The sequence below is a fragment of the Lygodium microphyllum genome, chromosome 13 (assembly GCF_053477565.2).
Source record: "Lygodium microphyllum isolate KBCC chromosome 13, Lygodium_microphyllum_v1.1.10, whole genome shotgun sequence".
Lineage (NCBI taxonomy): Eukaryota > Viridiplantae > Streptophyta > Polypodiopsida > Schizaeales > Lygodiaceae > Lygodium > Lygodium microphyllum.
Window position 1 is genome coordinate 73,273,195 of NC_141147.1, and position 72,089 is coordinate 73,345,283.

The window sequence follows — 72,089 nt, forward strand, 5'->3', positions numbered from 1 at the left end:
TTCTCCTCTTGGAGTACTTGGAGAAGGATTTTTGAGTGTCTCTATAATCATCACATCAATTGATTGAATTGATATAGAGAGTCCTCTCTTCTGACTCTAGTCTTGTTGGGATTGTTGGTTTCCAATTAGTAGGATTTCACTATTGTTGTTGATTTCTCAATGGGGGAATTGTTTGAGGCCATGTTGTGGTTGAACTATCCTTTGAGGCATTGTTGTATGCTACCACTGTGGATTCGGTGCACTATACCATGGTATTTTTTGCATGTGAGAATAGGGGTAGGAAACAATCCCTTGGATTTCATTTGGTGGGTACACCATTCTTGGCATTGGAGGAGGTAGGACTCCTCTTCTTGATGTTATAGATAATCTTGCTTCAACTTCATCATACAGTCTTACACCTTCCATTGTAGCTTGTGGGTTGGCTGGTCTTCTTAGCTCCACAAACTTATGAACATTTGGTTGTAGGCCTCCAAGAAAAACTCCCTTTTAGATTCCTTTATCCAAGTTATGGTTAGTCCATCTCTTTAGTATGGACTCCATTCTAGAGACATATGCTTCCACCTATTCTCTAGAGAACTGACTTAGGTTCATGGACTCCTTAGGTTGTAGATATAAAAGACATTTGCATACATATTGTAGATTGCAGTTATTATTATAGGACTAGTGAAAAGGATGCATGTTTAGTTGTGATGCATCTAGTATCAACAAGACTGCATATTATAGTTTATTGCAAGGTTTTTTGCTTTGTCAAAATGTCTAACAACTTCAACCAAATTGTGTGTGATAAGCTTCATAATAACAATAATCCTACATGGAAGTTCAGAATGAAAATTTTCTTGAAGGGAAAAGGTGTTTGGAATTACATTGAAGGAGACATGGTAGTAGCACTTGAAGTTCTTATACAAAATGCTATTGTAGAATAGGTACATGCTAAGAAAGATTGGTAGTAGACATAGAATAAAGTCATATATTGGTTATTTGTTAGTGTCATAGATAGCATGATGGGATATCTGCAAGAACGTGAAACCCCCACCATTGCATGGATGAATTTAGTAAGTTTATTTAAATTAATATGAAGGCCAAAAAGTTATAGCTTAAGTTAGAGCTAAACGAAGTGAAAAGAGGGAACATATCCATTAATGACTATGCCTTGAAGATCGAGTATTGTGGAAGAACTTGGATCCATTAATGTGATAGTTGATGATGATGATATTGTATGTGTATTCTTAGATGGACTTGTAGATCAATAGGCCACTCACAGTGGATGAAACCAAATCATCATCATTTGGCATTGCATCAATCGCTGCTAAAGCATATGCAATGCTCCTCACCTTCAACACATACTCATTGACAAACATTTTCCCTTTCTTCAAGGCATTCAACTCTTGCTTGAGTTGAATCTTTCATGCCTTTGTATTTACTGAAAGCATGCTCTCAAAAATTTTCCAAGCTACATGTGAAGTTTTTGCATTCCTGATATGTCCCAGCATAGTATTATCAATGACTGCAGATAGCCAGTACATCACCTTTTTGTCTTTTGCATTCCACTCTTTCCATGCTTATAACTCATCTACAGTCGGAGGGATACCCAGCTCTGGCTCCTTTTCTTCACCTGAAACAAATTCATAAAGGCCCTTTCCAATGAGGAAGTTTGTCACACGGAACTTCCATGAAGGGTAGTTGTTCTTGTCAAGCTTCTCAATAATGAGATTTCCACTATTCTCCGTCATTATCACAAACAAGGATATAACACAGCAAGCTAGTCTTCTGCAATCTTTCACAACACGTGCACAACAATACACCAAGCAACCTTTTTCACTGATCGCTCAATAGTACATGTAATCTGCAACCTATTTGCAGATAAACCTTATGTTTACTTCTTGCAAACACCTCAAAAATTACAGATTCACAATATGCAACCTGTGCATCCACTTTCAATCTTATTTGCCAAAATCACAGTGTACCCTATTGAAATTGCTGTCCGCAACCTTGCAGCTCTAAAATGGGGCCTGAAATGGCCTCAAACGCCTAAAATAACTGCGAGAAAGCCATAAAGGGTTTATTTGTAGAATATATAGTGATCTCCTTGCACACCAAATCTCACAACAATTTGAGATTTTTGCTCGACCCTGCTTCTGGTGCCTCCATAGGCAGTACTCAAGAGAGAGAGAGTGGAAGAATGGGAGAGCTTCTTACCCGTTTCTTGCTTGCTCAAACCTTGCTTCTTCTCCTTCACTTCAGCCTTCGAAATCAGCCTCTCTAAGTGGTGTTGCTCTGATACCATGTCAAGAATCGCGTAGTGGGGGGACTTGCTTGAGGTGTTGCGCCAAACACACATTGTATACACAAGAGGAAGCTCACTCAAGAACACAAGAAGAGAGATGGAGGCCAAAACATTTTCTTGCTGGTTTCTTCTTCTTCTTCCGCACACAATACAATGTACACAAAGTATAGATAAGATACAACATAAAGGAAAGTGGCTTACTAAGTCAAATAGTGCATAACCGACTACACTAATCGACTGGTGCTATGTCTTTGCCAGCTGTAGGTAGGTGTAACAAACTAAATATAATAAGTGATAAGTTAGTGGCCATGTGAGTATCATAATGACCACCAACGTGCTAAGTATAGATGTGCAAATCCATCTAGCCAGGCGGTCCATCATCAATGTCCGCATGTGTTGAGCTTGTCATCTCAACAACTATACTTAACAATTGCATCGATCCCAATCTTAGCCAAAAGATGAAATGTTGAACAACCTCTATGTTTAAGGTTTTAATAAACCTATCCAAAAAGCATTTTCTTTTAATGATTTATAGGGTAAAAACATCGATCCATTTTATAAGAAAGCTCTTTAGTTAGAGTAGCATATGTAAGTTAGGAAAGGTAATTCCACTCCAAGGCATCAAAATGATGATAGGACTGATTCCACTTTTGATTCTGACCTAAAGGTAGAATCGAGTAGTGAAGAATCTAACTCCAAAGAGAAGGGAGAGAAAAATCCTACCAAGAGTATAAAAAAGAACAAAGCCAAGGAAACATCCGATAACACAAAGAAGAATAAGGTCAAAAATTGCTAGTGCATGTAGTGTAATAATTCGAGGTACGTTCAAGCTAAATGCGACCTAAACCAAAGATGGTGTAGCATTTGCAACATGGATATTCATAACATTGAGTACTGCTGATATAATAGTAGGTAGCAAGTGGCCCATCCTAGAGGATAGTAATGTACCTAAGCAAACACATTTGGCCAATGGACAGCCCTCCAAACCAATATAGTTCTTATCCCCATTGTTGCTTATACCAGTTAGGAGTACCAACAACTTGTGATGAAAGTGATGATGGGTGTGGTAGAGGTGAAAGAGGCTGGGAAAATTTTTGGCCCTCCACTAAACATTGCTTTTTCTTTATGTAGAAAGGGAATTGGAGATTTGAGAGTCTACTAGAGGCCCAAGCCTATGATGTCTAGAAGAGACAAGGACAAGGCTCGATGCTAACATAGTACAACTTATTTAACCAATTATTCTATAAAATTTTATCCATGCCATTTTAAATCATTTCAAAGTATTTTTTAGTGTTTTTTTATTTTTAGAATATAAAATCAGACATAGATAAATACTAACAACTATTCAGAGTTGAAAATGAGGTTTAGAGATATTTTAAAAAAATTAAACCAAAGAAATATTTAAGTTGCATCACTTATTTTTGTTAAACGATGTGAGGTACTTACGTAAAGTACGAGAGTCGCAATTACGCTTTTGGAAGCCATGTCCTTTGCAGTTTGGCCAAGAAGAAGTCTACCAAGTTATTGTGAACTGCAAGCTCATCTACCAAGAGATCCATTTGCCAATTGTATGGTTGTCTTACGAATGGCCCCTAGAACTCTTTTAAATTAATATTGATTAATTTTAAACTTAAGAGCTTAGCTTCCATGGAGTTCATGTCAATGACTAAGAGAGGGAAAGAGAGTAATTCAAGATCTCCCTCATACTTCCATGGAATCACTAGCCGAATAGAGTGATTGAAAGGCAAAAACTTGTTCTCCTACCCCATCACTTCGAATAGGATGGGTACATTGAAGCTCCATTTTGGTGTTTAGGGGGGAAGGCATGGCAATGATCAACTGATGATGATGATGATGATCCATAATAGATGGTGATGTAGTTTTGTTGTTTACAATAGTTTGATGACTTTCTCTCCTCGTTAATTTTTTTCCAAGGTTGTGATGATCATGCAGAGTGTGAATTGGGTATACTATATCCTTCTTTTATCCTTGTTTCTCATGCTTCCTTCCCGACCTCATGAAATGGTCTTTAACCATTCCAATTCTTTAGCAAACAATGAATGACAGGCCAACTTGGTATTGCGCAAAGGCAAGACATGGTGAATTCCAACTTATTAGTGATCTCTACAGCATTCATGTCATTTGGAAGGTCTTGCTTGTTTGCAAACACAAGAAGGTTGGCATCCTGAAATTCATCCTTGCATAGAATTTTGGTTGCAATCCAATCCAAAACCTTGTATAGTCCTTCACCCGAGGTTGCGCAAGTGCTTTGGATGTACCAATGGCGATGGTGTTGCAGAGGGTAGAGCACTCCTCTACTACTTGCTAGAAACCAAAGCATCTGCATTGTCATATTCTCTTTCTCTCTCTTTGTCTCTCTCTCTCTCCCCCCGATTCATTGTGCTCCCCTTCTTTCTCTTCTTGGCATCCCCTACAAGGAGGCACTCCCAACTTCCAACAGTTTTATTCTTCTCTTCCAGGAATGTTTTAAACTGCCTCTTTCTCCCCCTTCTCATTTTTGAACTAGATGTGCGCATGGCTTTTGTAAATTTGGTCCTCATTTGTTCAGATTTGATTTTAAATCCTTCCCTCCATGTCAATTTCTTGTCCTTCTCAAGTACTGCATCTTTTAGAATGCTCACTAGGACACTTGCATTATTGAAACTGAACTTCTTTGTGTTTCTATTCTTCTTCAAAAGAGCCTAATGCTCATGATGAACTCGAAGGGAAACTTGGCTAATTGCAACAACCACAATATTTACCAGGAAATATCCAACAATTACAACAAGGGTGATAAAATAAGCCACTGCATAGTTGAACTCAACAGTCTCCATAACATACATGATAAAGCTCCAACCTTCTACTAACATAACCTGAAAGAGTGTTAGGATGGATAATGGACATATGTCAAAAGACTAAGATCCATAGCGTGGGTTTCCACTAGTTTTCTTGCATACTAAATTTCTTGGGCACTTAAGTCCTCTATCTGAGAAATATGAATGGTATGTTACAAGGTAGGACATTCGGCCATCTATCTACCTTATACACCTATATGCAAGATCTCATCCAAATAATTGAAGTCCAATTAGTGAATAGAAAAATAGCATAACAAGTGCAAGTAACATCACATCTTCAAGTGGCTCCATACTTCTTTGGAGAGCTTCAAAGATTGATAGCACATTGCTGAAGAACTCGATGTTACACAACCAATCTACTGACATTGAAACTGTCCCCCCCCAAATGAACTAGCACTTGACATCACCCCTTCTCTTTTTTTAAAAGAAAATTTTCCTTCAATTTATTTTCTTTCCCCCCTCTAAAACTTAGAATGAACTTCTTTAAGGACTTTGACATCTAATGGTACAATCCTAGCTAGAGCTCTAATGCACCATTTGCATTTAAATTTGCAATAAACTGTGCCTTTGACTTACTTGGAAATGTAGTATACTCATGAGATTTTTATGAATACTTAGCTTTGAAGATGTTGCTACCATTAGATTCTCACATTGTTGACCATCAAATCACATAGAGTTGTTAGATTTGTATATAGTTGTGGGTGGACTATGTGCAAGGTATTTGTAGAGGGTTCATGCATCAAACCCTTAAAAGAATAAGGGTATGTCCAGTGGTCCTCACATTTAGCTCATAGAGTGTAACACTTTGGCTTGCTGGCCAGGGCAAAGATACTTTTGTTATGGAGACATCATGTGCTTTGCATTGCAGGTTATGAGGGGCATGCAAATGTTACTTAGGTGATGTGTCGAGCCACCACAAAGCTCCTAGACCTACCTCTTTTCACTTTTAAAAAATCAAAGTTGGTGTTGGAAAGAGGGGAGTCATGGGAGAGAAGGAAGACCCTCCCCTCTTTCCCTTTAGATTAATACTAAGATATCCTAGCTTCAAAACTCAAATTTGCACTTCTAACATCCTCATCTCAACCTACCAAGACCCTGCCAAATCTAAAAATCCCAATGAGAAAATTTAAAATGGCCATGCTATGATTCACTAAGAAAGCCTATCAGATTTTATCTATAACACCACCTTTCTCCCATACAAAATCTTCCTTGTATCGACATCTCCTGGCTAGACTGTAGAGACACGTCCTCCAAAAATAGCAACAATGAACACCATATCTACATTACATTAATGTAAAAAGTTGGTAACAATGTGCTAATTGTGTATAATTTTTCTTAAATATTTTGCAATATTAGGCATTGTTTCTAGGTGTTGTCATGAGCCTACTCCAAATTAGCATTAATGCATCATCATATTCTCTCTGAAGTTGTTTCTTTATGTCTTTGTCAACTTGCATCAATGCTTGCAAAACTTCACCATCATACTATCATTTTTGTTTCATCATATCAATGATTGCATCATGAAATGTATGCTTTGCGATTTCGAGAACTTCGCCAAGTGTGAATTCCACTCTACTGCTAAGTATGAGATCTACTAGACCTTTTTAAGATTTGTGGTAGTCTCAAGATTTGATTGTAACCTATAATCGGACTGCTTACCCCTTTTCTTTCCTTTTTGTTTCCTCTCTTGAGATGCATCCTCCATAACATGCTCAATCAACCTCTTTCTGCTGCTCCATTTTACTTTGTGTTATGTATTTAGATGGGCATGAGGAGGAAGGACTAGTAGTGTCCTCATCTCTTCTTCTCTTTTATTCCAAAAGAGCTTCTTGATTATGAATCTCGACCAAATAAGCATAGACTAAAAATGAATCCACTGGTGTACTCCATCCTGTTCTCCCTCGTATACTCTGACTTGCATTAGCCAATTCAGAATTTGCTATTTTGCCTTTTTCCATTCAATCTAATGTCTACATCCAAATGCAAGATTTTGCTTCAACCATATCTTCTTTTTGAGCTTCTTTAGTCCTTTCAATTCTCAACCCATATGTGGTTGCATCTATGGCAACAAATGTTCTCCTTGCTATAGTATCTTCCAACCTCTTTTGCATGCCACCATTTCCAAAATTTGGCTCTATTGGAAGGCTAGTTTTTGTTGCATGTATTTTGCCATGTTTCTTAAAAGACTAACCTTTTCACTTCTACTTCACAGTAGGTTGTACAATCTCGCTTTTCATGTTGTAAACTATCACACCAAATGCATCTCCGCTTGTATCCTTATTTGTATGGTCTTTGGGTTGTTGCCTGACCCTTCTCTTCTACCTTAACATCTAACTTTTGGACCTTTACATAGATTTCTATCAAATTCAGCCTCAAATCACACATGCTTTGATTAATTCACCCACAACATCACCTTTAAGAGTTGGACCAACATGTATAGTTTGTTGTTCTACCATAGCCACAGATGCCTTGGCTACAATTCCAGCCCCCTTCTAAGCACTTGCAAGTATGGTTCTTGTACCCTATCTTAATTTCATCCGCTCTCTCTTTACCAACATATGCACTACCTCAATTACATTAATCCAATTTGATTTCAGCCCTATTTTAGAAGAATCATCTTCTAAATAATTAGTAAGCTTCTCCTGCAAGACAGGATTTGCAACCTTCAAAAACAAATCAATTTTTTGACTCTCCAATGATTGCTACTCATCGGCATCCACTTATGCATATACTGACTTTCAAATTCATGTAGCAAAAGTATAGCAGTCAACCCTTTATTGGGCTTTTCAATACAATCTATAAATGTCTTTTTAGTTACCAATCCTTCATCTTCCAAGAAAAACTCAACTCTCAAAGCTTTCTTAAAAGCTGCCCAATCAGCATCTCTTCTATGTAACTCATCAATCCAATCATGCAATGCATGCATAGCCAAATGAGAGAAACACCGACTCCATGCATATTATGATACCCCATGAAACAACATCTTTTCTCTTCATACAATTGGATGAAGGCCGAAACATTTTGACCCTTAAACTACTTCAATTCCTATCCCACTACTTGCAATGCATTCATAACTAAGGAATCAATTCTTTTTGCTTCCTATTGATTTTGCATTTGATGTTGTAACAACAACTACTATTGTTGTTGTTGGTGGAACAAAGCAATCATCTACTGTAAAGCATCACCACCACTTGAACCTATAGAATCCCCCATATTTATGCATCTGCTCTACTGACTTTCATGTCGGATTTACCACCGTTGAAGTGTTTGTGGTTGAAAGTCTAGCATGGGGATAAGAGATAGTAGGGTGAAGGGAGATTCAAGGAGAGGATTAGGCGGAAGATAAGGGATTCAAAGAAATAGAAGATGTAGAAGAATACTCATAGAGGTGAAGCCTGACAATTTATTTTTACATATTGAGATGATAAATCTCTTGTAGACTAAAATGTGCGTTAAATAATAGCTTCCTCTCTGCTACTCAGACTACCAATTTGATGCTTCCATTGGCTCCAAAAGGGAGGTAAAATACAAGGACGCCTAATCATAATTGTCCCAGATCACTCCTTCTTCTTCTCCCAATTCAAAGTGTTGTTTATTGCCGGTAAACTGCGATCGCACGTCGTGTGACTTTGATAATCCTTCTTTTTGCATAAAATCTCCCAAAAATAGATGAAAGCCACTTGCTTTTTTTTACATGTCATCTTGTTCTAGAAGTTGTCTACAGCTTTTGGATACCTACAAGAAATAATATATACCATATAAAAAATAGGCTAAACTTGTCCAAAAATCTAGTATTTTTGAACCATCCACACTACGAACACTGACACTAAGGACTAATACGGCATGGAATCTCTAGATCAATAAGAAAGTGAAATGACAATGCACTCTAGAGTTTTTCACACTCTATTTGTGTAGCGACATGATAATGTACATCTAACAAAACTTTTGGTGATATTTCCCAAAGGAGTTGAAAATCTTTATTGATGATCTAGGAACAACCACCACAAGGGAGAGACAACTCGTTATTTTGAGAAAATGTTTTAAGTGTTGCAAGCAGTTCTACATTGCTCTTAATCCAAGAAAGTGCATCTTTGGAGTGCCCTATGGATTGTTATTGGGCCATCTGGTTAGCTAAACTCATATTGCGACTGATTCTAAAAAGATAAAGGTTATTATTGCTATGAGTTTGCTATGTACTCCTAAAGAAGTACACATCTTTCTATTACCATCAATGGGGTATTATCGAAGATTTATCAATGCATTTATAGAGAGGAAATTGCCATTGACAAATTTACTATCTTTTAAATGTTGATTTGTTTAGAGCAACCCATGTCGAGTTTCATTTGAGGATGTAAAGAAGGAATGGGATATTATGAAAAATTTATCAATGCATTGGCAGAGAGGGCATTGCCACTGACAAATTTACTATCATTTAACTGTCAGTTTGTTTAGAGTGACCCATGTCGAGTTTCCTTTGAGGATGTAAAGCAAGAACTAGTAAAAGCTCTAGTCTTGAAAGCATCCAAAAGAGGTGAGGTCTTCTATATATTTCAGTAGTCACAATGCATAGCATCAGCTATTGTTTAGCCCAGATTTGGAAGAAGTGGTATCATCTAATTGTATTTGCTAGCTATAAATTGGGGATATTCAAGATTAATTACACCTACATGGACAACTTGTGCCTTGCAATGGTATTCGTGACAAAGAAATTTAGGCATTACATTCTCTATGCGAAGGTGGTATTTTATATGAAGGCAAAGGGTTCGAGGCTATTGATGAATAAGCTGCAACCGCCCAACCACCTGGTGAAGTGGTTAATTACTTTGTAGAAGTTTGATTATGAGATCAAGAGTAAGCCACCAAAGTTGCAGGGCATTGTGGAATGTCTTGTAGATTTTGGGGAGCCGAAGAAAATTTTGGCTAAAGGTATTGACCTTAAGGGTCTATTCAAAATTGATATGGCTTCCATTCCACCTTGGTATGCTACCATAACACACTACCTATCTACAAGAGAGATTGAAGCCACTTTGTCAAAGAATGTAGCATTCCCCCCCTCTTTGCCCCATGCCTCCCCCCATAGAAACTCCCCCCGCCCTTTTATTTTTTTTCAAAATTTTTTCCCTCTCCCTCCCCCCCGACAGTACGTCGAGGAGAGAGAGAGGGAGTGAAGTGGGGAAAGGGGGGGCATGCAGCCCAGGTGGTGGCGGATAGCTGCGCCCCCCCTTTATAAAGGCCACCCCTCCTCCTCGTCAGACACAAGTTCCCCCCCTTCTCATTTGCTGTAGGTGCCACCCCCCTACCGTCATCCTATCCAACAAGCCCCTCCTCGTTCGAATGACAGCTGCGCCCCCCCGTGGACAGTCTGAAGAGGGAAGAGAGAGAGGAGAGAGAGAAGAGAGAAGGAGAAGAAAAAGGAAAGAAGAAGGGAAGGAGAGAGAGGAGGGAAGGAGAGAAGAGAGAAGGAGAAGGAGAGAGGAAGAAGAAGAGGGAAAGAAGAGAAGAAGAAGGAGTGGGAGAGGAAATAGAAGAAGAGAAGGAGAAGGGGAAGGAGAGAGGAAGAAGGAGTGGGAGAGAGAAGGGAAGAAGAGGGAGAAGGAGAGAAGAGGAAGGAGAGAAGGAGGAAAGGGAAAGAAGAAGAAAAGAAAGAAGAAGAGAGAGAAGAGGAAGAGAAGAAGAAGAAGAAGAAGAATAGGAAGAGATAGAGTAGGAGAAGAGGAAGAGAAGAAGAAGAAGAATAGGAAGAGAGAGAGTAGGAGAAGGAAAGAAGAAAGGAAGAAGAAGAGAGAGAGAGATTAATATGGTAGGGGAAGGGAGATATAGTTAGTGGGAGATAGAATCAGGCAGTCATGCTAATAGAGAGAGAGAGAGAGAGAGAGAGAGAGAGAGAGAGATTATCTCCAGCTGGGGCAATTTTCAAAGTCACGAACACTATCAGACTTTCATCTCCCTCATTGGTTTGGTGACCACTTGCGAGCCGCCCTTGAGCAAAGCCATCACATCAAGGACCCAGGGTGAAGGATCGTGTATGCAAGATGGCTCCAAGGAGAAAGCTTACTAAGAGTACTAGCGTGAAAGCTGCGGTCGAAGATAGAAATGCTAGTGGAGTCACAACCAACCGTAACATCTCGTCACCCTCTCTCCATATCGAGGTGACCCGTAAAACTTGAAAGGAACTTCTGTCTTCCATTGTATGCATAATTCAATCTATATGCATGATTTATCACATGAAATGAAAGGAATTTCTAATCTATTCCCGCATAGGATGCAAACTTATTAAGTTTATAATCAATATCAAAATTGCTTTCTTAAACATCTAAGTTGTCCTACACTATGATGTATCCATTTAGGAATCTAATACATACTTAAGAAATTTCCTACGACACAATAGTTGTTGTGATATATGTTTACCTTTGCAAACACCTGCACAAAGGTGGATACACTAGGGTCTAGAGGTTATCAATGCATGAACTTCTCATTGCATATCACTTTAATGGGGCTAATAGAGTGGAAAGGTGATAAGAGTGGCTATTGCATTGGTATGCTCCAAGCACATGAGGAGTGAATTTGACTAGAAAGATTCTGCATAGTATCACACTTAAAGATAGAAGGTTAGAAGATGTTGCATTTACTTAAAGTTGATGTCCAACTGATGACCAACAAGGAGGGTTTTGTAAAATATTACATGGCGCAGCGAACAGAATCTGAGAAAGAGATAGAGAATACACAACAGATAAGAGGAGAATCAGTAAATTCTTTAACTCCAAACAACTGATACAAAGATGGCTCTGTCCACCCGTGCGCTTCCACTGTGTGAAGCTTAGATGGCGATCTAGACAGAAGATAGGTGAAGAGCTTAAGGCTAGCTGGAATAACAACTCTGACTGGGTGAAAGATGAGTGTTAGATGGCTGCGAAGGGGTTTAGCTTTTATAGCCCGCGAAGGTCGTTAGGTCGGCCTGCTGACCGACCTACCATATGAGCCTCCACTAGTCGGCCAGGGAATATTCCCTTTACCATCGGGCCGGGGGTGCTGCCCCCGAACCCCCGCCAGGGGGGCCGCTGGCCCCCCTGGGACCCCCCAGCCAGGGGCCACTTCCGCGACCCCCGGACCCCACAATAGGGGCCCCTTTTAACTCGCTTACCACGCAACTCAATGCAATGTGCCTCGAGTTGCTACCAGCTTAACCACTCCGTCTAACCCAAAGATTAGACCCACAACAGTCACCTTTTTGCCATCCGGTCACATAGACCTCATCTGATATACAAGTCAGGACTCAACCAATGTCCGGGCTCACATTTGGCTTCTCCTCATAATGGGGGCCTTACAACTTTGAGCACCATGGATCATTGGTAGCACCTAATGAGGGTGGGGCATTGATCATATCTAACAGGTTTATTGCCATACCTTGAAAAATAAAGAACCTAACTCCAAGGACTTAGTCGTTTCTTTTCCAATAAAGGGTTGTCCATCAAAGGCTTTATGGTTGTGAAACTCAATGAACTAGACAGACTGTCAAGTAAGTCGCAACTGTTGAGGACCGCCCAAGACAAAAGGACCTAGAAGAAACTTGTTAAATCGACCCTACAAAGCCCTAACCCAAGGGGGAGAGCAAACTTTAGGGTAGTTGATTCATGCTAAGCATGTTGCTCGGAACTGTTGAAATGGTTTTAACGAAGGTTGGTCTTGTTAAAGATGGATTGTTGACCCAAGTTATGCTTGGTTGTTTGGAAAGGTTGTAAAAGTGTTTTGATACATCCAAGTTAAATTCTGGTTGTGCATGCAATGGGATTGCGATGCCTTGAAGTAAGAGGTTGTGCATTCAACTATTTGTTGATGTGGTTTTGGATGCTAATCCAAGTTGTTTGTGATTGATGATTGCATGGCCGGGTCTGAGATGACTGATTGCCATGGAAATAAAAGGGATGTTTTCCCTAGTAATTGTATTAAGCTAGTGGCTTCAACTGTGGTTGATTTCCTAAAGGGATAATTAAGGAAGGATGGCGCTAGCTACCCCTCGCAAACCACCAAACCCTAACCAAGGGGGTTGTGAATCAGCGCCGGGAATGTGGACCAAACCCACCGCGAGAGGTCTCTCCGTGGAAATTACTTGGCGTAGGAGGATGCTTGGGTGCCAGTGGGGGCTCTGGCCATAAATCCCAATGCCTCCAGGCCCTAAAAAAGTGTTCTATGTGACTCGAGATGGGATGTCGAGGCCTTGATACTAGTTACAAGGCAGAATCTTGGTAGGATAAACCTTCGGGTCTTGTTGCCGGAGACAGAAGGATTTTTTTGCGAAGGCAGAAATGAACACTTAATTCTCCTATATGGGCAGGAGACAAACATTAATCTGAAGATAAGTTAAGGAAGTGTTTGATCCTGTTTTATCTTTTCTTCATGTCTGTGCCCTAAACTACGTAAAGGAACCTATGACTAATGGGTTAAGTAAGGAAGTTGCTTTTATGTGTCAAACATAACATGGTAGGTAATTAGATAACTAAATCAACCCCCGAGGGAAGCGTGGTGGATGTGACCAATGGGTCTATCCTACGGAAGGGTGGTCTCGGTTAGGCGAGAGCTTTCCTCAAAGGAAATGTTAACGAGAAGTGTTAGGAAAAAGTCGGTCTATAACCTTAGACAATGTTGGCTAGGAAGCCGACTTCAGGTCGATCCTAGTGGGAATGTCCGGATAAGTTCCATTGCGGGGCAGACTCGAGAGACCCTAGTTGGCAAACCCCATGTCATTCCTTGTGAGTGTCGGGTGGTATCTTCTAGATATATCTCTATATGGACTGCTAAGACATGTCCTGCGATTTGAGGAGCAGGCACATTACAAAGAATGAGAGGAGGAAAATTAAATAGTAGGCTTTGAAATTTGCCTTGATTGCAAGAACATTGGGAGTTGATAACGTTTATCACCGATGTATTATGCCTGATGAGATTCTGTTTATATTTGGAAAAATGTCATGACTCCACTTGTGGAGGACATTTTGTTGGACGGTTGATTGCATAAAAAGCTTTAAGAGTCAGATATTGATGGGCATCCATTTTCTAGGATGCATTTGCATATTTCAAGAGATGTGATGAATGTGAAAGACATAATAGTAAGGACAATAGGAAGCACCCATTAACTCCTATTTATAGCTATACTATCATTCGAGAAGTGGGGCATCGATTTTTTGGATCCTATTACCCCATCCTCTACATAGAAGAGGTATATCATAGTGGCAATTGATTATTTTACAAAGTGGTTAGAAGCACGAGTGATGAGGAATAATGATGCAAATGAGACTACTTGTTCCTTGCTTGAGCAGATTCTCTGTCGATTTCATTCACCAAAGGAGTTAGTGTTGACTGCAGAATCTATTTTTTGAATAAGGTGATTAAGAGCTTGAATTAATCATGGTGGATTAAACACAATAAAACAAAACCTTATAATCCACATGCGAATGGGAAGGTTGAAAGTGCAAATAAACAGCTTGTGGATATTCTATCAAAGATAGTATTAGAAAAGAAACAAGATTGGGGTAAAAAGTTATATGTGGCTATGTGGGCATAAAATACGACCTTTAGGCGAGCTACTAGCCACACCCCATTGAAGTTAGTCTATGGCAAAGAGTGTGTACTACCCCAAGAGATCTAGTTATGGACTATAAGATTTACAGTTAATCATGTTGGAAATGAAGATGCACTCTTTGAGTGCTTTACGACTTAGCAACCTCAATGAGCTCAAACTATAGAGTCTATTACATTAGGAGGTAGCTAAGCACCCAATGAAGCAGTTTCATGATTTAAAAGAGAAGAAGTATACCTTCAAGAAAGGGCAATTAGTTTTATATTATAATGCACATATGGAGCTATTGCCTAGGAAACTAAAGCCTAAGTGGGACGGTCCCTAAAAAATAGTTAGAATCGGAAAAAATAAGTCCACAACATTACTAACATATTTACATAAAGTGGAGATTAAAAACAAGGGTAATCTAAATAAGATTAAAACTTATTATCTTTACACATATTGATGACATAACTATCTTGCAGGTCAAGGCTAAACTAATTTAAAACCTACAAGCGAGGCTAAATATTGCTTGATGGGGTAGCTAATTCCCTACTTAGAACACCCATATCTGAAACAAAGATACCATCAAGACTTGTTTGGTGGAGTAAGGATTATAAAGTGATTCAAGAAGAGGATGGGACATTTTTTTGGGAGATCAAAGTCTTTTGCCATCATTGCTAAAGCATTTTGACAAGCATCCCTATTGGATTCAATGAAGAAGGTGGGATAGAGCCTTTGGTTCATCCTCTAAATATGCTGAATTTGGACTATCATGGTTATGAATGAAGGAGCTAATGATGGTTGTATGCATGAACCCTTTATGGACATATACATTATATTTTGATGGTGCATCGAGGGGTCCCAATAAGAAAGGGAGTATCGGGGTAGTCATTAGAGATCCTCGATGTCGAATCGTGATGAAATTAGCTACCTATCTTGGGGAAGGATTTACTAATAATATGGAAGAATACAAAGCCCTGATTATGGGATTGAATATTGCTAAGAAATGTTGTATTCGCCAATTGCTACTAAAAGGAGATTCCCATTTGGTTTTGAATCAATTGAATGGGATGTACAGAGTATGGAATCCCATTCTTCGTATGTATTATCGTGCTGCTATGAACTTGATTGATGAGTTCGATAGAGTGTCTCTTTAGTTAATTCCACAGTATTGGAATCAATTTGTTGATTCATTGGCAAATTATGCTTATGAAGAAGACCTCTTTTTCAATTGTGGTCCTAGTTTAGATATATCCATTGATGATGAGATAGGACATGGTCGATTATGGGGACTTTTACTAGAGTATGCTTTATATGACAGGTGATGGGTTAGTAAGGGTAATGCAAAGAGTAGCCAAGAATTATTTACCATTGTTATCTTGGATCCATAGGGTGGTCAGTCAACATTTTATGTGCACGCCTCTTGATGTATATGCAAGAGATATGGGTCAATATCTGATGCATCTAGTTTAGGATTAGGAGCCCTTTTTCTCCTTGGAATGGATCATCTTGTTGTATGTCAGTACTACTCCAAGGATGCATGTGTATAAGCTATATTGGTTTTCTACTTTAGGACAAGAGAGTCAATTATTTTGGATCTACAATGTTATATTTCTTTAGGCCAAGAGGACCATGTATTTGTTTGGTGGTGCAAGTGCGGTTAATATTTTCTTGTTTTAATGTTGTACCAAACAAGCAGGTTTGATGGAGTACCTAGAGCGAGCCTCTTCTTGCATCAAGACTTCTTGTGGCAAAGTCTAGGTGATATCCTTCCTTTCTATGTTCTTTCCCTATAGGCTAAATGGTTATCTGTATGTGGGGATTTTCATTTTCTTAGGGACCCGCAATCAAGGCATGAAGTCCTAAGGTTAGGTTATGTATGTCTGGGAGGTGCAAGCAATTGTCTCTCTCCTATGAAGACATTGTCAAGCACTAGAATATCTTTTTTAAAAGATAGTCCTAGTGACCCTGTTGTGCTAGCTTATTGGGTGGCTGTCTCTAGGAGTTTCTATTAGTTGTGAGGCAGCTAGAGAAGCTTGCCAAGTAAAGAAAGAGAAGAAACAATGTTTATATTTCAAGACTATAGTATACGAAGGTGTGTAAAAAGGGGTTCTAACCCCTAAACAAAAGAAAAATAAATGAAATGAAGGAAATAATCAAAGAGCAAATAATCATTGCCTTGCGAAGGCCTGCTAGGTTCCTAGGGAGATGAGTTAGACCCCCAGAGCTGAGGCCTTGTCTTCCCAGGGGTGATATCTAGTGGGATAGAATAAATACATATGGTTGGAGTGAAAATAAAGATTGAGTGTAAGAAAAGGATTAAGTGTCTCTTTGCAAGGGCTTGGTAGGTTCGTGGATACCGAGTTATGAAGTTAGGCCGATGTCCTATTATCCTTGTGTCACTATGCTCAGCTCCCTCCTTTTTACACACCCAACTACCAAGACTAAAAGAATATTAATAATGATGAATCCAAAGTATGTGAAAATGAAAGACCAAGCTATAGGAGTCCTCACACAGTAGTTCTTGGTTTGGTTGTCCTAAGCTAGGTAGGTAGTTCAAACCACCACTTAGGATGACTTCTTTGATAGTTCTTTTTAGCTTATCTATGTTGGAGCAATTGGTTAGCAACTAGCTTTGGATCTTTATCACATTATACTTAGCATGTTCCTTGTGATTTTCATGCCTTGAATTTGTCAAGGAGCAGGGTGAGAGATGTTCTTGTGCTTTGTTGCATATTTTATTTTGTAGCAGCTTGATGCTTTTTATGGTCATTCGTTGTACAGATTAGTTCTTGGATTCAACAAGCTGAGTCACCCTATCTTCTGGTCACCAATGAGAGTCGGTTTTAACCACTAGGAAATGCCCGATAAGTGTTGACTAATGCGAATTTAAAGTAGAATGTAAAGACCGATGGAAGCGAAAGGCGCGGTGAGAGCGGATTTTTGAGCCTAGAATGTGCCTAAAATTTGCCAAAAAATCCAAAATTTAGGGAAAAATATTTAACATCGAAGGCGATGGCTCCAGCTAGGACGATTTTAAGCACCAAGTGAAAGACGGCTTTTAAAAGGCACTCGAGCGACACTTGTGGATTTTTTATACTTTTTTTTACTGCTGTGCAGAATGTCACAAGCTTTCGGTCAGTGCAGGATGTCAAGCCGAACGCCCAGGTTTTTTGAGAGCTTGAATCGGAGCCCGGACGAAGAAGGAGCCAACAAATGGTCAAGATTTGAAAGGGTGGCCAAACCTTGGACCAAAAGGGGATGTGCCCTTTGGAATCTTGAACCACCCCCCCCCCCCCCCCCCCCCCCCCCCCTCAATTTTTCATGCATCAAATCGTGGAGAGAGAAACATGGGCATGGCATGAACTGCACGGGCACAAATTTCGCTTCATCCTCTCTCCTCATGATTGTCAGGCTGCAAACAACCTATAGAACCAACATTACCCCTCATATTCTCTCTATGGGCTAATCTTATCACCAGTCTTCGCTCGTGGAATGGCTGTGTGGATGAAGAGAACAGATTCTAGTCTTTCTCTCTCCTCCATCTCTCTCTTCTCTATGGGTTGTTCATATGTGCCATCTTGATGGAGGAACCGGTGAAGGAGAATGAAGAAATTGGTAATGGAAATTGAAGGAGATGCTGAAGATTGAAGTAGAACATTGGATTGAGAGCAATGGAGCCTCCGTTTGCTGATTATGCATTCATTCAAAGCGTCTCGGGTTACGTAAAAACACGGTATGCCCATTTTTATGAAGAAAATGAAGGATTTTTTATAGTCTATGATGATAATTGTGTTCTTATTGGGTGAAAAAAATTTTGTGGGCTATTTGCATTATGAGTAATTTCTCTTTATCAGAAAATCTTGGTTTTTCAATGATTTACATGCTTCATTTAATTCCCATAAACCCGAAATGCGGTTTTTAAGTGGCAAAATGGAAGTTTTTCCGTTTCGGGTGGGGGAAAGGTGTTCCCATGGGTGGAATATGGAAGATAAATTGAATGTTAGTATGCTGAAGTGATTGGAATAAGAAAAACCAGAAAATAGCATGTTTTATTGCCAAATAAATCAAGAAAAGGGGAAAAATAAGGAAAAAATAGAAATACGTCTTGGAAAAATAAGGAAAAATACAATGATTATTTGTGGATGTGTGGTAGTGGTAAAGCATGAGGTTTAGACTCAATTTGACCTATCTCTTTGTCAAAGTTTGTGATTTACCACTTTCTATACATGAAAACATGACAAAATGAACCTCTACACCTGTGCAACGAAAGCAATACCTAAACGTAGGGGTTGGGATGTTTGAATGGTGTGATTTGTGTGCTAATTATTGTTGATTTTCTGATGCATACCATGACATAGAGTATGTGTGTTTAATTAAGAGGGTAGTAGCACGAGTGTTATCTCGGTGCTATCCTTTCATCGCCGCAATGCATTAGAGAATAAGAATTGAAAGCTTGGTTGTGCACAAAGCACGTTGCTGATTTTAAAATGATGTTTGAGCACTTTAGAATCATTCACCTTTGCATGTGCATGATGAAACCATGGTGTCAGAATAAGAAAAACCTGGATGCATAGCACATATTTTCAATGATAATGACTACGTTGAGTGTGGAAAGGCATCCTAAGCTGTAGGATAGACGTTCGGTTTTTGGGGGGTTTATTAAGTGAGGATGCATGGTATATCTCTTGGAGACATTTGAAATGAAGAGTGGAGTTTGTTCATTTGTTTTATATGTTGAGCAACGCATCAAGGGGCCAATCCCTGTGATGTAGGAGAGTTGCAGTGGGGCCGCAATGTTTCTACCGAGAGGTTGCCTCCCATGTATGTGATTATCATGGTATTTAGTGCCAATGTGTATGGGTTCTCCCTCTGTGGAGTTTAGAGAAAGGGAAACGTTGGACTACAAAACTATAAACTATAAATGCATAGTTTAGGCTTTAGGGTAGTTCGTTCTTTAGCAATAGATTGACGCTCCTGGTCCACGAGGCCGTGAGGGTGTATTTGTCTGTTAATAGCATGAGGTCTGGCTAGTGCCATAGCCAGTGCGTCGGCCCATTTCAGGTCCCATCAATGGTGTGTCTGCCGGGAGCTGCCAACAAGTGGTGGTTCTTGGATCTTGGGTTTTTAGGGACCAAAAAGTTGGTTTATGTCCTCTGACAAGGACCGTCAAGCCGAAATACAAAAAGCAGAATGTGCTGAGAGGGCTAGACTGTGTTGGAGATTGTAAGTCGCTATTCTCCTCAAAGGAGTAGCCCGATATGCATAAGAGGCAGTGGTCTTAGTAACCCAATTGCTGCACATAGTCCTTTAGGTGCAAGAGGAAGTGTAAGTTCTTCCTCTCTTCCACCAAGTCAACCAACTTCAAGTGGGGGTGTGAGTCCATCAATCCAAACTCCTATTGTCAATCCGATTGTCGTCATGGCACAGCCCGTTGAAATTCCTGCAGGGATGCCAGATCTGCCAGCTTTGGGAGTTCCTTTACCCATTTTTAATGGGTTAGACGAAGAAGATATAGAGTTTCACATTTGTGAATTCCAAAGATTAATGTTTAATTACTGCATCCAAGATGAGGGACATCTCATGATGTTCTTTAAGATGACGTTAAAAGGAAGGGCTGCGGTATGGTATCATAGCATAGAGTCTGGAACCATAACCATAATGGACCAATTTTATGGAGCTTTCCGAGGAGAATATGCCCCTGAAAGAGGTGGCCAATACTGGTTGCGTATTTTGAATGTAACACACCAAGACCCCCATGAGAATGTGGAAACCTATGCTAAGAAGCTTAAGGAAGTGTTTCGTAAGTTACAAACTTACATTCCTATTCCGTCGGTTGCCCAATTGCAATACTTCTTGCATGGATTGGATTTCAATATTCAGGTACAATTGAGCAGTGTGGCTTTGGCTGATATAGATACCGCCATTGCGCGGGTAGAAGGAGTAGAGTCACGATTACAAACGGCCTACTCCTCTCGAATAAATCTTAATGCAGGTTTAGTTCCTGGAAGCAATCTACCATTGATGAATGGAAGTCAAGGGATGCCTATGAATAGCCCTAATGGGAGAGGAAGCATGGTTCAAAATGTACCTTTGCTGCCAGCTCCTCCCAGTGTGTCTATGCCTATGGCTAGCCAGTTGGCTCTACCAAATGTTGGAGGCCAAGTTTCAAACCCTAATGTTGTTCCTGTGAGTCAACAACCAATGCCCAATCAAATGGTTAGGTCCATGGAATGGCGGATAGGCGATCAAGGCTATGAGTCGAGTGCATCTAATGTCCTTGGCGAAGTTAAGGATATGATGAAGCACTACACTGACATGATTTCTGAACAATATCGGCAAATAGTTGTTGATGTCAATTTTTTGAAGAAGTAGTAGAATTTGATAGGGAGTCGACGCCCTGAAGAGGGTGGCCCCTCAAGATTCAGCTGTAAGTGGTGTGGCGGACAACATTTCCCTAGACACTATCGAAATGTTAAATGTGATATTTGTGGGAAGTCGGGCCACTTAGCTGCTACCTGTTGGAGTAAGATTAGTTCCCTCCAACAAGGGAGTAAATGGCCAGGTCCAGTTAATCATAGAGCACAAGGTAGTAACCTGCAGCCAAATGATGGACCAAGACAAATACTGCAAAGGGGAAATACCACTATAGAAGAGTTGCCACAAGGCAATGGAGTCAGCCTTATTGAGGCTGTATGCGTCAATGATGCTGAAACCTCTAACCTACGAGCCGTGACAAGAGGCCAAAAGGTTAAAGAGGGTGATAAAGAGAATGCAAAACCGATCGAGGGAAACCCTAAGATTGGCATAAGATATGTCAGGTTTGTTCTACAAATGGATTGTAAGTGGCCTATGTATTTTGCTATTTGGAGTGTAGTCATTGTTCATAATGCTTCCTCCTTTGTGGCAGTTTGTGCTACCAATCGCAATCACAGGATGCCTTACTCCAAAAATACATGAGGCGATTTACAGGTTGTCAACTTTAGTCCAATGGATCTCACAGAAGGAGATTAAGATGTCCTCTATTGAATCCATAAGGCGGGGAGCAGTGGAGATGGTCTGTCTCTTTGAGAAATACCTACCTACCAACATGCTCACGATACAAATCCACCTTCTTGTGCATCTTGTAGATGAAGTGGAGATTGTTGGACCTGTCCATACGCGATGGATGTTCTTTTTGGAGTGCTTCATGAAAACCCTAAAAGACTTTGTGCAACAATGAGCTTGGCCAGAAGCTAGCATGGCTGAAGGTTGTTTGGTGTCTAAGGCGTTAGTGCATATTTCACAATGGCTACCAACGGTGGATTCAGAAAGCAGTATGCTATGGTCACTGAAGTACAATGATAGACTCGTCAAAGATGTGGTGGTTGGAAATGGGGTAGAAAAAAGAATGGATGCTGCAATGGAGGAGAAAGTGACTCGCTTTTGTATGTTGCAACTTTGAACTGATGTAAGTGATCTTGGGGCATGTACCCTCTATGTTGAGCTCAAAAAGAGCTATTGATTACTATCATTTTTTAGCCTATAGATTGCTTGTCTATACATGAACAGGTTGCCCAAATACATGTTGGTTTTGCATTGAATGCAGTTCGTACATGCAAGCTGCAATACCTAGGTGATTGCCAGGTATCAGGAGGTATATGTACCACTATTTTCAGGCTAGAATAGCTGAATGTCTGAGCACATAGAATGTTGAAAACTGTCATAAATAATTGTAGGCTGAAACTAAACTGTTAAGAAGAATTGATTTACAGGTAGCCAGATAGGGTCTACAACGTGGCAAATGCAGAAAGGATTGTCATATTACCAAGATTGTTTGAGAGAAGTTGGATAGCCATAACTATGCCATCTGGAAGTTCAGAATGGAAAACTTCCTAATAGATAAAGGATACTGGGAGTTGGTGGAGTCGAAGCTGAACTTGAGCTCCCAGATTGACCTAGAAGTGATTAGAGACGACTATATCATATGCTTACAGGGTTGTCTCTATGTATATCAGATGCCATGGTAATGCAAATAATGAACTGCAGCTCTCCTAAGGATGCTTGGTCAAGTACTATGGCACAACCACAAGTGCCAGAAAGATACAATTGAAGCAGAAGTTCAACAACATGGAGAGAAAGAGCAGATCCATAGATGATTATGTCATGGAGATCAAGTCCATTGCAGATCAGCTGGCATCTGTTGGTTCACAGGTTGAAGATGAAGACATGGTTGCTGTGACTTTGAATGGCTTGGGACCTGAGTGTAAGTCTTTTGACACTTCTGTGTCTATGCGGACTGAAATACTTGATTTCAATGAGCTAGTTGCATTGCTTATCCATGAGGAGGTTAAACTTGGCTTGGCTACAGGGTCAAGCAATTCTAAAAACAAGGATGCAGTTTTTTATTCCAATCAATGCGGTCGTGGCAGTGGTGGTAGAGGCTATGGGTTTGGCAGAGGAGGTTAGCAGAATACATCCTATGGAGGTAACAACCAATAGGTATCAAATGCAAGAGGCGGTGGAAACTTTAGAGGCAAGGGGAGATCTAGCACCAGAGGCAGAGGCTCCTAGCAGTAGCAATGTCCATCTTATAATCCGAATAAGGATAAGGATTGTCATTACTGTAGGAAATATGGGCATATTGCCAAGGACTGTCGGAAGAAGTAGGGTAATCAGAAGGGAAAACAGCATGGATATTTTGCTACGTCTAGTCAGGAAAATGATGCTTCAGGTGATAGACTATTTGCCATGCAGTATGTAAAAGATAGGGCTGCTAAAAAATCCACTGATGATGTAGTTTGGTATGTTGATTCAACGGCATCGAACCACATGACCCCTCACGGTGATTGGTTCACTGAGATGGTGGCTGAAAAACATGGCTATGTATGTACAAGTGATGACACGCAGCATAGCATTGAGCATAAATGCAAAGTGCCTCTTGTGGTTCATGATGGCAGAAAGAAAAATTTGCATGATGTACTACATGTTCCATCGATTATGAAGAACTTACTATCTGTCGGTCAGATGACAGAGCAAAACTTGCAGGTTAGATTCAATAAGCATGGCTGCTTTGTTGAAGAGTTTGGCAATGGATGCAAGTTAATAGCTCGCGGTCACAAGAATGGCAGAATGTTTACTCTTGATGCTACTTTGCTAGAGCTGAATTCAGCTATGTTTGCCAGAGATTTGGAAATTTGGCAAACATAGCTGAATTCAGCTCTGTTTGCCAGAGATTTGGAAATTTGGCACAAGAGAGTGGGGCCTGTGAATTTGCAAAGGCTGCAAATTATGCAGAAAAAATAGCTTGTTACAGGTTTACCCAAGTTCCAATACTTAGATATTGGTCATGTATGCGATGCTTGCTAGTTTGGTAAGCAGTCAAGGTTGCCATTTGTTAGGCATGTAAGGCAGATTACATGTTCGTTGCAGTTAGTGCACTCTGTTGTTTGAGGACCAGCCCATAATGCATCAATGGGAGGCTCAAAGTAGTATGTGACATTTATTGATGATTACAGTCGCTATACTTAGGTTTACATTATGACGACAAAGGATGAAGTGTTTGCTATTTTTCAGCAGTTTAAAAAGTAGGTTGAAAAGGAATTTGAGTGCTATATCTCTTGCTTGAGATCAAATAGCGGTGGGGAGTATGTGTCAAATGAGTTTGACAATTTTCTGGCTGAAAATGGCATACACAGGCAGCTTACATGCAGCTACACTCCTCAGCAGAATGGGATAGCTGAAAGAAAGAACAGGGTCTTGATAGAAGTTGCTCGTGCCATGATGACTGAGAAGAAGATGCCGCTCTATTATTGGGTTGAGGCTATTATGATAGCCATGTATATCTTGAATCGGACTCCCACTACAGGTATTCATGAGAGACACCATTCGAGAAGCTGTATGGCTATTAGTCGGATGTAAGTCACATGAAAGTCTTTGGTTGTCTTGCTTATGTGCACATTCCAGATGAGAAAAGGAAGAAGCTGGATCCAAAAGCACATAAGTGTATTTTCATTGGATATTCACAGGAGAAGAAGGCATACAAATGCTATGATCTCTCTACTAGGGAGACTTTGGTGAGCAGGGATGTTATCTTTGATGAGATGGGCTCTTGGTATGTATCACCGGCTGCAGTGCCATCGAATATGCCTTCCACTTATGTATCTACAGTTGATTCGTAGCAGAGCACTACTATGACAAGTCCTAGTGGTCATAAAATATCCCCATGGATAGGGAGATTGAGAAGCTCACCGTCCCACTGACACCAATATGTTAGTGAGGGGGAGATATGATGTCTTGGACAGCAAAGGAAAAGAGAAAGCTACTGAGGATGCATCTGGTATGATTTCTAGATATGAGTCTACTGACACTTTAGACAGTGAACTTTGTATTTCGACTGTCCATATGCCTAGCACGAGGCAGAGCAGGTACATTTCGCCTCATGAGAGAGGGGAATCGAGCAGTGCACCACAGCCTAGACGATCTCAGAGAATCGAATATCCTGTTGACAGGTTGATATACAGTGGCTACTCTACAAAGCATTATGCTTACATGACAAAAGTGATGGAAATCAAAGAACCAGGTACATATGTTGAAGCAATGAAAGATGAGAATGGGTGTGCAGCTATGGATGAAGAAATGAATGCCTTGGCTTAAAATAAGACATGGGATCTTGTGCCACTGCCTGAAGGGAAAAAGACCATTGGCTGCAAATGGGTCTACAAGATCAAATGCAAATCGGATGGCAGTGTTGAAAGGTACAAAGCCAGGCTGGTTGCTAAGGGTATGCCCAATAGTATGGACTTGATTAGGAGGAAACATTCAACCCTCTTGCCAAGATGGCAACACACTATGATTGCTTTGGCTACTGCTAGAGGCTGGAAATTGCAGCAAATGGACATGAAGAATGCCTTTCTTAATGGTGACTTGGCAGAGGATGTCTATATGGTTTAGCCAGAAGGGTATGTACACCCTGATTTTCAGCATTATGTATGCAAGCTGAAAAAGGCATTGTATGAGCTAGAGCAACCTCCAAGAGCCTGGCATGTAGGGATCAGTAACTACGTACTGAGCTTTGGATTTGTTGTTGGTAGGGCTGATCACAGCCTATTTACAAAAAAGACTTGGTAGTGCTGGTCATATATGTTGATGATTTGATAATCACTGGTGATGATGACTTGGATATACAGCATGTAATGAAGATGCTTGAAATCTGAATTTGACATGAAGGACCTAGGAGAACTGAAGTATTTCTTGGGCATTGAGGTAGTTCTAGCTGAAAATGGTTTATGGCTGATGCAGAAGCACTATGCCATGGAAATGTTGAAGAAGTATGGCATGGCTGAATGCAAACCATTGGATACACCTCTTGATCAAAACACTAAGCTAGACATGAGCACTGGGGCTGAAGTAGAGGATGTGACTATGTACAGGCAGATGGTTGGCAATCTGATTTACTTGACCATCACTAGGCCTGACTTGAGCTATGTTGTAGGGCTCATAAGCCAGTTTATGCAGAAACCTAGAAAGCCGCATTTGGATGCAGTTAGAAGCATTATGAGATATGTTAAGTCCACTATAGATTATGGGTTGTTCTATGTCAGAGATAAGCCCTTGAAACTAATTGGATATACGGATGTAGATTGGGCAGGATGCTCATATGACCATAGACCTAACTGTCCTAACTAAGGGAAAGGAGAGAGAGAAGGACTATAGAAGAAGAGGAAGAGGAGAGAGAAAGGCAGGAAGAAGAGAGAGAAAGAGGGAGAAAGGAAGAAGAAGAGGAAGGAGAAGAAAAAGAAGAAGAAGAAGCCATAGAAGCTTGAGAAGGTGAAAAGAGAGTTTCTTGATCATTTCTGTGATGCCTCAAAATACCCTCTTACACCTTATATACCGTCAATGTGACTGGTATGTTCCCATGCCATGTTTCCAATATCCCCATTCATTACAAACCATCCTGTCTCATAAAGTTTTTGTCCTAAAAAACAAGGGATGTAGTCATGGATTGTAAGGGTGTGCTGTAGGAAATCAACCATAACTTTGTGTGGGAAACTCCAAATGGAACAGCTGAGGTGTCGTTCGGAGCCCATGAGATGTACTTTCAGCCCATGTGGGTGGGGCGGGGCTGCAATCAAGTTAGGACCAAAACTGTTACAAAATAAAGGGCTGTCCAGGAATTACTAGTGTGGTTTCCCAGATGGTATGGCTAGAGGAAAACAGCCATAACTTCCACTAGGGAACTCTGATCGGGGCAAGTAAGGTGTTGGCACGGAGCCCTCGAGGTTTAATTTCAGCCGATGTATGGAGGATGGGGCTGAAAATGGACCAAGACAAAAACTGGTACAAAACAGGTGGCTGTCCAGATGCAGACTGCAACCCAAAACAGGTGTCATGGTTAAGTTCCAGCCAATACAGCCTCCTTGAGGTGTGGAAATTCATCCAATATAGATGCTGGGCACCAAGAGGCTTCCTCTATTGGTAGGCATTGCCATTTGATTAGGTATTCATGTGTGGAACGGGTGCGGAGTTGCTTTTCACGTTGCCCAATGACCACTTCAGGAATGTACTGAATAAGGCCCTCCTTATCTATGGGTGGTAGCTCCTCTACATGATCTTTAGGAGTGCCAATGAAAGGTTTCAATTGGCTCACATGGAAGACATCATGGATCTTAGTAGTGGGAGGGAGTTGGAGATGGTAAGCCAAGTCCCCGACCTTCTTAATGATTTTGTAGGGCCCATAGTAACGGTGTGCCAACTTGTTGCAAGAACCGTCCTTTAGTGTGGCATAACGGGACTTGGGGACCTTGAGGAGTACCAATTCACCCTCTTGAAAGTCAAGGGGTCTTCTTTTTGCATCAACATGGAGCTTCATGTGCTCTTGAGCCCTTTTGAGGTTTACTTGCATTGTTGAAGTAGAGCTTGCATGCGGTCCAACTTTTCTTTTCCAAGGGGGTTGAGCTTTTCATTGAAAATCATGGTAGGAAGGGGCACCCGATAACCATACAATGCTTTGAAGGGAGAGACTCCAATGCTCGAATGAGTGGAGTTGTTGTAAGAAAATTCAGCCAAGTGCAGCCATACGTCCCAAGAATTCTGCACATCATGACAAAAATGTCGCAAATAAGTTTCAAGCCACTTATTGACTCTCTCAGTCTGCCCATCCGTTTAGAGATTATAGACTGTGGACGGAGCCAATTTGGTCCCTACGAAGCTTAAAATTGTCTGCCAAAAGTGACTCATAAATTTGGTGTCCTAGTCATGTATTATGACTTGGGGTAAGCCATGCAACTTAAAAACATGCTCCATAAACTAAGTGGCAACTTGGGATGCTGTAAACTGAAATTTTGTAGGGATGAAATGGGCTGCTTTAGTGAGTCGGTCAACTACCACATATATGCTATCCCAACCCTTCTTGGTTGTAGGTAAACCAGTGATGAAATACACGGTAATGTGGGTCCATTTTCCTTCGGGGATAGGTAAAGGCTGCAACAATCCACCCGGTTTAAGAGTGCTATCTTTATTTTTTTGGCAAGGCACACATCTAGACACAAAGTCTGTAACATCCCGCCATAGGCCTTTCCAATGGAAGCTTTTTGAAACTCAGTCATATGTTTTGAAGACCCCTAAGTGGCTAGCAATCGGTGAAGAATGCATCTCTTCAAGGATCCTTTGGGTGAAGGGAGAGGCATGGGGAATCACAATACGGCCATGGATCCAAATGAGGCCATTGTGGAGCTGATATTGGGAATTGTCATCCATGACACCTTGCTGTAATTTCTGGAAAAGAGGGCTGAATTCAGCATCAAGCAAGTATGCCTCTTGGAGCTCTTCAATTCAATCATGGTGGAGTTCAGTGATGGATGAAACCTTGTATGCCCACATGCGAGAGAGTGCATAAGCCACTACATTGTCCTTGCCACGGGTGTGGGTAATCTCAAAGTCATAGTTTTGTAGGGTAGCCACCCATCTACGTTGTTTGGAAGTGAGGTTGGGCTAAGTCAAGAAGTATTTGAGCACACGGTGGTCACTTTTCACCTTAAATATGCTGCCATACAAGTAGTGATACCACTTTTTGATAGCATGAATGACTGCCAACATCTCCTGATCATAGACATACAACTCTCTCTCTTTATCATCCAATTTTTGGCTCTCAAATGCTATTACCCCGTGTTCTTGCAGCAAGATTGCACCAATACCCTATCCACTAGCATCACACTAGATGGTAAAATCCTTTAAAAAGTCGAGGCATACGAGGATGGGGGCTGAAGTGAGCAAGTCTTTCAGCTGTTGAAAACTGCGGTCAGCCATTCATCTCATAGGAAAGCCTTTTTTTTCAGCTTGTCTGTTAACGGGGCTACAATTGTGGCATAATGGCAAATAAATCTCTGATAAAAAGAGGAGAGGCCAAGAAAACCACGCAAGGAGGTAGTGGTAGTGGGGGTGGGCCACTCCCGGGAGTCCAAGAGCTGAGGAGGAGGCATCTAATGCTGCCCAAGAAGATTGCCAAGAGCCAAGAGTGAGGTCAAGAAGGAGAGGAGGGCTAGGGGGTGTTGAGATATCGAGCTCCACTCGTGATATGCCAGGGTGACCGTTGTGCATTTATGTCACAGACTTGTCAGTTGTAGATGCGGTTGGTACACTGCCCATGAATAATAGCTAGATGACAGCTATCCTTATCTACTCTAGTTCGTGGCTCAGTTAGTATGCCACCTTAGTTAGTTGTCTTTGGTTTGAGACCCATATATAGGGTTCTTCTATTTCTTTGTATGGGACTTCTTTTTGGCTTACACAACTAAGAAGAGGAAAACTGTTTTCAGCCTCCACCTCTGTGTATATTCCCCCATTGTGCAAGCAAGAAAGCTACAAGTGAGACTCTTTCCTTCTCTCCCAAAAAATTAACATGGTATCAGAGCCAGGTTCGTGGTAAGGAGCTCAAGAAAGCAAGCCAAGCTCGCGGTGTTCTGGTAAGAGAAGCAGTGTTGCTTTCATTTTATGTTTTGGGAGCAGATCTCTACAGGTAGCACAGCCGGAAATTGCAAGAGTGCATTGTCTCAGGTTGAGACGCCCTTCGCGGTGAAGCAAGAGGGCAGTATATGCTGCGGGACAGGGCTTTAGCCCTTGGCGACCCTGTTTTTTTTATTTGAGGCCATTTCGGGGCCTGTTTTGGAGGCAGAAGTTTTCTGCACGCACTCAGGAAAAGGCCCAGTTTTATGCTATGCAGCCACTGTTCTACAGGTCGGTGAAAAGTAACCGTAGAAATTGCATCGTATGCCTGTGCGCAGAGACATTGGGAGTTACAGAATCATCCCTGTTGCCTGTTGATGCAAAATCGTCACTAGGAAGTGACTGTGTGGTCAAATACCACTTTCGTCAGTTTTGCAGATTTGCCCTTGTGAGGCTGAAGTTGTGTTCTTTGCAATGACAATTTTTTGCAGTGTTCTGTAATGGCGTCTGATTCTCTTTCACAGATTGTCACTGAAAAGCTTGACAAGAACAACTTCCAAGCATGGAAGTTTAGAATGATGAATTTCCTTATGGGAAAAGGATATTGGGAATTTGTTGCAGGAAATGAAGAAGAACCAGTTCTTCCTGATGTTCCCAATGAACAGCAAATGCAGGCATTTAAAGCATGGCATGAGAGAGCCAGGAAAGTTATGTACTGGCTGTCTATCAGCATTTCAGACTCTATGATTGTGCATATTCAGGATGCAAGTACGCCAAAGGAGGCATGGGATACTCTGTCAAAAATGTATAGCACAAATACGCAAGCGAGAAAAATGCAGCTCAAGCAAGAGTTGCACAATGTGCAAAGAGAACATATGAGCATCAATGACTACCACATGAAGGTGAAGAAGATCGCAGATGCACTTGCTTCCATTAGATCGCCAGTGGAAGATGATGATTTAGTTTCTGTGACCTTGAATGGTCTAGGAAAGGATTATGCACAGTTTCGGACATCCATTTCAGTTCGTGAAAGATTTCCTGATTTTGAGGAGTTGATTGCTCTTCTAATTTCTGAGGAGCAGAGAAATGGTGGTGCATCTTCTTTAAGAGGAACTTCAAAAGAAGCTGTCTTCTACTCAAATGCTGGAAGAGGTAGAGGCAGAGGTAGAGGAGGCCGATCTGGAGGCCGTGGTAGAAATCAGAATATGCAGCAAACTCAAGAAAACCAGTCCTATGGAGGAGGACGTGGTAACTCTAGAGGCAGGGGGAGCCAAAGAGGTCGTGGTGGATGGCAAAGAGGCCAAAATCCAAACAGCAATGTTGAATGCTACTACTATGGTAAAATGGGTCATATGGCTAAAGACTGCTATAAAAAGCAGAATGACATCATGAATGGGAAATTGCAACAAGGAAATTATGCATCTTCTAGTAGACAGGGTGATGACAGAAATGAGCATTTGTTTATGGTGCAGCACATGAACAATTATGTGACAAGTGCAGAAGAAAGCAACGATGTGTGGTATGTTGACTCAGGTGCATCAAACCACATGACAGGTCATGCAGAATGGATGGAGGATGCAAGGAAAATGGAAAAACCAGGATTTGTGGAGACTAGTGATGATACTACACATCCTATTGTGCAGATTGGAAAAATTCATTTGTCTATGCAGGATGGGAAAAAGAAATATCTGTCCGATGTATTTCATGTCCCCAATATCACCAAGAATCTGGTTTCTGTTGGTCAAATGGTTGAGAAAGGCTTGCAGGTCAGATTTAATCCTCATGGATGCTTTGTTGAGGATATGAAAAATAAAGGTCGCTTGATAGCAAAAGGAAAGAAGAAGGACAGAATGTTTACATTGGATGCAGACATGCCTGAATTGAGTGCAGCAATGTTTGCACATGGGACCGGTGTAGTTGCAGATATTGATATCTGGCATAAACGCATTGGTCATGTTAATGTACAGCGACTTAAATCAATGCAGGCCCAAAACATTGTTGCAGGATTGCCTAAATTCAAGGTTGCAGAAATGCATAAGGTATGTGAAGCCTGTCAGTTTGGAAAACAGGCAAGGAAACCATTTCCTAGACATGTTCAAGAGAGTAAGAAGCCATTGGAATTAATCCACTCTGATGTGTGGACTACTAAAGCTGCATCTCTTGGAGGCTGTCATTATTTTGTCACTTTTATTGATGACTATAGCAGAAAAGTTTGGGTGTATTTTATGAAAAAGAAAAGTGAAGTTTTTGGGCATTTCAAAACTCTTAAAGCTATGGTTGAAAAAGAAACATGTCTGCAAATAAAATGCCTAAGGTCAAATGGAGGGGGAGAGTACCTCTCAAATGAGTTTGCAAGGTTCCTGCAGGAGCATGGCATAAAGCAGCAATATTCATGTAGTCATACCCCACAACAAAATGGAATTGCAGAAAGGAAAAACAGGCATATTGGAGAGGTATCTCGTGCCATGCTCAACGAAAAAGACTTGCCAGATTTTTACTGGGCTGAAGCAATTGCTACAGCAGTCTATATAATGAATAGGACTCCCACTGCAGCAATACATGGGATGACTCCAGAGGAGAGGTATACTGGCAGGAAACCAGATATTTCTCATTTGAAAATTTTTGGTTGCATTGCCTATGTACATGTGCCAGATGAGTTGAGATCCAAGTTGGATCCAAAAGCTGAGAAGTGCATCTTTATTGGTTACTCTCTACAGCAAAAAGGGTATAGATGCTATAACCCTTCTACTCGTAAGTTTAGAGTGAGTAGAGATGTTTTTTTTAATGAGATGAGTAGCTTGTATAAACCAATAAATGTGATTGATGATGTAGATGCACAAAATGGTAATGCTGCACAGAATTCACAGCAGCAGTCACAAAATATTAGTGGACCTGGAGCGTCCTCTAGCAGTGGTTCACATTCTTCGCCATGGACAGGCAGATTGTGATCAAGAGAATCTTCTCAAAGCAATGTAGATAGTGGTATGCAGGTATCACGAAAAGGAAAAGAGAAGGTAGATCAGCCCATGTTTGATGTGAATGCAGGTCACTCTTATGTGGATGGTGAATCCAGTGGCTCAGAACAGAGCATTGATGATGAGTTGGGTATTCCTTATATTGTTACACCTAGAGTAAGGAAGACCAGGGATGTTTTGAGAGCACCTGGGAGTGAACCTACTTTGCGCAGGTCTACCAGAGTTAGGTATCCTGTGGATAGGCTGAAATATGATGGATTTACAGCCATTCACTATGCATATATGGTCAAGGTGATATAGGAACCAGAACCCACTTCTTTTGAGCAAGCCATGGGAAAAGAAAAATGGGAGAAAGCCATGGATGAAGAAATGGATACCTTGGAAGCAAATGCTACATGGGAATTGGTACATTTGCCTAAAGGTAAGAATGCAATTGGCTGTAAGTGGTTTTATAAGGTGAAGCACAATGCAGATGGTTCTGTGAACAGATACAAGGCAAGATTAGTAGTCAAGGGGTATGCATAAACATATGGCATTGACTATGAAGAAACATTCAGTCCGGTTGCAAGGATGGCAACTGTAAGAGCATTCATTGCTATGGCTGTATCAAAGGGATGGTCTTTACATTAGATGGATGTAAAGAATGCCTTCTTGCATGGTGATTTGCAAGAAGAGGTCTATATGGAGCAGCCACCAGGTTATGTGCATGCTGTTCATCCTGAGTTTGTTTGCAGGTTGAAGAAAGCCTTGTATGGCTTGAAGCAAGCACCTAGAGCATGGTTTGACAAGATAGGATAGTATCTTATCACTATTGGCTTTCAGATTTCCAAGGCGGATTTCTCACTTTATGTGAGAAAAACAGAGAAAGGTATTATGCTACTTGTCATTTATGTTGATGATTTGATTATGACAGGTGACAGTGATGAAGATATCCTTCATGTGAAAATGCTATTAAAGCAGAAGTTTGAGATGAAGGATTTGGGAGAGCTGCGTTATTTCTTGGGCATTGAGGTAATTAGATCACCAAGTGGGATACAGCTCTTGCAGAGGCAGTATGGATTGGACATGCTGTCCAAATATGGGATGACAGGCTGTAAGCCTATTTCAGTTCCTTTGGAGCAGAATGTGAAGCTGAGCATAGATGCAGGTGAGCTTCTGGAAGACCCTACTATGTACAGATGCATAGTAGGAAGCTTGATTTATATGACTATTAGCATGCCAGATTTGAGCTATGCTGTTGGATTGGTAAGTCAGTTTATGCAAGCTCCAAGGAAACCGCATTTGGATGCGGCTAGACGCATACTCAGGTATGTGAAGTCCACATTGCAGTATGGACTATTTTATGAGACTGGGGTTTAGATACAGTTGCATGGATACACTGATGCTGATTGGGCTGGTAGCATTTCTGATAGACGATCTACCAATGGATATGTGTTCTCTTTTGGGAGTACTGCAGTCACTTGGAGCAACAAGAAACAGCCTACAGTTGCCTTGTCCAGCACAGAGGCTGAGTACAGGGGTGTAGCAATGGCTGCATGTGAGGTAGCTTGGTTGGATAAGCTACTTTATGATATGCATCAGCCTACAGATGGGCCAGTTGTCATTTATTGTGACAACATGAGTAGTATACACTTGGCAAATAACCCAGTCTATCATGCTAGAACAAAGCACATTGAGGTGCATTATCACTATGTGCAGGAGAGGGTTTTACTAGGTCTTATTGATCTAGTTTATGTCAGCACAGAGGATCAGGTAGCTGACATATTTACGAAGGCATTGGGTGTAGAGAAGCTGCGCAAGTTCAGAGACCTGCTTCGTGTGCAGGAATTGGGATTGAGCTCGAGGGGGAGTGTTGAGATATCGAGCTCCACTCGTGATATGCCAGGGTGACCGATGTGCATTTATGTCACCGACTTGTCAGTTGTAGATGCAGATGGTACACCGCCCATGAATAATAGCTAGATGACAGCTATCCTTATCTACTCTAGTTCATGGCTCAGTTAGTATGCCACCTTAGTTAGTTGTCTTTGGTTTGAGACCCATATATAGGGTTCTTCTATTTCTTTGTATGGGACTTCTTTTTGGCTTACACAACTAAGAAGAGGAAAATTGTTTTCAGCCTCCACCTCTGTGTGTATTCCCCCATTGTGCAAGCAAGAAAGCTACAAGTGAGACTCCTTCCTTCTCTCCCAAAAACTTGACAGGGGGGCTGTCCAGCAGGCCACAAAGCAGCCCGTTTTTTGTGCCACAAATTTTGGGGCTGCCCCTGGGGCCTATAGGCAGGGTAGATCAGGGTTGTTGCTGCTCAATATGCTGCTCCAGCTGAGGGGAAAGCATTGAGACAAGCCCTTCTTGTTGAGGAAGAGGGGGAGAAGCAAGATTCCTGAGGTTCTTGGGCTGGAGCTTCCATGGCAGCTTGGAGGAAGGAGGAGAGAGAAGGTCTTCTTGAAAAGTAATTGAGTTTTTTACCTTCTCTAACTGTGCTACCCTCCTTTTTGCCCAAAACCCTTTAAAAACTTGCATGAAAATTAGTGATGACCTATCAAATTTGTCTGCCCGCCTCCAAATGTATCCATGGTTCTTGGGAAAGCTCCAAGAAAAGTTGCCATAGTCTTCAAGAGGGCTAACAGCCTGCCTGAGTACTCCTGCGTACCTGTGAAAGAGATGTAACTGGGGTTTTCTAACTGTGGGAAACTGTGAGAGCCCTAAATCTATGGGAAAAAAGAAGGATTAAGGGCAAAGCTTTGATACCACTTGTAATGAAAGAGACCTAATTGTCCTAACTAAGGGAAAGGAGAGAGAGAAGGATTGCAGAAGAAGAGGGAGAGGAGAGAGAAAGGTAGGAAGAAGAGAGAGAAAGAGAGAGAAAGGAAGAAGAAGAGGAAGGAGAAGAATAAGAAGCCATGGAAGCTTGAGAAGGTGAAAAGAGAGTTTCTTGATAATTTCTGTGATGCCTCAAAATACCCTCTTACACCTTATATACCGTCAGTGTGACTGGTATGTTCCCATGCCATGTTCCCGTGATCCCCGTTCATTACATTGGAGTAGCAAGAAGCAACCTATAGTTGCTTTATTGAGTAGTGAGGCAAAGTACAGGGGTGCTGCATTGGCAACATGTAAGATTGCATGCCTGCTCAAGCTTATGGTTGATTTGGATATACAGGTGGATGCTCCAATGGCCTTGTTATGTGATAATCTGAGTAGTGTACTCCTAGCTATGAATCCAGTATAGCATGCTAGGACAAAACACATAGAGATACACTACCACTTCATCAAAGAGATGGTTCTTGCAGGGAGATTTGACCTCATGAATGTGAAGACTGATAAGCAGGTTGCAGATATCTTTACCAAGTCTTTGGGTAAAGATAAGTTCAGTGTTTTTAGATAGCTGCTTGGTGTCTAGATGTTCTCTTGAGCTTGAGGGGGAGTATTAGACTTCAAGCTCATCTATCTATCTTCAATTATGACTGTACCCAACACTTAAGATGTTCAACTGTACCACACTATGCGGACATTGAATAAGTCGGTGTTTTAGGAGTTAGTTGTCTTTGATGTGAATGGTCCTTGAGACCTTAGGTTGTACTATTCACTTTAGTTATGTGTGAGAATGGATAATGAAAGAGTGAGTGAGACATACTGCTCTACACTCTTACTCCAACTCTCTATCTCTGCCTCTAACTTTGAAGAGGTTTCGAGAGAGTGTGGCTCATGTGGTTGTTGTGGAGGTACCGACGCAGTGTCTCCGTCTCGTCGTTCTGCTAGAGTTGCATCACCCGTAGGATTTGTCACACCTGTGGGGACGTCTACTCCAGTCACTCTAGCTTTTGCTCAGTCGTCCGCAGGTGGCACCCCTATGAGTGCTACTGTGAGAGATACTACCCCTGTAGGTATACCAGATGTACAGGGGTCTCTTGGATATGCCCAGGAGCATGGTCGCAGGTGGGAGAGGACATATCTTAGGCATACCCCAGAGGGGTATGGATACCTTGTAGATGATAGGATAGGAGCCATCATCATGAATGATAAGGGGAGGAGGGTGATGGCTCGTATGAGAGAGTTGTGCCAACAAGTTTTTTGGCACAACGTCTTAGATCATTGGAAGAACATACTAGAGGGGAGCAAGGACTACATAGTAGCATCCTTCCGCAGCAGATAGGTTTTCCACGGGCTAGATGATGAAGTGCATGCATGAATACATATCACACAGACGATTAGATGCATGCAAGGCACTTAAGAGTGGGGCCTCAAAGCCCGAGTGGCTAGATGCGGACGACTGGTGCCGACTTAGGAAGAGGGCTACAGATTCTCCACAACATTAGAGATAGCAGCACAAGGCAGTGAGGGCACAATTGGAGGCCGGAGTGGTCCATCATCTTGGGAGTGGCGGTCACAAGACATATCTAGAGAACTTTGTAAGTTTTTCTTTTGTTCTGCTTGCTTATTTTTTTGCAATATTCCTTGTACTAACAATCGTATTTCTAACAGTTGTATTTTGTTTTCTTTGCAGCACTCCATTACAAACTACGATCCCACCGGCCTAGAGACTCGATATGCAGAGAGACACGGTCTCACTGCATTGATCGACTGATTGTATGGACGTGGCGGCCCTGTAAGTCACTCATCTTTCTTGTCCGTACTTACTAAGTTTAATTAAAAGGCATTATTGTATGGTGGACTGATGTGTAGTTGTTTCTTTTTTTGCAGAGTCCGTTCAATGCTCCTTTGCAGCGAGACGAGGTTTCGGATGGCCAAGATCTATAGCTCGCCCTTGGATCCCTAGAGCTCACATACTCTTCTTTTTGGTCACGTGATTTGTGGAGGCATTTTCTATGTAATAGTAGTACCTTGCCATGATTGTACTGGTCGCTTTCATTATAGGATCATGTATTTATTTCATGTATCAGTGTTATGATTCAAGTACACTTTGCCTTTATTTACACAAGCATTGTACACATTACTAAAATTATTTTGTATGGCCCAAATAAAGCACATAGTGTTATATGTGGCTGTCCACCAAAAAAAAAAACCTTGTTACCGTCGCTATTAACATTGCAAATTTATTGCACGTGTCACTATCAGCATTGCAACATGCATCACAAAGCATCGTTATCAGTGTCGGTATCAACGTCGCATGATACCGACGCAAATAGCAACGCTGATAACGACGCTGATACCGACTGTTCTATGGCGTCGCCAATACCGACGTTTTTTGTGATGAGGGGGGCAAATTTATTTATGAATATTTTTTTCACTTTAAATGTATGTATAAGGCATGTATCTTGTAGTGTCGTAAATAATCATTCAGAACCCGAAGTACGTCTTAAATGAGGAAAAATGAGAGTTTCTTCTATTTGGGGTTGGGGAATGAAGTTCATATGGGATAAAAGAACTGATAAAAACTAGTGTTCAATCAATATGATTAGTCAAGACACATAAATTAGAAAAAAACACATTTTTATGAACAAATAAATGAGAAAAAAATAGAAAAAATAGGGAAAAATATTTTTTGCATCTTAAAAATTGGAAAAATATCTTTTTTATAGTCATGAACGTATAAGAAGGTTAGAGCATGGGAGATAAGCCTTAATCAAGCCTTTTTTCTATGTTATAGTATATTTTTATCGATTTTTACATGAAAAACTACACAAAAATGAACACTACACCTATCCAACGAATGCAAAACCTCAACGGTAGGAGGGAAGAGGGATTGTAAAAGTGAGTAGTTGCTAAAAATGTTTCAATTTTTGATTTATTTGATTATGCTTAGTATATAGGCTGATCATCATTTAAATTTAAGAGAGACTAGTAGCACGAGGAAACTAGTAGCAAAGTGTGTTTGTATGTGCTTTATGTTAGAGTAGCGCATCATAGGGCCAAATCCACAAGGTGTAGGAGAGTTTCATTGGTGCCACAACATTTAGCTGGAGGGGTGTCTCCTTTCTGTTTGTATCACGTTGCCATATTACACCAAGATGTGTGGGATTTCCCTCTCAGGAGTAGGGAAGGGCAATAGTTGGACTATGTTCCCCTACAAATGCAATATCTATAGTAGTGATTAGGGCAGTATGTCCCTTGGGTGCTCCTAGTCACAAGGTCGTGTGGGGTTGTCTTATGAGGGCTAGAGAGGCCCGGCTAGTGCCTATAGCTAGTGTCAGGCCCGTTTAAGATCCCGATCGATATGTAGTTTTTTAAAGATAAATACATAAAGAAACAAAAATGTGTTTGTTTCTATACATAATTATTAAAAACATGATCAATTTATATACATGTTTACAAGTACGAATCCATGTCACTCAAGATATTAGAAGGCAATTCTAGAACTCAAGATTATACTCTAATGCAAAGCAAGTGTCGAGGAGTCATGGGAACTTTGCTAGGAATGATAAGTATTATGCAACATCGAGTAGTATTGTTCATTGTCCTAGTATAGCAATATGTAGTTCCTCTTCCATTAAAATTTTCTCAAGCAAGGGAGAGTCTAAGATGGGTCCTACTAAAACCATACCATGGACAATAGCAAGTACATAGAAGGAAGTGGGGGCTACATAGGTTGGGTCTCTTTGAGACTACCATATGGCTTATCATTCCTTCGAGATAATCATTAGCTGACCTTCAATTTCAGCCATAAAATCTTGAGTATTAAACTACCATTTCTCATATTGGATTTGTCCTTCAACTTTTTGCGTAACTCCTCAATCTCGAGCACATCATGGTGACAAAGCACTTCACGAAATGTAATTGTTAAAGTGTTGTTCTTTGGCTTCCCCATCAAAGACATGCCATAAAAGATTTTCTAAACTCTAATCATAGTTCTTACCAACATGTTATTTTTCCTCCCATGTTAGCAAATATGTTAGGTTTTCCTCATGTTCTTTAGGCAATGTGCCCATGTTAGCATGGACATAGATGTTTACGGGCAACTTCAACCTAGCATTCAATTCTGTGCGATACTCATTTTCATTTTATTCTCTAATGTGCTTGCTCTGCTACAATTTCTTCTAGGGCTTTGACTGTTTCTTTGGGCTTAATGTTTTCAAATATCAAAAAAATGGACAACATCAAATAGTTGATTATTATATATGCTATAATTTTTCTCACAAGGTTTCAATTTGCAGATCTTGTAGGTAATGGGATGGTCATTTTTCATCAGTACAGTACCTATTTTGATCAATTGGCATTAAGAAGAAAACAAAAAAGAAAGGTTAAGTAAAATCAATTAATTGCAAGATAGGAGCATGAGTTAAGAAATATATAAAGAGTCCAAAGATTTTTATTGACTAGACCCCCATTTTTATGAAATAAAATTATTAGAGACAAAGCAATCAAAAAAAAATTATGCAAAAAAATTCTATAAAAGCCAAGTAGGCCAAGAAAAGAATTTATGAACATTTTGAGGAACATATCATTTATGAATAATACGCACTTTGTTTTGATCAACAATGATACCTTGGGCAGAAATAATATGGCCTAGATATTCAATTTGATCTTGAAAGAGTACACTTTTTGCAAAGTTAACATACAAGTGATTATATTTTAACAAATTGAAAACTACTTTTTAATTTTCTTTATGTTTCTTTTCAATTTACGAAAACTAAATATCATTGAAAAACACGATAATACAATGTTGATAAGTAATAAAAATTTTATTCTTAAGCATAGTAGAAGTTAGAAGTGCATTCGTTAAACCAAAAGGCATAACCACAAACTCATAATATCCCAATTATGCACGAAATGTAGTTTTAATAATGTGAACAATATCTATTCTAATTTGATAGTATCCAGACTTTAAATCAATTTTTCTAAAGATTGAAACTCCCTTTAATTTATCTAGCAAATCATCAACATAGGGTAGAATATTGATATTTGACTGTGATTTTCTTAAGTGCCCTATAATCAATGCATATGCAAGATGTTTTATTTTTCTTTTCTACAAGAATTATAGGTGATCCAAATGGCAACAAGCTAGGACAAATAAGACCTTTATTTAGAAGTTTAGTGACTTACTATTGAATTTTAATTTGGTGAATTGGGCTATGTCTATAAGGTGCTTATGGGAGGTGAATCTCTAGGAACTAAATCTATGTTGTGGTCTAACTCTCCTTTAGAGCATGGCAATTGAGATGGATAATCTTTGGCAAAAAAGTCCCTATAGGTAGCTAGAAAATGCTTTTGTGATGGTATAATATGTGTAGTCTCATGATTTTCAACCTTGATCACATAGATCATGTAGGCTTTACTTTGTCTCCTAAGGACAAGACTTTGACCTAGGTACATGAAATCAAGCAGAATAACTCTGAATCAGTATTGCCCTACAAAGTGATATGCTCTCCTTGAAATTCAAAAGCTATTTAATGAAGGAGATAGTCAATGTCAAGGTTATAATGATGATAAAAAGACATGTCTAATATGATATTAGAAGACTGTAAAGGAGACATAAGAAAATTATGTTTTTTCAATAAGAACCCATAGTTATTTTGAGACCTTTAACTTCATGGGTTCCATTATATCTTATTCCTTAGAAATAATATTTTACATTATACATTGATAGAGTGGTTTCTTCAAGGAATAACATGCTTGGAAGAATATAGAGGTGAATAAATTTGCAAACAAGTGTGGCATATAGAAAAGCTTTGGTCAATATTTGAAATGTTATTCAAACAATTAATGGCAAAGGAATAGGAGACTTATTATATTCGGCTACTTAAGTTCTTAACCAAGAATTTGTTAGTGATGACCCTAAATGAAGAGAAACACATTTATGCAAGAAAAACCCTTAAGATATCTTGCAGCACAAAATTCAATCCTCTACCTATGGATGGAGCCATGATGGCTAGTAATTTCCAACCCTTGTTTGAGCATGAACAATGGTTAAAGTCTCCTTACTACATATGGAAACAAGACTTTAGTATGTCTCCCCCCACCCCCCACATAGGAACAATGCTTAGAGGGAATAAATATGCATGTAAAGGCTTGATGAAATAGTAGCCTTAATGGAAGAGGACTACTATGCAGTGTCCCCCCCCCTTCCCCCCTTAGTCAAATAAGAACAACTTGCTGCTAGAATGTCATATACTTATTAAAGCTTATAATCTTTAAGCTTTTAAATATTAAAATAATCATATTGTTTGAATGTGATTTTTGTTGTAGATGATAATGTACCATTTTGTAGTTGTTGATGGTAGTGAAATTACTAGCCTAGCCTACATTTGGTAGAGGTTTATCTAAATGCTGATGTCAACACTACATCTTGACTACTAGAGTAACAAGGCAAATTTTGTGTAATCTAGGACCGATTTTGATAGAAAAATCCTTATGGGAAGTTGAATATATGCTCTCCATTCATGGGAGAAAACCACCATATGGAAGAGAAAACATATCGACGTAAATGGTATGGCCAACAAACATATATTTGAGAGAGGAGAAAACCTTCATATTTCCCATGCTTCAAGAAGTGAACCACAATGTAATTGGTTTATCTAGTAGTTCTTGTAGTGAGATTTGATGATGACGATGGGGGAACTCTTGATGACGGATGTATATCATATTTCTTGATAGAGACTAGATGTAAACTCATAGACCAATCACTATGCTCTGATACCAATGGTGGGAAAAATCAACATATCTTTGCCAAATATTGAAGAAAACTCATGAACGACTAATTGTCAAAGAGTAAAATTGAGAGAGAAGAATGCACGAGAGACCGATTGGGTATCATTATGCCACATGCATGGGTGAGCATATCTCCGGTGCATATATGTATTTAATTTTATTCTCTTGGAGCTCAAAATACAAAATGCATCCCAAGAACAGGCCACACATTTTTCTAAAGGTAAGATCTAAAATATTAATCCTAACCTAATCAAGATACACATCAACAAGATAATAATTTCAAAATTTCATAAATTAGCTCATTAGCACTTGTATGTATGCAACTATCACATTGAAGAGCGTATATCCATAAAATAATTCCGTGCTACTCGAGTGCCCAATGAATATTCCTTGTGTACCATAATCGCTCTTTGATAAAATAATATCTTCTTTCAATAATCTACTACATTCGATACAAATGTCATTAGTTTTTGCCATTTGACTACCAAGCATGAGCAATTAGTGCCATATGCATGATAAGATATGATCATGTAATAATTAAACAATATTGAGAATTTGTAAAAATTAATTTAATCCTCACCATACATGGCATAAGATATAGAGGCTAAATCCATCTTCTTCTTCTTCTTCTTCATTCCTCATATACACTATGAGTATCTTCCAAAGTGGATAGATACTTTGACTTTAGGCTACTTTACATATAGTCTCTTTTTTATTCCACACAAACATAGGATATGACTTAACGTATTTCATATTTCTTAATACTCCCCCTTGAGCTCAAAATGAGCTTGCAACTATAATATTCTAAGTACACTTCTAAAATACTCAAACTTATCTTTACCTAATGCTTTGGTAAAGATATTTGCAACTTGGTGATTAGTTTTGACACGTACCAAGTCTATCTCTCTATCCATGACTTTCTGTCTAATAAAATGATAATATAGGTCACTATGTTTTGTTCTTATATGATAGATCGGATTCTTTGAAAGCATAATGCTATTGATATTATCACAATACATGATAACTCCACCATCTATCTCAATCCCCATGTCACCACATAGAAGTAGACTCATCCATATCTGCTTAAATTTTGACAATGTTATTCCTCTATACTTTGCTTCAGTGCTTGATAAACCTACTTTGGGTTGCTTCTTGCTACTCCAACTTACCATGGTTAAACAAAATAAAAATTATATTCACTAGTGGATCTTCTACCCATTAGAATTCTTGTCCACTCAGCATCCCAAACAATCTAGGATTGATACCTTTCTCAAAGAATAGGCCATAACTCATTGTCTTCTTAGCATACCTCAACACTCTCCTCACTCTCACTACATCCAAGTGTGACTTGCATGGCCTTTGCATGAATTGGCCTGTCACTCCCATTGAGTGGCTCAATTTTGGTCTTGTTATAGTTACATAGATCAAGCTACCAACCATCCTCTTGAACATAGTAATATCCTCAATATATTACCCATCATCAACCATCTTTATGTTGTGGTCTAATGGTGTATCAATTGGCTTATATGCTATCATCTCATACTTCTCCGTCATTTCCAAGGAATATTGTCTTTGCACCAACCAAAATCCATGTGGAGTGTTAATTTCTTTAATGCCCACAAAATACCTCAACAATCCAAGATCTTTCATATCAAACTCATTATGCAGACCATACTTCACTTTAGCAATTGTTCTTTCAAGTGTACCTCTCATGATAATATCATCAACATAGATAACAACAACCACCATTCTATCCTCCATGTGTCTGACATGGAGTGAGTAATTAGCCATGCTTTGTTAAAATCCCATTTTGTATTAAAGCATGTTAATCATTTCACACCAAGCTCTAGATGCTTGTTTAACCCATAGTTAGCTTGCATACATTCTATAGATACTTAGGGTGTACATACTCTTATGGCTGTTCCATATATAATTCCCTTGCAAAAGTTCCATTCAAGAAATCATTCTTAACATCCATTTGATATAAATTATAGCCATATATTGAATACAAGGCAATCACTCAACTATAGTAATCTATACATTTGATATAGTATTATACATTTTACGATTAACATTTTTCTACATTTTGAAATATCATGGAAAATTTTGGATATTATGGTACATTTATCATGGACATTTTAGAACCTTTGGACCTTCTAGTACCTTTTTGTACCGTGGTCTTATGTTTGTTTATGCTTTTTGCAATAGACCTTTGGGAATTTAAATACCCTAAAGCCACATATATTGATTCTTTTGAAAATTATTGTAACTTTTATTATCATTTTCTATATTTTTGCATACCTTTTTATACTATTTGTAACCTTTTTATAGTGTTTGGTACATTGTTGTATATGTTAATATGAATATCATTTTGGTAAATTTGGATACATGTTGGTATATTATATCTTGGTACATTTTGGTACACTATATCTAGCTCTCTCTTGATACATTCTAGTACACTTTGGTACATTTTATCTTATTGTCTGTTTGTAGTTTTTGCTATAAATCTTCAAGGGGTTGTAGTGTTTGGAACTTTTTGTATTATTTGGGATGCTTTTGTACCATTTTATAGTATTTGATAGCTTTTTTTAGCTTGTATACACTTAAAAACCCTTGCTACTTTTTTGGTACCATGTTATTTCCCTTAGTTGCCAAGTTTTTGAACTTCATTCTTTGTTGGTATTGCTTGATTGCTTCAATCTTAGTAGTTGTTTACATTCTTGTAGGGCATTACCTTAGTATTAGTTATTGACATGACATTTTCATTTTTTTCTAGCAGATAAAATGCGATTTTCTCGAGACTAAGTGTCAAGAGGCTCAAGCCCAGAGTGACTTTTTAAAATAATGATGTATAACGAAAAAGAGGTAGAAAATCACATTACTTCCTAGACTCCACATTATAGATAGAAGCAACACAATCTGTGTTTTGGGGTCTTTTTTTTTTACTTTTCGGGAGTGCTTAGACTCTAAATATGTGGTTCTTTCTTTCATGTTGGCCTGTAAGCACTAGTACCACTCCCTCCATTTCACTGCCATTCTCATGTGACAAACGACACTTGTGCAAAAGATGGATACAATAATTGAATCCTTGAAGTAACCAAGAGTTGAGCTCACATGGGACATCTTTCAAAGAGTAGATAATTATTCATTTCTTTTTTATACTCTATCCCTTATTTTTGTTTTCCTTATTTGTAATGGGTCATCTTATTAAACTTTATAGTTTATGAGGCAAATATGGAGGAGTATGTAGACAAACATGCTATAGATAAGGACTCAAAGTGTAGACATGACTTTGATGAGGATATGGAAGAGCTACAAGGGGTTGATGATCCCCATAAAAACTTAGGTGACACAGAAATGCACGATACCATTACAAAACAAAATCAAGACATGCTAGATGATCTGCAAAAGGACATTTCAAAGAGAGAGAAGGGCCTTGCTACAAGACTTGCTGAAGATACACATCAATCAACCCCATAGCAACTCCCAATCTTGGGTAGGTTTTAATGTGCATGTGGAGGTTCCAGACATAAATGACCCCCCTCCCCCGTTACTAAGCCTTGTGATGAGGTGATGGTCGATATAGATGCAAAAAGGAAATAGGGTATGCATGATGCAAAGTTAGAGTCTAGGGTGGATATGGAGTCAAGGACCACATGGAAGAACCTATTAATTGTGAAGTGTGCTTAGAGAGAGAGACGTAATGGACTGAGCATACTATCTATGATGTGTAGAAGGGACACTTAGAGGGAGATAAGAACCCCATTCAACCTATTGTCTATGAAGAGTAGAAGGAGGAGCTAGAGGGAGAGAAAGAGCAGGTTTTAGGACCTATAAAAAATGAGTAGCATTCAAGTAAAGATGATGTTCCTCTAGTAGAGTGGTTCAATGTAAAGAGACAAAGTTCTTCTTTGTGCATATGCCTAACATGTGTGCATGCAAGATGTAGTATACCTACAAGCACTGCATGGCCTTGTAACTCAGCCTTTTGTTATGAGTTTTCTATGACACTTGATTTTTTATGTTTTTTGGGTTCAACCATTTGTTTTGTCTTGCATATATCTTTTTTATGCTACTTTTGAGTGTTCAAATATTTGTTTTTTCTCTTGTATATATCTCATCTGTTAATTTCTTATGTAGCCATAAGACCTTATGGATCGACAAGTATAATGTTGTAGAAAGTAAGCTTCCAAATGATCTTTCTATAAGAAAAAGTATATTGATAATTGTGGATGTTAACGGGGTACTCTTGAAGGATTCAAAACATCCCTACAAACAAGAGTAGATGGATGGGTCAAAACCAATCATGGTTAATAAAAATTATTATTGTAGGGTAAGGCCAAAAGTCAAAAATCTCTTGATGGAACTTGGATCTCAAGCAAATAAGCTATTGTAAGATGCCAAAAATAATGGAGATTTTGTCTACATGATTCACATATACTTTGAAAAAACCAAATGTTCTTACAAGTAAAGCTACTTAGAGGCCATTGGTATTTATGTGTTCTATAGTCTTATTAATTAGTCTTATGTTACCATCTTTGTATGAACATATATATTTTCTCAAGAAATTTGAGAAGTATGTCACAAGAATCTTCATGGAATTCCTTATGTTGGTGCTAAATTTTGATCGAAACCTATGTTTGTAAAAATTTTGTGGAAAATATTGGTAGGATACTCTCAATTCCATGCCAGTAACACAATAATTTTCAAAGATACTTGCTAATAGTTTTTAAACAATGAATGTGAAAACTACTTAGCATTCCATTCCTATGTGCTAGAAGTTGAGCCCCAAGATGGCTCCTCATACCTACTAGCCTACTATTGGTGACATCCAATCTAAGATGTCAAATATGAATTGTCTCTCCTTGTGACTAATTACTTTAGCTAGATGGAAGGCTATTCATATCAATTTGAACCACCAGATGTATGATTTTTCCTAATTAGTATATGAAAAAAGTCATATGGGAGCCTTGCTATTCATCGTCACTCCTACCTACCAGAGTGTGTATTGATTTTTTGTATCAAATTTTCAACATATCAAAGCCTTTTTTGAGTACTTCTTGGTACTTCCAACTTGTTCTAATCTACAATTTTTTGCATTTTATGATGTTTTTTTTCCGTGGTAATCTAAAGTGTTGTTGGAGTTAGTAGGGTCTAGTTGATTATGATTATGTAGATGGTACTATGTGGTCATCTTAGGGATTTTAAATATGTTAGTGGTGATTATGGTACCTTTGTTGTCGATATTGGTAGCAATCTTGATACTCTGAAGTATCAAATTTTTGTACTATTTAAATTTGGTACTATATTATAGTGAAAATAACAAAAGACTTTAAGTATTTGATGATATGCAACTTCAAGTTTGGCACTCTATTTATGCATGTAGAATAACAAACTTTAAGTTTTGGTGCTACATTTAGTCATGCTGTAAAGAAGCTAGAATAAAGGACTTAAGGCTTTTAGTACTACATAGTACCAAATTTGGTATTTCACATTAAAGTGAATTAAAATGGTAAGACTAATAGAATTTAAGCATTTAGAACTATGTAATTCCAAGTTTGGTATTATGTTAAAGTACGAACAACAGAATACTTGAACCATTCAATATACTATAGAACAAATTGCACCATGTAATAAAGAACCAACAAAGGTATTTAAACCTCTAGTACTATAGAGTCCCAGATTTGGTACTATGGATAGTATCAAATTTGGTACTCTATAGATCCAAAATTAGTATTATTAGACAATGGGTACTATGGATAGTACCAAATTTGGTATTGTTAAATAATAGGATTTTTGTGTTGGAAGAAGCTATCATAAATATTTATTGGTACTTTCTACAACTATTTGGTGATGTTTATTCCAAGATTGTTGCATCACGATCATTGCTATCATTACATGGCATGTTATTGTATATGTGAGAGTGGGATTTTACAAACTATAGAGAACTAGAATCGGACCGAATTCTGTCAATTCAAAGTGTAAATTAAAGTTTGAAGGAAGTGACATCTGACAATTTTAAGTGGCTGGGGAAGAAGGGAATTCAAATCACTTTAGAAGACGGGCTTTGTAGTGGTCTACGGATTTTCCATAATTTTTCCAAGTGTTGGATCAAGGTGGAATGATCTCCAAGCAATGTGAGACTCCGAGATGGTTAGGTAGAAATTTTCAGATTACAAATTGGTCTTGCCGAATGTGGGAGTAGCTGAAGGCCGAGCATGAGGGACAAATGCAGTGTAAAAGTGACCTTGGAATTAAAGAGTCATGCCCTTTGGGGGCTAACAAGCCCCAAATTTTTTGAATTGTGTGTGTGTGTGTTGGGGGGGGGGGGGGGGGGGGGGGTCATTTTTTAGAGCGCACATAGAAAAAAATGGCTTCCATGGGAAGATGATGAAGTTTTGTGAGAGAGGGGCTATGGGCCTCAAAAGCAAGCCTATACTCTAATTATGCCAACTTATCCCTTGATTTTTTTGCTCTAAATCACTAGCTTTAGATTCGAGAATGATGCACTATTCATGAAGAACCAAAATCAGTATTTTTCTCTCCTCCCTCTCTCTCCTCTTGAAGGTTGTTCATGTAGGCATGAATTGGAAGAGATCAGGATGGAGACCAATTGTCCGGCTTGAACCAGATTGATATGAGATAATGTCAAACATGGAGTGATGACTAGTGCTATTTGGAGTCAATGGCAGGTCAGGTGGGCTGCCCAAAAATTCAATTCATGAAACCCTGAAACCCAAAAATTGGTGGTAAGACTCTTTTTAATAGATTTTCGAATTCTTTTTTATAAAATATGATGCAAATCTTGTTCATATGTGATAAAAATTTATTTGAAGTTTTTTTGCAATGTGTTCAAGGGTTGTGTGCTATAAAATACAAAACCAATGTTTGTACTCATGAGTTATTAAAATTTGAAAACTTGAAATGCATGCTTTAAGAAAGAAAATGATGGTTTTTTTGGTTTCGAGAAATCAAAGCATGTTTGTGAGGGATAAAATTAAATGTGATGATAGATCAGAGTGTGAATCAATTTTTCAACTTAGAAGAATTTAAAATTGCAATATTTTATAATACAAAAATAAAGAAAAATACTCAAATTTTACTATTTTGGCCAAAGAAAATAGGGAAAAAACAGTTTTTACATCCAAAAAATTATGGAAAATAAGAGGCATGTTTCTGCAATTATAATGAAGGTAAATCATGTGGATTAGCCTTAATTTACTCCCCTTTGTATGCCAAAGTATGTGTTTATCGCTTTTTCTCATAAAGAAATATACAACATGAAATACCCATTTGACCTACCCAACGAATTCAAAACTATAATATTTCCGCCCGAAAATATTATAGAACTTGACCCCCGCACGCCTGCGTAAATGTTGAGATTCAGCAATCACACTCACTAAACAGCCTCTTTGTATGGAGCTTCAGGGCCAAGGACATGCAAGCTAACCTATCTCATATGCACAGTGATGTCTACTGCAGTTTCCTACTTTCCTATAAAGCATTGTACTTGCTTCCTTTTCTTAATGCAATGATAGTACTCTTTTCTTTTCAGTGAAGTGTTAGTGTCATTGTCCACATACACAAGATTGTGTTTATGAGTCCAAGTCTCAATCTTGGAACCTAACTCACTTGTGTAACAAACAGTGTCTTTGTCTTCTCCATCATGAGTCCACACTTCTCCTTCCATCCACCATAACTCACTGCCATGTCCTAGATCCCGTATCTTTCACATGGTATCAGAGCCCAGTCGGGCATGGCTTAGCTTGGCTTAGCCATCCTCTGCCCTCTCTCAGCTCATGTTAATCTCTAGTCAGCTCAGTTTTATCCCATGACTTCATCTCCCAACTCTATCCTCACTTGAGCTTCCATGGCAGCCATAGCCAGCAGCACCTTGTCAGATTGAGTCGCTTATATCTCACTCCACAGGTCAAATCTCTTGGAGCTTCCTTCTAAAAAAGTGTTCCCCAACTCACAAAGCTTCCCTTTATCACATCAATCCATGACATTTGGCTATCTAAAGCTCAGCATTGTGAAAATTCCCAGTCACTGCCATAGTCTTCAACTGTGACCTGCAGGACATACCCTTCATGGAGCCTTCATATCTCTCTTTGTAGAGCATATCTTCATGAATTCTCTTCTAGACATATCTTCCTCTACTTAGGGCACTCCCTCCTGGCACAAAAATCGACCACATTGAGGATCAACCAACACGGCATTGTCAAAATTCGTGGCTGCTGATGAAATCTGCGTGCCTGATCTATTCGTCGGCTCTACGCATGCCGTACAAGCTACGAACTTGAGAGGAGGATAGGGCTTTTGAAGAGCTTGAAGTAAGCTTCATTTCCATAAAAAAAGTTTTCAAAATGATCAACTACAGCTACTACAATCTTCAAAAAACCAGGCCCCTGTCTGAAACCCTAAACTGTCAGCCATAGCCAGTTTCATCAAAACTCAAAAATCTCATCATTTCCTCTCTCGTGCCACCTGGAGCAACCCACTACCACTCTGATTTACTGTTCCAGCACCAACTCAAGGAGGGGAAGGACCTGAGAAGATTGAAGAATGACTGAACGATCCTGAACAAGAAGAATCAAGCTCAACATCAACACTGACATAGTGTGTTTTCACACTGTCATTACCTGTGTCTCTTGACACATTGCAATCGGCTCTTCTACTGATAAAATCTCAGAATTCTGGTGTTGATTTGCTGCTGATCTTGCAACCTCAACATGGGAAAATACTCTCCAAATGCTTGATTCAAAGGAGTCGAGTTCCACACTTGGCAAACCCGCATCAAGCTCATCCTGATAAAGAAGGATCTTTGGGCCATCACAAATGGCAAAGAGAAGAAACCTCGAGATGCGGACCTTGCAGTTACTTGGCAGAAGAATGATGACAAGGCACAAGCCATCATCAAACTGGAATTGGACGACAGCTACATCCATCATGTGGATGCTTGTGACACGTCCCATGACACTTGGGATAAATTGGATACCCTATTTGGTGCACAGTCAAAGTCGTCTAAGTATGGTCTATTAATTGAATTTTTCCGACTTGATATGAAGCCTCATACATCCCTGGCATCCCATCTGAACTACATGGAAAGCCTGCTTACTCAACTTGCAGGAATAAAGCTAAAAATGGATGAAGATGTTTGTATTGGTGTCTTGTTAAAAAGTTTGCCTCCTACTTATGATAATGTATCAACCACTTTAACCAACATGCCTGATCCTCAACTTGTTGATATTAAAGCCTCTCTGCTAGAGGAAGAAAAGAAACTTAAAAGCAAAGAAGAGCCTAGCACTTCAAAGGATGAACAAATGTTATATGTAAACAACAGATACAAAGGTAAAAAGGAACAGCTCTTCTGTGACTTCTGCAAAAGGACCGGACATACTGAGAAGTTCTGTCATGCTAGGAAGAGGTCCCAAAAGGCCTATCTTGCAGCTGTGAAAGAAGAAGAAGACCATGGACCAAAAGATGAAGAAGAAGATGAAGATGAAGACCACCAGGATCGGAAGGACAAGACTCATCAGTCCTTCTACTCTCATTACTCTAATAGACTGTTTTAAAAGCCTTGTATTTCCTTGCCCTAATGCTTCCTACCATAAGCTTTGTAAACTCCTTATGTAACTTGGCACTACAGTCCCTGTACACTTTGTGAGGCCCCTGTTACAGCCTCTGGATGTCCATCATGTTTTGGTGCCCACACTTAGCCTTTTCTGCGACAGCCTCTGGTGTCTACCATATTTGTGGTGTGTCCACACTTTGCAGGTGGTTCTCATTACAGCCTCTACACACTTTGTGCCTTTCTAGTTGTGATTGAGGAGGGGTGTTGAGATTCAGCAATCACACTCACTAAATAGCCTCTTTGTATGGAGCTTTAGGGCCAAGAACATGCAAGCTAACCTATCCCATATGCACACTGATGTCTACTGTAGTTTCCTACTTTCCTATAAAGCATTGTACTTGCTTCCTTTTCTTAATGCAATGATAGTACTCTTTTCTTTTCAATGAAGTGTCAGTGTCATTGTCCACATACACAAGATTGTGTTTATGAGTCCAAGTCTCAATCTTGGAACCTAATTCACTTGTGTAACAAACAGTGTCTTTGTCTTCTCCATCATGAGTCCACACTTCTCCTTCCATCCACCATAACTCACTGCCATGTCCTAGATCCTGTATCTTTCACAGTAAAAGCTGTGCAAAGTCATCTCCCCCATCGACTAATGACAGTGACTAAGTGGTTACCCCGTGCGCACGTTAAAAATCCCCATCCATGATGTGCAATTAAGGCCGGGGCACGAAGACCGCAAGCCGCGAAAGAACACCCTTCTTGGATAAAGGGAAAAAGGATAATGATGAATTTAGGCAATAAAAAATTACTAATTATCCCTTCCCCTAGCCGATGCATGGCTGGAGGAGAGGGAGTGTGTGGAGGAGTGAGCCAAGGTGGAGTGGTGTGTGGGTTGCATGAGGGGGGAGGCATGCACCAGCCACGTATGTGGCCACTTCTCCCCCCCTTAGCACTATATAACCTCCCCCTTAGCCTTGGGGGGAGGCATGATCAGAGCGGAGAGGACGAATGCTGCCGTGCTGAGAAGAAGGACCGTCACCTGCCGTGAGAGCGCCACCAAAATCGCCGCCAGGCTACCATTGCAGCCGCGCTGTTGCCGCCACGACCATCCTCACCATAATCATAAACCCCCCTATTTTCATCGACATCCCCTCTCTCCAATCATTTCCCTCCTCCTTCCACGTCAATTCTGCTGTTAAGCAGAAGCTTCTTAGAAGCTTCCTTGGAAGCTTCTAAGGATAAGACCCATAAAGCCTGTGCACGCGGTTTTCTCCCTGGGTGCTTATAACCCACATTTGTAAAGGGTATTCTTGCATAAGGGAGAAGCGGACCAGATTTTGAGGCTGAAGGGAATTCGCAGATCGCGTAAGGGCAAAGACAAACCCGAAGTCCAAACACACTACATCTACGATGGCTCCAAAGTCCAAGTCGCAAAGTGCACACGTGGAAGATTCGAACCCAAGTTTACACATGGACATCCCCACGGATCCACAGACCCAAGTTCTTGAAAGTTTAATTCCGCGTTGGGCATGTTTAAAATTCATAGGAAAGCTATGAATATAAATTGCTTATTCATCTTTAGAGCGTAGTCGCATGTTGCCATTTTGGTGCATTTCCAAAGTAATGAGCCTAAACGCATATTGCTTAGGGAAAAAGATGAAATTGTTAAGTGCATCTTTGATTGGCTATGGAAAGAATAAGCATAAATTGCATTAGGCAATAATTTCCTTTTGTGATTCGCATGAGGGAAAATCGTTAACATCTATTAGATGTTGTCCAAAAAATTGCATAGCATGGAAATGGAACCATGGACTTGCAAGTTGCATGCGAAGATGCCTGTGGAATGGATTAAGCCAACACTAGTCTTATAATATTCATCTTGCATGAACTTCATTAACGATGTTGTATCTAAGGGTTGCATGTTACATATTCATCATGCGTAAATTTCATTTCATCGAAGTTGCATGTAGAAAAGGTTGCATGTCATATCAAAACATGAATTTCAATTGCATTAAACTAAAGGTTGTAGGCATAGTTCCTTGATGTGAATCTTGTAGGTTTTATGCAAGATATTCTCCAAATTGTCATTCGTCATGACTTTAGCAAGAAAAGAAGTAGTTATTGCAAAACCTTTTAGCTGCCTAAAAGTAATGAATCACATGTTGCAATTATTTACACCTTTAGAACAAGTTTAGCATCTCTAAGAAGTGACCGTTTCTTGTTGCAAGACAAGTAGACCAATTTGGTAGATCATTTGTGATGCTATAACCCTCAAAGGGGTTTGTAAAAGCATAATTAGTCGATACGATAAACACCTCAAAGTGCTAGCTAGGATTTAGCACGTTAGAAATTCTGCCTAGTATCGCACTTGGTCGCCAAGTTGAGACCCTCAAACCCAAAGGTCCTACCCACATTCATGGAATGTTTGGGATTAATTGGACGCTCATGCAAACAACGATCTAGGGTTTCTACCTTAAGGATCGATCGACCTAATGCTAAAACTCAAATTGAGTTTGGAAACCCTAGGACCGAACGTCGTCGGCCTAGTACAAATGGGGTTAGGTTGGGTAAGAAGACACCCCAAACCCTACATCTTGACTAAACATAATTCCTTGACCAGGATAGATGCAACCCTTGTGCAATAAGTTGCAACGTCGCATGGCTTTGTGGTTTAACCACAAGATAAATTTGCCATTCCTTGGAATAAGGTTGGCAGGTTCTAGCGCAAGTCTAACTTGCAAGAGGATGAGTAGACATCATGTTACATCACCTTTTTTGGGCTGATTTGCCAAGTTAAGGGAAGTTATGTATTGCTTAGTATGCAAAGGATCAATGAAGTTAGAGCGACATGGTCGCTAGGATTTACTATCTTAACTTAAGAAGCCTAAGGTGTTGGTTAATTTGGGTTGACAGGGTATGACCCTAACCCAAGGACAAAAGGGTAAACAAACAAACCCTTGGGGATCCTGCCAAGTCGCAATTGATCCCGGATCGAATACTAGATGCATTCGGAGAGAAGGATTCACTCCTTAGCAGTTGGCCAAATAAACGACCACTAGATTAATTGTGTTTGTAACAGTTTAGGGGCACTTTTTGCATTGTTTGCTTAAGGAACTAAAGATGGAAAGATAATTAATGCTTCAAGTTGAAGGCCTGAAGGGAGAGGCAGCATCAGTTACCCTCCACTATCTACCTGACCCTAACCAAGGGGGTTGTTAGCCACACCGGGAACATGGACCGAACCCGCCGCGAGAGGTCTCTCCATTGGGCGCTACCTGGAGCAGGAGGACGCTTGGGTGCCAGGGGGATCTAGCCGTAAATCCCTTGCCTTCTGGGCCCTGCACAATAGGCCAATGCAGGATTGGATCTCGAGGCCCACATACTAGTCTACGGGCAAAATCTTGGATTAGTAATCCCTGTGGATTGTTGGATCACCTTCGGGTGGATTATGGATTGCCTTCGGGCGGATTATGGATTAGCCTACGGGCTGGATTATATGGATGTATTCCAAAGATAAATAAGATAACCTGTTGAAAAGAAACTTGTTTGACGCTGTTTTTCTATGTCAAGTGCTAAGATTATGTGAAGGAACTGGTGTCTAACTAGCTAATTAAGGAAGCTATTTTATGCATATCCAACTAAATGTGGTAGATAATCAGACAACTAAAGCAACCCTGAGGAAAGTGCGGTGGATGTGGCCATGGGTCTGTCCTACGGATGGGTGGTCCCGGTTGGCTGGGAACTTTCCTCAAGCAAAATGGACAGCAATGAACTTTTCTTGAAGGAAATGAACAGCAGGCAATGCTATCAAAGAGTTTTCTGTTCATGATAAAAATCATAGAGTTCTTATGTTTGCAGAAGAACTTCATTAGGATTCACATGAGAAACTTTCATACATAATTCAGTCATTATTACCCAACATCCGACTTAGATATCACTTAATCTCATAAGTTCTTTTGTAACTATCATGCAATTTTCAGTTGTACCATGTAAATTGACAAAAATTAAGTCTATGGGAATCCACAACTTGATCAACTGGAGGTAATTGACCGTCTGCAGGCTAAGTCACATTGATTCAAGAGGAATATTTGCCTGGAAATCAAGAAAAGTGCCAAAAGTCCACTAGGTTTATATGGGACCTGGAATAATGGACTTATGTGACTTATAAGTGACCTAAATGGTCAAACTGTAGTGTGGGAGCTGAAGGGAATGCAGCCCGGATTTTTTGGCGCAAATTTCGGGCCTCCATACCTGTGGCAAATGGAGAGTGAGCTGAAGGCTATGGTGCATGCTCCAAAGCATGCAAACTCAAGGCAAACTGAAGCTAAAGAAGGAGATACAAACAAAGAAGGTGAGAGCTCTTCTTGCCCATCCATTTGGTATGATGAAAATGAGTGGTATGACAATCCATAAAAGGGAAAAACTAAGAAAAAGTATTCAGCTTGCTCTTATGTATGTCTTCTTCCATTCTCTTACCATATTCATGGTCCGATGAAGCCCGTCTTGTACCCAAGTACTTGAGTGACTTTGGGGCAAGCAAAGGGGAGAATTTTGGAGGTTTATGGGCTGTTTTGGACTAATAAAACTAGTCATAAACAGGGCAGCCCACTATTCTTGTCCATTTTTGAAGAGAAATCAAGTGATCTATGTGGTTGTAAGTGAAGGAATTGACCTCTTAACATCACGACTTCATTTGAGTATAGAGGCTTATTCTTGAGATTATGTACATTTTTGGAGCTTGTTTATGGGTTGGAAACTACTATTTTAAAGCAGGGCTGAAGTAAATTTTATGCTTTGTCAATGCATTTCATGAGATTTTGATCTATGTCTTGGATGTAGTAGAGTCTACCACCAAAATACTTGAATCTTGGAGTTGTTGTCCATTAGTATTCATGAAATAGAAACCGTTTGAGCTTGCATTTGAAGTATTCATTTGGATTAAATCTGAGATAATCCCTAAATGTATTGGTTTATTATTCGCATATGCATTTGAAATAATCAAGTCAAAGTCTTTCATTCCATTCATATATGCTAAGAAAAAGAAAAAGCTTGAGGTCTTCTTCTTCAACTGAGTCATCTCTAAAACCCAAGTCTTATCAAACCCCCACTCTTTTCTCCCTCTTCTAACCTTGAATCCCACACTCCTCTTCTGCTCTAAACCCCGGTGGAAGACCTTCAACCCTCAAGACGACAATAGTGGTGAACCCAACGTGAAGGTCAGCCGACGCCGCGGCAGAAGAGAAAGTACAATGGGAGAATCATCAAGTTCAGGAGGAGATGCCTTGTAGCAGTTGGTTCATCTGATGCAAGAGAGCCAATAACAACAATTGCAATTTCAACAGCAGTTGCAACTGCAGCAATAGCGAAGACAAGATGAAGAGCGGAATGATGCCACTGCCATTAAAGCTTTGGAAGCAGTTGGGCAGGAGCTCAAGCAATTTAATGGGCAAAATGTGTCCTCTTTTATCCGCCTCTATACTGACAAGATGGTCTTCTTTGGAGCTCCTCATCATGCTTGGAGCCGATACTTTGCTCGTTTGGCCATGCATGGCCTCCAGGACCGGATTCATGGTCTTTTTCAAAAAGATGCAGGATGGTCTGCATTCAAGAAGGCTCTTCGAGAAGAATTCTTTCTTGAAGATTCTGGCCTCATGACGAAGAAAGTCTTCACTGAATGGGTTGAAAGGCCCAATAAGGGACTAACTGCCATTGCTCTTCACCACAAATTTGAAAGCAAATTTGCTCAACTAGATCCTGACAATCAGCAGGGTATGGAAAGCCAGAAGATTGAATTGTTTCTGAAGGCCGCGGATCCTTTTCTTCAAGAGAAGCTAACTGATTGGATTGAAGATCCTAACTTTGAGACGGGATTGAAGACTGCTTGGGGTGATGTCACTGAAGCAATTAATATGATTGCTCGAAGAGAGCAGATGCGCCTAAGGTGGGGGTCTACCTCTGCACCAATTGAATTTATAAAGGAGCATGTTCCTGTATCTCGACCTCCTGTCTCTATGGCCAAGAAACCAAGAAATCCTGTTGTTCCATCTCCAAAGAAGGATATTATGGACGAGCTAATCAAGAGCATGCGGGATCTCCATCTTAATCTAACAGAGATTAATTCCAAGGTGGAAAGGCTTGATGTGAAAGTGGAAGAAAGAGGACGGACAACTGCCCAAAGACCCGTGCGAGAAGGCTTCAAAAGATGTTGTATCTGGTGTGATAGCCTACAGCATGATAAGAGGGAGTGCGGTGCATTCTGTGAAGCTGAGGCACAAAAATTAGTCTTTTGGAAGGATGGTAAAATCCATGCAACCGAAACCGGGCTTCCTCTTGAGCCAAATTTCGGTAACGGTGGCATGAAGAAAATACTAGAGGGTTTGGCAACAAGAACAGCCTATGCAGTTGTTGATGCAACTACCTATGGACTGCAAATTGAGCCAACTAATGAAATTGTTAAAGCATGTAAAGCTGATGCAAAATCTAAAGTGTGGATGTAGTCCTAAAATCGCATGGAGCGAGGCAAGGCATCCAAAGATTATTTAACTACTGCCAGTCAATGCATCCGAGGAAGAACCGAATGGACCGAGCCAGTTGATTCATTTTCAGCTTTCACTCAGTTGGCTAAAATTAATAATCATGAAGCTATGATAGAAGAAAAGAGAAGAAGAGATGAAGATGTTGTCGGTCCCTCCTCTTCGGGGCCAACCAAACGTGTGACAAGAAGTAAACCGGATCAGCAAAAGGCTGCTGAAAATCCACCATCGCCGCCAGAGCATGATATGGAAAATGCCCCACAAGCAAAGAAGACAGAGGGAAAGAGAAAAGGTAAACATCCCAGCTACAAGTTGCAGTCTGACATAGAGACTGCAATGGATCTCAAGTGGATCCTAGAAGAAAGGATTCTTGGAAGCATAATTGAATTTACATTGGGTGAAATTCTCGAAATTGCAAAAGAGGATTTCATGATGTAATAATTGATGTAATTAAATGGAAAAGACAATATGTTGGTGAGGAAACTGAAGAATCTGTGCATGCTTTTTTGCAAGCACTTCATGTGTATTTGCAGGATAAAGAGAAGTTGAATGCTGAAGGGATTCTATTGGAGGCAATCAAAGAATTGATTGCAGCCATAGAAGCCAAAGATGAAGACATCTATGAAGCAGAAATTGAAGCTATTGCAGAGAATGTTATGGTGGGGTCTTCTCAATCCAAAGAGCAATCCATGCATAAGAAAGAAGCTTGTCTTCACAACATGAAAGAAGAGATTGATGCTCATTTTATTCCTAGTAGTCACTACTCCCGTACCCATTGGGCAAGGGCGACCACCGAAACCGTTGTCAAGATTGGAGAAAGAGAGACTCCATGCATTGCCCTTATAGACCATGGCTCAGAGATCAACGTCATGTCAATAAGTCTCTATGAGAATGGCGGATGGCCCATAGATGTGGACCCGCGATGGTGCATGAAAGTAGCCAATAATTCCTCTGGCGATCTCTATGCGGCATGTCCTTATGTACGGGTTACTATTGGTAATGTAAAAGATGAATCTCATTTCATTGTTCAAGATTCCTACAGCTATCCTATCATTCTTGGTCAACCTTTTATTTCTGAGTCTCGTTTGGAGATAAAGGCCCTTGATGATGGTTCATCATATGCTCAGATAAGAAGTAAGGATAATGACAAAGCTGTCCAATTTCTAACTATATGTGTAAATCATCACCGGAATAGAGATCGATTGAGAGAACATACCTCCTAATGCCCGAGAATTTAAGCGTTTTCGGGTAGCACTGCTGTAAGTGGAGGCTACGGCGGTGCTTCATGTCATAAAACATTGCCTCCACATGTAAAGGGGGCTATGCCAAAAGCTGACTTGCAGGTATTTACGGCCAATAGTGTGGGCTGTTATAAACAATTTTCAACCATGAATAGGGCTGAAAGAAAGCATTTATGTCATGTGGAACGAGAGATGAAGCAAGTTGATGTTTTGGCTGAAAATGAAGAAATTTCACGGGTATTTTATGGGATGATTTATAATGATACATTGGCTGAAATACATGGAGCTGTTCATGTAGAAAATCAGGCTAGAAATCAGTCCATACAGGTATGCACATTGGATATTTATGACATAATTCAAGAATTTGCTGATCATGAAGCTTTTGGACAGCCAAACAGGGTTGAGGTAACAGTAGAGACAAAGTATAAGACAATTGACAAGAAGGTCAAGCCGATGGCAACTCCACTACCTCCCGAAAGTGAAGGACTGGCAGAAAGGGCATCCAAACAGCCAAGCCTTCGTGACCCCAAAGATATTGGTCACCAATTTACAGCTAAAAGTTTACAAGAGCTAAAAATTGGTGAAGACTCTTTTCTCTTGCCAGCTGAAAAGCAAGCCTTCATGCAGATATTAAAGAAACATGGAAAAGCTTTTTCATTTCAGCCTCATGAAATTGGATGTGTGGATCCAAGTGTTGTGGCACCAATGGTGATTTTCACGGTCCCACACGTTCCTTGGAATCTTAAACTGATTCCGGTACCAAGAGCTCATTTGCCAAAGTTACTGGAGCTTTTAAATGAAAAGATAAAGATGCGAATATTGGAGCCATCTTCAGCTCCATATTCCAACCGATGGTTTACCGTGCCTAAGAAGAATGGATCTTTGCGATTCATTCAAGATTTACAGCCTGTCAATAAAGTCACTATTAGAAATGTTGGTTCGAGGCCAATTGTTGATGAATTTGCTGAGGCTTTTGTAGGTAGAGAAATTTATTCCATGGGTGATTTATATTCGGGTTATGACCAATTTCAGCTTGCTTTGGAGAGCCGAGACATTACCACAATGAAGACGCCTCTTGGTTTAGTCCACATGTGTACTCTACCTCAAGGAGCTGCAAATTCAGTAGCTCACATGATGAATGCCATGCATAAAGTATTGAGAGATTATATTCCTCAACTAACTCTTCCTTTCCTTGATGATGTACCGATCAAAGGATGTGAAATTCATGAGAAGAATGAAGAACTCAATGAGCTTGGATGCTGCAAGTTTGTTTGCGATCATATTAATGATTGTGCTCAAATCTAGTCTAAATTGGAAGAAGTTCATCTTACTATTTCAGGTGCTAAATCTTTTTTTGGAGTCGAAGAGGTTCTTGTGGTAGGGCATATGTGTGGTCCATATGGCCGAAAGCCTTCTCCAATCAAGATTGATGCTATCAGCAAAATGCGAGAAATATGCACAAATGTTTCGGAGGTGAGAAGATTTCTTGGAGCATGTGTTTTCTATCTTATTTGGATCCCACACTTCCCTCATGTTGCTGAAAATCTTTATCAACTCTTAAGAGAAGGCCAAAGGTTTATATGGGAAAAAGAGCATACTCAAGCTATTCGAAAATTGAAGAAATTGTTGATTTCTGTCCCACCTTAAAGAGGGCTAATTTCCTCTAATGGACAGCCTATCATACTCACAATAGACACAAGTCCTATTGGGATAGGATGGGCAGTCGATCAAGATGATCTTGAGGGCAACAGATATGCAATCCGCTTTGGAGCGAAGGTTCTCAATGAATGTCAAAGAAGGTATGCTCAAATTAAAAGAGAACTTTGGGGAGTTGTAGCTGCATTGAAGTGTGACCGGGAGTACTTCATGGGCACACATGTAATAGTTGAAACAGATTGTCTTCCACTCTTGGGCACGATTGCCAACTACTCCACTCCCGACATAGCTATGCTAAGATGGATAGCCTATATTAAATCCTTAAATCCTGATTTGAAACATATTGCAAGAAGAGATAATCCAGTTTGCTGACATGCTTTTGCGTGCCAGATACAAGGATGAAGAAGAGATGATGGATGAGGAAGAATCAGAGTCTATATTTGCTAAAAATGATGTTGTAATTGTAGGTTCAGATCTAAAAATAGCAAGTACAACTGTTCCTAATGATGGTACAGCTGTCAAAAATGTTGTAATTGCAGGTTCAGATCTGAAAACAGCAAGTACAGCAAGTACAGATGTTCCTAATGATGGTACAGCTATAAAAAATGCAAGTACATCGTAATTTCAAGTACAACAAGTTCAGCTGCTGTAACAAAATTTACAGTAGCAAAGATAGAAGAAACAACCATGGAAACACGGTGGGCAGCTGAAAGACAGCATGCTCAATGTTTTGTTTTGGTTTGTTCACATTTTAAAGAAGAATACTATGCAGGTGATTGGCTAAAAATTGGCCAATTTCTGAGCACTATGACAAAGAAGGAAGATTGGACTAATGAAGAGTTCAAGAGAATCAGAAGAAAAGCTTATGGCTTCTTTCTCAAAGATGGCTACCTTTGGAGGCATGCGAAGAAGAAAGGAAGAGCGCCTATTCGTGTCTTAGGAGATAAGAAGACTCAAACACAGGTCATGCAAGAATTTCATGAAAGCCTATTGGCTAGCCATAGAGGCATATGGGGCACTTTTGCCAAATAAAAGAGAAATTTTGGTGGCAAAACATGTATAAAGACATTGAGCGTTTTGTCGAGACTTGTCATGTTTGTCAAATGGTTAAGCATAGAGACAGGCTTCAGCCTACCTTTCCGTTATCTATTCATTACAAATGGGTTTTTGATTTAGTAACCATGCCTACAAGATTTTGGAACATGAGATATCTAGTGCTTGCTAGAGAAGATCTCACAAATCAGGTGGAAGGAAAAGCCTTGACAACAAAGTCCACTCAAGCTATTTGTAGATTTTTACTAGAAGAAGTATTTTGCAGGTATGGCTGTGTTGCCAAAGTAACTGTTGAAAGAGGAGAATTGGATGCCTATGAGGCTCACCATTTCTTTGCTCAATTGGGAATCAAGCTATCTCTTACATCAGCCTACAATCCTGAAGGCAATGGCAAGAGTGAAAGAGGTCATCAACCAATTCTCAAAGCATTGGCAAAATCTTGCAGAGAAAAGATGAGAGAATGGCCTAGAATGCTTCCATTCGCATTATGGGCTGATGGAACTACCCATAGTGCAGTAACAGGTTATATGCCAGCTGAACTAATATATGGGTAGCCACCTATTATGCCTATTGAGGAGTCTATTATCACATGGAGTATCTTGCCTTGGGATGAAGGCATAAATAGAGAAGAGCTGTTGATTTTGCACATAAGGCAGCTTGAAAGAAGGCCAGAAGATGTCAAGACAGCCATTGAAAGGCTGAAGGCAGCAAGATTAAAGAATAAGAAGAGGTTTGACAAGCATCATCGACTCCGTCCAAGAGCTATTCAAGAGAATGATTGGGTACTTGTCTATGACAACAACTTGGACAATCAATATAGTGCTCATAGGAAGCTAGCCAAGCGATGGTTTGGACCATATGTGGTGAAGGTGATACATGATAATGCTACTTATACTTTGGCTGAAATGGATGGAACCATGTTCAAGGTACCAATAGCCGACAAACATATCAAGCTCTTCAAATGAAGAGAGTCTTCTACTTATGAACTTGATGACTTGGATGTGAGCCATCTACTTGAAGACAAGGAAGATGAAGAAGACTTAGAGGATGAAAATGAAGATATGACAGAAGAAGAGCCTCCTTAACCTGCAAATTTTGTGAAATGGCACATGCCGGAGGATGTGCAGGTTAGGAGGGGGTGAATGTCAAAGAGTTTTCTGTTCATGATAAAAATCATAGAGTTCTTATGTTTGCAGAAGAACTTCATTAGGATTCACATGACAAACTTTCATACATAATTCAGTCATTATTACCCAACATCCGACTTAGATATCACTTAATCTCATAAGTTCTTTTGTAACTATCATGCAATTTTCAGTTGTACCATGTAAATTGACAAAAATTAAGTCTATGGGAACCCACAACTTGATCAACTGGAGGTAATTGACAGTCTGCAGGCTAAATCACATTGGTTCAAGAGGAATATTTTCTTGGAAATCAAGAAAAGTGCCAAAAGTCCACTAGGTTTGTATGGGACCTAGAATAATGGACTTATGTGACTTATAAGTGACCTAAATGGTCAAACTGTAGTGTGGGAGCTAAAGAGAATGCAGCCCGCATTTTTCGGCGCAAATTTCGGGCCTCCATACCTGTGGCAAATGAAGGGTGAGCTTAAGGCTATGGTGCATGCTCCAAAGCATGCAAACTCAAGGCAAACTGAAGCTAAAGAAGGAGATACAAACAAAGAAGGTGAGAGCTCTTCTTGCCCGTCCATTTGGTATGACAAAAATGAGTGGTATGACAGTCGATAAAAGGGAAAAACTGAGAAAAAGTATTCAGCTTGCTCTTATGTACGTCTTCTTCCATTCTCTTACCATATTCATGGTCCAATGAAGCCCGTCTTGTACCCAAGTACTTGAGTGACTTTGGGGCAAGCAAAGGGGAGAATTTTGGAGGTGTATGGGCTGTTTTGGACTGATAAAACTAGTCATAAACAAGGCAGCCCACTATTCTTGTCCATTTTTTAAGAGAAATCAAGTGATCTATGTGGTTGTAAGTGAAGGAATTGACCTCTTAACATCACGACTTCATTTGAGTATAGAGGCTTATTCTTGAGATTAGGTACATTTTTGGAGCTTGTTTATGGGCTGGAAATTACCATTTTAAAACAAGGCTGAAGTAAATTTTATGCTTTGTCAATGCATTTCATGAGATTTTGATCTATGTCTTGGATGTAGTAGAGTCTACCACAAAAATACTTGAATCTTGGAGTTGTTGTCCATTAGTATTCATGAAATAGAAACCATTTGAGCTTGCATTTGAAGTATGCATTTGGATTAAATCTGAGATAATCCCTAAATGTATTGGTTTATTATCCGCATATGTATTTGAAATAATCAAGTCAAAGTCTTTCATTCCATTCATGTATGCTAAGAAAAAGAAAAAGCTTGAGGTCTTCTTCTTCAACTGAGTTATCTCTAAAACCCAAGTCTTATCAAACCCCACTCTTTTCTCCCTCTCCTAACCTTAAATCCCACGCTCCTCTTCTGCTCTAAACCAAGGTGGAAGACCTTCAACCCCCAACACAACGACAACTCTGACCTAGAGTCCCGGTTATTAAAATCCCGATTTATGCTATTTTAGGGAAACGGAATGGGACTATGTCTTATGGGCAAAGAGGTCGAGCTTTGCATCCCTCTCGTTTCCCATTCTCCTTGAAACAAGTGTAGCATGAATCCACTTCGACCTTGACGTTTCTACGTAAAGTAGTTTGCCTGGGGTTCGACGCTAGTTACTCTCTAGGAACTTGACCATTAGGGGAACCCTGATTCAAGTGGGTCCTAAGTGGGAACGGCCTGAATACTTCCGCTACGTGGCAGACTCGGAAAGACCTAGATCGCAAACCCCGTAACATTCCATGGGAGTGCCGGGCGGAGCTTTCTAGACCCTCTTTCTGATGGGCTGCTAAGACATGTCCTGCAAACAAACAGGTGGACACGTTATAAAAACCTTAAAGGGTGGGGGGAAGGGGTTTGTGGGAGTTGAGTATCCTATGAATACTAATTTCATGCATATTCTATCATATAGGATTCATTTAATTTAAGTCTTGAAAAGGGCTGTAGCACAAGTTATTCTGGTGTTGCCTTAGCAATGACGCAATACGTTAGAGTAAAATTATGAAAGGGTTGTTTATACACATCCACTATACTGATTGATTTATAAATTTACTTTTTCGATACATGTGGCCTTCACCTTTTATTGCATTTTCATACGTGGTATCAAGAGAATTATCTCTTGGATGCATAGCACTTGTTTTCAAATGATTGATCCACATTGAGTGTGAGGTTTCTTAAGTTGTAGGTCTAGTACTATCATTTTCTTTGGGGATTGGTGTGGTAAGGATTATATTATCCCTAGAATGTTTGATCAAAAGAGCATACTATGTTCCATATGTGTTTTATGTTGAAACGATGCATCTTAGGGCTAATCCTTGGGATATATGAGAGTCATAACGGGAACATAGTGATAAGCTAGGGGGTGCTCCCTTTGTTTGTGTTACGAGGTGCTAGTCACCACAAATCTGTTTGGGTACTCCCTGGGCTTGGAGTTAGAAAGGGCATCATGTTGGACTATAATCTAGAGATAGTATCTACAAATACATTCTTTGGATAAATTAGTTTATAATCTCTATATACTCCTGGCCATGAGGCCATGGAGTTTTTTTGTGAGTTTAGGAGGCTCGACTAGAGCCCTAGAGCTAGTGTCATGCCCATTTTTGGTTTCGACAAGTGGTGTGTTTGTGAGGAACCACTAATAAGTGGTGGTTTCCAAAGCTATAGAAAAGGTGTTATGGAAATCAAATAGTGAAGAGTTAATTGTTGAAATGAAGACATTCATTTCCATATACATAATCTAGATGTCTTCAATAAGAATTGGAACCTTTAAATATCAAGAAATAACCTTTGCAAAGATTAGATAGCTTGTTGTATAAAACAAGACATGCAAAAGAAAACTACCATAACTTCTAATAGAAGTATCCAAATGGAGCATGTCACAAATTAAAATAGCTACTGAAGAGTACTTTGACCTTATATAGGTGACTAAATTGTGAAAATTAGGTAAACTAGAATGTTCTAAAACATACTACTTTTGAGACCCTTCTTAAAGTGTGATTGGCTCCCATATGACTATATCTAAGCCACAAATGCATCTTATAGGTAGGGAAACTCATCCAATATGGAATCTAGCCTCCAAGAAGCTTCCTCAAGTGGTAAAACCTTTCCACTCATTCAAATAATTGATGATGGAGCAATAACAAATCCTCAAGAATGTATTGAATAAGTCCTTCTTCATCCATAGGATGTAGGTCATCAACTATTTTCACCTAAGTACCATAAAAGAGTTTGAGTTGACTAACATGGAAGAAATTATGAATCTTAGTGGATGAGGGAAGTTCCAATCAATATGCCAAGTCTCCAATACACTTCAAGTTCCTATAGGGTACATAAAACTTGTGAGTGAGTTTATTGCTAAAGCCATCCTTTAGAGTAGAATATCGAGACTTGGGTACTCTCAAGAGAAGTAGCTCTCCATCCTAGAACTCCAAAGGTCACCTCTTCTCATCAGCATACGCCTTCATCTAATCTTGAGATTTTCTAAGATTCATCTTACATTGTTGAAGAAAGGCCTGCATTCTTTCCAATTTCTCCTTTCCATGAGGGCTAATCTTCTCACTGAAAATACTTTTATTGAAATTTCATAAAAGCAAGCTCAAAGAAGTTTTGAGACAAAATTCAATGTCTTAATAGTTTCCCAATAGATACATTGTGCCTTTCAAATAACTGATTTTTATAATAGGCTTGAGCTTAATGATTGGACAATATGATTCCTTTCATGTAAATCTACTTAAGTCTTCTACATAGTCTGAGATGTTAAGAGCCCCATAACAAAAGATTTTACTTATGTGGAAGAATTTAAAGAAGTTTATGAGCCAAAGAATATTTTGTTTCACAAGGATCAGCTGGCATGTAGTGGCTTTGTGACTCAAATCATCATGTTGAAGTTCAAGAGATACCTACCACAAAGACAAAGTGGGTAGATGTTGTTCAAAAAGAAACACTTCATTATTAAGTAGGAAATTCTTTTCATGGAAACATGGGGGAAAATTGTGCAATAAAGTTGGCTAGTGATGAGGGCTCATGGCTTTGGGCATTTTCATTAAAACTAGCCCTCATTGGGATCTTTTTCAAATTTTACTATGTTTATTGACTGCTTGGGTACTTAGTTGGGGCCACTAATTTGACAATTCTTTTTTGGGCTCCCCACATTTTGGGGCTATTCATAGAGTTTTACATTTTGTAGTAGTACTTACACAAAAAATTGTGACATGTAGAGGACCTTTCTATTAATAGGTATTATGTGAGAACATTCTATGCACCCACTTTTGTGCTTGCACATCACTCTATGGTTGTAGTACCACCACTAAAGAAGGTATATATTTAGATAGAAAAGTGGAGCATGGGACACACAATTCATTGTATGATTGATGGTTGTACTTCAACCACTAGAGAGGGTCTACCTTTATATAGAGGAGTGGGGTATGGAATACACATTTCATTGTATGAATGACGTGCATGTGTCGAGAGAGGATACTTGACCCCATTTTGCATCACATCTTTTGATGCATTAGTTGTATCTCATTGATCATTGCTAGAGGATTCCTTTGGTTATTTCATTGCTTTTTGATTGTATGTCTTGCATTCATTAATTACCAAGTTGTACTTTTTCTTTCATTACAATGAGTATGGCATTCCCATTAACCTCCAACTTCCAAGCCCATTAAAATGTTTACAAAGACACATATGCTTCTCTCTTCTTGATATTAGGTAGCAGTTACTATCATTCCTGGGGAGTCTAGCTATAAGAAATTATCTATATAACGTGTGTTCAAAGGATATTAAGAAGTACCCTTTCTTTACATGCTACAAGGCTTTAAAATGACCCCTTTTACTTTATTAAACCTACGGATTTTTTTCAATTTGTAATTAAAAATCCCCTTTTATAAATATAATCCTATAAATGTTACTAAATATTATACCCTTTCTTTTGAACTCATGTGGTATCCTACATGCTCTATAAGGTGGACTCCTTGTGCTATCATTAGTCTCTTGCAATTACATAAATTGTTAAACCAGTATGCCACTCATGTGGAATCAAATGGTTACTTTCATCCTTAACCTTATCCTTTATAGAACAATTTTTCCTCAATCCTCAAATTTTTTCATTGGGCCTATCGGTTCTCTATCCCTTGAAATTATAAGATTTTTATCATGATAATGCCTTGCATAACGGTCCACCCTTATTAGAGGCCACATACTTTATGGACTTGATCTCCCTAAGTCTCTAAAATTTTTATCAATTAAGTTGTAGTTTAAACCATATAATAAAATCACCAAGGATAACGGTTAAATTACCTCCCAATATGACCTTGTTCAAGCTCTTCCAAAATGCATCTAAACTATGCACACCTTGGGATCTACCTTTCCCCCATTCCCAACACCTCACATGTCTCACAATTTGAGCATACCAGAAAGAGAGTTTCATAATGTCAATATATCCCATTTTCTAAGTAAAAAACATGATGTACATCAACTAACTTAATAGCAAAAAATCTAAGGTCTATAGAATACCAAGGCTCTCTTCTAATAAAATTAGTTCTAGGTATCAATCAAGCTAGTAGTTATATGAAGATCTACACTTCACACTACTTTTGAAAAATCAATGAATATTATAATGCTGATCTCTTGTTAGTCAGCAAGTTCTCTTGTCAAATTATTGATAGAATAAACTAATATAGTTGCAAAAATTGTCATTATGCATTTTATAGCCATGGAATTGGGGGAACCTAAAATTGTACACTACAATTTCTAATAAAATGGCACCCAGTTTATACTATATTTGGCATAGATATTAATCTTTAGTTTCATAGTCACCTAGTATATTATGTTGTAGTGTTAATACACAATTTAGTAAACTACCCATTGGCTACCACTAGGGTTCTAATCTACTTTAGGACTCATTAAGTATTAGTTCTAATCACACCAAAATGATAAACATCGATTTGATAAGTTTGAAAACAATACCCATTCTTGCATTCTATAGTAACGAATGGCTACAACTAAGCTTTGAGCTTCTATTCAAGTTGTGAATTGAAGCTATTTGTTGATGTGAGAAAAGCTATGAAGTTGTGGATCGAAGTTGTTTATTGATGTGTAAAGTGTTAAGAAGTTGAATACACATCCAAAAAATATGCTTTTGAGTTTGTTTATTTGTATCTTTTCCTTTGACCATATGTTTAGAAAATGCCTAGGGATTTAAAAACCTAAAGAAAAATTGTTCATAAAGAACCCCACTACAAGAAAGAGGAGCTCTAGATGCAACAATATATGCATTTTTCAATTCAAAGTAAATCTTATGGCTATGTCACATACCTACTAGCTTTTGTTTATAGGTGCATTTAGTCTAGAATTCAAATGTGTTGCTAGGATGTCAAGAAGAGAATTGGAGAGAGAGAGAGAGAAAGAGGAAAGAGAGAGAGTGCAAAAGAGAGAGAAAGAGAGTGATGAGGAGAGAGAAATACTAGAATTAGAGAGAAAAATAGAGGAAACAAAAAGAAGCCATAGAAGATGTGAGCAAGGAGAGAGGAGAAGGAGAGTAATTGCATTAATGTGTCAAAAGATGAGAAAAATTACATGTCCTCTCCTTTTATACCAATGTTAGTGTGACTTGGCATAAAATCAATATTATTTGCACACTAAATCCTTATTCTTCCCATCTTCTTACAATCCATCATGTCCCAAAGGTTTTTGCCCTCAAAAACAAGCTTAAAAGACTAGAAAAGGTTGGATAGAACAAAGTACTACTCTATTTTTACAGCTTTACAAATGGGAGAATGAATGAAATATGATCGACATATGGACTAAAATGGAAGAACAAGAGTAGGCCTTAGCTATATACATGATCACGAATGCTTCAGAAGTATATGGAGCCATAAGATCTTCAATTGATAAACTCAAAATGAAGTAGATAGCTTGTTGTCTAAACAGACCCTGTTGGACCAAATCTGCCATACCTTTAAGTAGAAGTGTCCAAATGAGGTGTACCACATGTCAAAACATAGCTCTTAAAAAGAGTACTTTGACCCTATGTAGGTGGCTGAATTCTGAAAATTAGGCACAATAAAAATTGTTCTAAAACAGCATGTTGTTCTGACCCAGTCTGCACCAAAACTAGCTCCATAATCAATAGGCTTCAGCCACTAATGTATCCCTTAAGAAAGGAAACTCATCTAATATAGAATCAGGCCTCCAAGAAGCTTCCTTAGGTGGTAAACCTCTCCATTTGATCAAATATTCCATGATAGAGCGAGATCAAAGCTTCTTCTCGCGTTGACTTATGACAGCCTCTAGGATGTATTGAATAAGACCTTCTTCATCAATTGGTGGCAACTCATTAATTGTATCAACTAGATCACCATAGCAAGGCTTGAACTGACTAACAGGGAAGACATTATGAATCTTTGTAGAAGAGGGTAGCTCCAACCTATATGCCAAGTCTCCAATGCACTTTAGGATCTGATAGGGACCATAAAATCTGTGAGCAAGCTTGTTATTAGATCCATATTTCAAAGTGGAATACCTAGACTTGGGCACCTTCAATAAGACCAACTCTCCTTCTTGGAACTCTAAAGGCCGCCTCTTCTCATCAACATACATCTTCATTTGGTCTTGAGCTTTCCTCAAATTCATCTTACATTGCTGAAGAAGGGTTTACATTCTTTCCAACTCTTATTTCCCATGAGGATTGATTCTTTCATTAAAGATGACTATGGGCAAGGGCATCTTATAGCCATACATAGCCTCAAAGGGTGAAAATCCAATGCTAGTATGAGTAGAGTTGTTGTAGGCAAACTCAACCAAGTGTAACCAAGAATCCCATGAATTTTTTATATCATAGCAAAAATGGTGAAGATAAGTCTCCAACCATTTATTAACATTTTCTGTCTGTCCATCAGTTTGTGGATGATAGGCTGTAAATGGAGCCAATTTAGTGCCCATAGATGTGAATACCGCCTGCCAAAAGTTACTCATGAATTGTGAGTCTCTATCATGAACAATCACCTGCGGTAATCCATGTAGTCTAAAAATATGCTCCATGAACTGGCTGGCCACTTGAGAGGCAGTAAACTGTGTCTTGGTTGGAATGAAATGGGCTGCCTTGGTGAGTCTATCCACCACCACATATATACTATTCCATTGCTTATTGGTAGTAGGCAAGCTAATATTGAAGTCCATGGTAATGTGTGTCCATTTGCTTGTAGGAATGGGTAATGGCTGCAAAAAACCACCTAGCTTATGAGTGCTATCCTTATTCTGTTGACAAGGCATACACTTCATGACAAAGTCTTTGACATCTTTCCACAGTCCTTTTCAATAAAAACTTTTGTTGATCCTATCATAGGTCTTGAAAAATCCAATATGTCTAGCTAAAGGCAAAGAATGTAGTTCCTCCATAATTTTCATTGTAAAAGAAGAGGTAGAAGGAATGACAATCTTTCCATTTAACCAAATAAGGCCATTTTTAAGCTGATAATGTGAGTTCTCTTCCATAAGACCTTGTTGTAATTTCTGAAAAATATGGTTGAATTCTTCATCCAAAAGATAAGCCTCCTGTAGTTCTTCAATCCAATCACTATGTAGTTCAATCATTGCTGAAACTTTGCAAGCCCACATACGAGAAAGAGAATCAGTCACTATATTGTCTTTACCCCTCGTATGAGTGATGTCAAAGTCATAATTTTTCTACGCTGCTTAGGAGTAAGATTGGACT